The sequence below is a fragment of the Nyctereutes procyonoides genome, unplaced genomic scaffold, assembly GCF_905146905.1.
Source record: "Nyctereutes procyonoides isolate TBG_1078 unplaced genomic scaffold, NYPRO_anot_genome, whole genome shotgun sequence".
Classification (NCBI taxonomy): domain Eukaryota; kingdom Metazoa; phylum Chordata; class Mammalia; order Carnivora; family Canidae; genus Nyctereutes; species Nyctereutes procyonoides.
The window spans coordinates 17,375,243-17,439,097 of NW_026575037.1; the positions used below are offsets into that span (position 1 = coordinate 17,375,243).

The 63,855-nt window shown below is 47.2% G+C and overlaps 1 protein-coding gene across 3 annotated transcripts; it reads right to left on the reverse strand.

The window, feature by feature from the left end:
• Positions 1-8,592: 8,592 nt before the first annotated feature.
• Positions 8,593-57,857, reverse strand: TRAF5 (TNF receptor associated factor 5). Of its 3 annotated transcripts, none has more exons than XM_055319130.1 (11): positions 57,754-57,857; positions 29,014-29,232; positions 27,681-27,738; positions 24,959-25,060; positions 21,940-22,104; positions 21,224-21,301; positions 20,828-20,902; positions 17,972-18,064; positions 13,588-13,728; positions 12,012-12,180; positions 8,593-11,021 (listed from the first exon to the last, which is right to left on the reverse strand). In XM_055319130.1, exons 2-11 carry the CDS (start codon positions 29,229-29,231, stop codon positions 10,444-10,446), a joined length of 1,677 nt encoding a protein of 558 aa, XP_055175105.1. In that variant the 5' UTR covers position 29,232; positions 57,754-57,857; the 3' UTR covers positions 8,593-10,443. The 3 variants fall into 3 exon arrangements, with proteins under 3 accessions (XP_055175105.1, XP_055175107.1, XP_055175106.1); XM_055319132.1 differs by lacking the exon at positions 57,754-57,857 and adding an exon at positions 57,137-57,262; XM_055319131.1 differs by lacking the exon at positions 57,754-57,857 and adding an exon at positions 29,912-31,751.
• Between the last annotated feature and the right edge of the window lie 5,998 nt (positions 57,858-63,855).

The window sequence follows — 63,855 nt, forward strand, 5'->3', positions numbered from 1 at the left end:
CGCCAGTTGTCAGCGGTTTCCTGGGATTTGTTTTCCCGGAGAGGAGTTTGCCCGGGTTTGGTGTCAGCACCACGTTGCGATCTCCCGTCCGTCCGGCGCTGTGGGTATTTCTCCGTCGGTCCGAGCCTCCCCGCGGTCAGCTGAGCTCCTGCAAGCTCCTGCGTGCTTGGCACAATTCTTTGGAGGTTCCTCCCCCGCCCCCCCGGCACGTGTATTGCTCTTTTGGTTGGTTTGTTCTTCCTCGTGGACATTGATTGTTCCCTCGGATACGGGGGGTTTGGGGGTGTGGGTCCGTGAGGTCGCCCCGCCGAAGCTCTGCGTGTTTCTCTCGGATTCTGGAAGTTAGATTTCAGCTGTGAGTGACCTTGGTGGATTTCCCCAAGAATCCAGCTAGCTTCAGGCCGTGCAGCTCTCTTTCCGGGAGTTACTTGGATTTGCATCTTACCTTTCCCTTCGTGGTGTTTTCTGAAGGTTCAAGGCGGTTACTTAAAAAAAATATATATATATATATATATATTTATAATATATATATATATATAATATATAGATTATTATTATATATTTATATATAATATAATAAGTTGTATATAATATGAATTCTATAATTATATAAATATATTTGTATATAACATAATATATTCATATTATTTATGAATATATAAATAATACATTCAATTTATATAATATATATAATAATATATTAAACTTATATATAATATACATTTATTATATAATTATAGCATAAATTTATATATATTTATATTTTAAATATATAGATAGTACATTAAATTTATATAAAATATGTAATATATTAAATTTATATATAGTATAAACTTATTCTATGATCATAACAAAATTTATATGTAATTTATATTATCTATGAATATATAAATAATACATTAAGTTTATATAAAATATATGTATAATATATTAAATTTATATATAATATAAAATTTATCCTATAATTTATATACATAAATTTATATGTATAAACTTATATTTATATTATTTATAAATATATAAATAATACATTAAATTTATATAAAATTTGTAATATATTTATATTTATAAATATATAAATAATACATTAAATTTATATAGAATATGTAATATATTAAATTTATATATAATATAAATTTATTCTATAATTATAACATAAATTTATATATAATTTGTATTTATATTATTTATAAATATATAAATAATACATTAAACTTATATAAAACATATATAATATATTAAGTTTATATATATATATGATTTATATATTATTTATAAATATATAAATAATACATTAAATTTATATATTTTTTTTTCCTAGAAAAGTATCACTTTTATTTACACTTTCAAATGTTTTGGTATTTTTTTTTTAATAAATTAATTTTTATTGGTGTTCAATTTACCAACATACAGAATAACACCCAGTGCTCATTGTTTTGGTATTAAACTGTCTCTGTGTTCCTGAGCGTGCTGTGAAGGCACACGCAGGGGTTGTGTCTCTCCACGATGTCAGCTTTATTCAGTCATAAATCTAGGTCAGCATAATCGTAAAGCAGGTGCAGGATTCCAGATTCAGTGACGTTTCACTGATGATTAACTTGGCTTCTTCTGTGGCACATGGAGTAGAACACAAGACAAGTCACACAGCAAAGGTAACACGGGGGTGCGGGGGTAGGCAGTTCACCAGACTCTTTAAGTCTGAAGGCTGTGGGCGCGCAGTTGAGTTGAGACCTTGGTTGGGTCCAGGTCACCTCTTGGCACTTGAAGGGTCTCAGTTCCGTTCAGAGATGAATGTTCCAGAGCCTTCGGTGGCAGCTTTAAGTGGTCAGACACAGAGGGGTCAGTGTCTGGAGAGTCTGACCGTTTGCTGCAAAAACCCTCCCTTTTGGGATCCCTGGGTGGCGCAGCGGTTTGGCGCCTGCCTTTGGCCCAGGGCGCGATCCTGGAGACTCAGGATCGAATCCCACGTCGGGCTCCCGGTGCATGGAGCCTGCTTCTCCCTATGCCTATGTCTCTGCCTCTCTCTCTCTCTCTCTCTCTCTCTCTCTCTCTCTCTGTGACTATCATAAAGAAATAAAAATTAACAAAAAAAACCCTCCCTTTTATTTATTTATTTTTTTAAAGATTTTACTTATTTATGAGAGACACAGGCAGAGGGAGAAGCGGGCTCCTTGCAGGGAGCCCGATGTGGGACTCGATCCCGGGTCTCCAGGATCACGCCCTGGGCTGAAGGTGGCTCTAAACCACTGAGCCACCCGCGCTGCCGCAAATCCTCCCTTTTAAAAGGGAATTGGTCTGGAGCCTCTGCAGACCCCTTGGCTTCTTGTTATCAGTTCTGGGGTGTCGTCAGCTGGTGTTGGTCTCTGTCATATCCCATAGCTGTGGTGCCCCCTTAACTGCTTGCATCATGCTTGACACAAGTGACTCCACCTTGCTCTCTACACTCTGGTATTAACTTTTTTTTTTTAATCTCACATTGTTCTTATTAATTCATGTGTATTCTGTTGGAGTCCTTTTTCTTGGTCAGATTTATTGAACCACCCTTTGATTTTGACTTTTGATTTTTGATTGATTTTGATTGCCTTTTATTGATAACCTTTATCTCAAAGTTTTTTTCTCTTTCATTAATGTATGCCTTCATTTCTTCCTTCTTGGGCTTATTTTCTTCTTTTTGTAGAATCTTGAGTTGAAAGCTTATTTTCTTTAAAACATTTAATATGAAATATTATAAACATGTATAAAATTACGGAGAATAATATGACACCTATATACTAACCACCTGACTTTCTCATTTTAACATTTTTCTATATTTGCTTCAAAATTTACTATTAACAAACAAAACAAAACGAAACAAAATTTTCTATTACCTATTCAGTTAGAGCCTCCTGTGAACTCTTTTGCAGTCCTTCTCCCTCTCTTCTTCCCTAAAATTAACCCCTCCTCAGGGTATGCTGCATTCCCATTGAAAGCTTCTATACATGCTGTATATATATGTAGCTATATAAATAATACGTGGTATTTTTTTATTTTTTATTTTTATTTTTTATTTATTTATGATAGTCACAGAGAGAGAGAAAGAGGCAGAGACACAGGCAGAGGGAGAAGCAGGCTCCATGCATCGGGAGCCCGATGTGGGATTCGATCCCGGGTCTCCAGGATCGCGCCCTGGGCCAAAGGCAGGCGCCAAACCGCTGCGCCACCCAGGGATCCCAATAATACGTGGTATTGTTTTGTAGGTTTTTAAACCTCATATTAATGCTACCATTGTGTAACTTACTTTTGTCATCCAAAATTATATTTGTGAAAATTATCTGTGTTGACTCCTCTAGTTAGCTTTTTCATCTTAACAGCTGGGTGGTACTCCATTGGACGACACTAAAACAACTTAGTCATTCTCCTCTTGCTGGCAGTTTAGTGATTCCTGATGTTTGCCATTACAACACAGTTAATGGACATTCTTTAACACATCTTACTGGGCACATGGCAAGAATTTTCCAGAATATGTCTAAAAAAATAGAACTACAAGGTGGAAAGATTAGTACAATTCAGCCTTATTTTTGATGCCAAATTGTTTTCCAGTGCTTGTACCTGTTTACCCTCCCACCAAGAGTGTAGGAGTTTCTGTTGTTTCACATCCTTGCCATCCCCTGTTTGTTTTTATCCAGGTTTGTTTTTTTTTTTTTGTTGTTTTTTTTTTTGCTATTGTAAACAATTCTGGTAGTAAACTTTCTTGTATGTCTCCCAGTACACACATGCAAGAGTATCTCTGAATATGTAACTGGTAATGGAGTTGTTAGCTCTGTTTTGTTTTACATAATATTTAAAAGGCATATTTATGTGCCCCCACGTTGGAGATATTTCCTTTTTTAATAGTAAAATTTAACCCTTTCATGCTTATGTGCTTGGATTTAATTCTGTTTTTTTCTGTATATTGTGCTTCCTGTTTTTCTTTCTTTGGTTTGATAAAGTTTCTTTTTCCAGATTTTTTTTTCCTATGGTAGTTTGGAAGTTTTATGTTCAATTATTATCTAGTGGTTACTCTTATATTTTGGCTCATTTAAACTTCTGATTTTATATAAACATATGGAATTTATCAGCATTTTTATTTTATTTTTTTAAGATTTTATTTATTCATGAGAGACACAGAGACAGGCAGAGACACAGGCAGAGAGAAAAGCAGGCTCCCTGCAGGGAGCCCAATGCAGGACTTGATCCCAGGATCCCAGGTTCAGGACCTGAGCTGAAGGCAGATGCTCAACCACTTAGCCACCCAGCCATCCCTATGAGCATTTTTATGAGGCAGTCTTATATAGTGGTTAATAGTAGAGACTCTGAAGCCAGACTGTCAGGATTCAAATCCTGGCTTTTCCACTTATTAGCTGTTAAACCTAGATCTTACTATATAACTTCTCTGTGCCTCAGTTGCCTCATCTGTAAAATGGGGATAAAATAGCATATATCTGGGTAGCCCCTGTGGCCCAGCGGTTTAGCGCCACCTTCGGCCCAGGGCATGATCCTGGAGACCCGGATTGAGTCCCACGTGGGGCTCCCTGCCTGCTTCTCCCTCTGCCTGTGTCTCTGCCTGTGTCTCTGCCTCTCATGAATAAATAAATAAATAAACTCTTTTTTTAAAAAAATAGCATATATCTGATAAGATTATTGTGAGGATTAGTGTGTTAATGTGTAATTAGTATGTAAAATTCTTGGGACACTGCCTAGCACGCAGCACATAGACCTCTAATCACTAGTTTTTTCTTCTATGAGATAGGCATAATATCTGCCTAGCAAATTAGTTATAAAGATAATAATGTATATATACTATTCGGTTTAATATAATGAGCACCTTCTATGCACTTGAATTAGTATGGTTTTTGGCTTCAAGGAGTTCATGATTTAGTTAAGGACCCAGATATGGAAACAGAATTGCAGCCTGACATAACCTTAATACTGTTCCCATGTCCTCTCTCACCCCCATTTTATCTATGTTCCACACAGAGCAGTTGTAGAACACGTTAATCCGATCATGTATTCCCCTGCCAAAATTATTTCCACTTTCGTTACACTTTACATAAACCACAGCCTCCTGATTGTGACTTTTAACACTGTGCTCTGGGCCCTGCGTCCCCTTCTAAGTTCATCAGTTTTCACCACTCTCCCCTCTTCTGGTGACTCCTACCTCACAGGCCTCCTCTTGGCTCCTTAAACCAACTCTCTTGTTCCTCAGTGACCTCTGCCCAGAATTTCCATCCCACCTGCTCTGACTCATCGTGGCTGACTCATCTCTCAGGTCTCAGCTTGATTCAGTCAGGTTCTTAGTTAAAGACAACAGAATCTACTCTGGCTGAGAAAGGGACTTTATTAAGATTATGTAGCCCGGAGAGTCTCCAGGAAGATCAGAAGCCGGTGGAGGTACGATGCCCAAGCACGCCGGAAGCTCTAGTGAAAATCCACCGCTGCTGCCACCACTTGACACCAACGCCGCAACTTCCACAAACACAGGCTGTGAAACTAAGGCCTGGGGAACCAGGAGCTCTCCCTCTGGTCCGCTCGCCAGCCTCACCACTGGGTAGGCAGAGTTTGGCACTTTTCGTTCTTCGTCTTGCCCATGTTTCTTGCAATAAAAAAGTGGAATCTGACCCATCTCATTTTTCAAGTTGCAGTTGTGTGTGACTGTGCGTGATTGGTGGGGCCTAGGTCAGCTATGCCTGTGCTGCAAAGGGGGCCCGGGGGGCAACTTCTCACGGAAATCCTTGGGTATTAGAGGGGTGTCAGAGGTGCTGCCCATTCAGAAAACCTGTCACGCGAACACTAAATACCCTGTCACGTCAGCAAGAGGCCCGCCCTGACAGCCCTAAGTATACACCTGTTCTCCCCGGCCCAGCCCCATATTCTTTCACTGTGCTCCGTCATTTTCTTCGAGGCATTTGTCACAACCTTTATAGTCAGGACGCCCGGGTGGCTCAGCGGTTTAGCGCCGCCTTCAGCTCAGGGCGTGATGCTAGAGTCCCGGGATCGAGTCCCACATCAGGCTCCACGCATGGGGCCTGCTTCTCCCTCTGCCTGTGTCTCTGCCTCTCTCTGTCTTGCATGAATAAATAAATCTAAGAACAAAACAAACAAAAACCTCTATAGTCGTTTCTTGGTTCAAATGCCTTATAAATCCTGGCCCCAGAGTCTAGTCTCCATGTAGAGTTTCAGTCCAATGAATGTAGCTCAAGCAGCCAAAATTAATTTTTAAATGTATTTCAGTTTTTAACGTGGGTCTCTTGAAAGAATTATCAAAGGGTCCACAGTTCCCAACAGTTCTCAGAGGTTTGTGTTCCCTTTTCTCTCTTGTATTCCTCCCAAATCCTCCTGTGCCTCAGTTTAGCATTTCTTCATAAATTTTGCCTCTTGCGCTCTCCTTTCAAATGTTTTCTGCCTGTTATTTTGCCTTGTGTCACAAACATTCAAAACGGGGCTGAGGGCACAGGGGAAGAAGTTGAGAGCCCGAGGAGGCCGAGGACATTTACACATTGAGCATTTTGGCTCACCGCGTGTGGCTGACCTCTAGATTCTAAATTTTACGAAGACGGGCAGTATCTGTTCTATTTCTGCCTAGTGCAAAGGTCTGACGAACACATAACCAATTAACATTTGTTTTCTGGGAGAAAAAAAAAAAGTCCAGCAATTGTAGTATAGGCAAGGAAGTATACAGCAGAGTAGGAGCCCTTGGGCTAGTGACGGGTTGGCAGGGGGGTGGGGGGACGTGCATCAAGTAAGGAGTTTGGGAAGGCATCCTGGAGAAGATAAGGCCAAAGCAGAATCTCAGAATTCACCACGCAAAGAAGTAAGGAGAGAGAAGTGCAGCACAAGCACCGAGAAATGCCCAATGGCTTGTGGAGCTAGGACTAAATGTGAAGTTGGAGGACTGTAGGGAGGTGGGCGGAGGGGTAGAGGCAGGCAAAGCAGGCCTCGTGTGCCGTGCTAGGGAGGCTGGGCTTTGTCCTAGAGGCGATGCGGCCACAGTGGGCGGATGGAACAGTCGTTATCAGATTTTCACTTTAGAGACATTACCACGTGGCAGTGTGAGGTTAGACGTGAAACAGGCGAAACAAAAAAAAAAAAAAAAAACAGTTGTGCAGCAAAAATTGTAGGCCTTCAAACAGGGCCATAGTGGGCAAGTGGGATTGGTGGTAGAGATAAAGGAATTACTTGGAGGTCAAATTGGCAGTATTGGGTAGGTGATTGGATGGGAAGGCGAGGGAAGAATCTAGAACAGTGTCCAAACTTCTGGCTTGGATGATGATGTCATTAGCTAGTGTAGAATAAATGGGAGGAGTCATAGGTTGGCAGTGGTGGGGAAAGCCAGAAGATCTCCAGTTCTGAAGTAGACTTTAAAGTACCTTTGGGGGCACCTGGGTGACTCAGCTGGTTAAGCATCTTACTTCAGCTCAGGTCATGATCCCGGGGCTCCTGGGATCAAGTCCTGCGTTGGGCTCCCTGCTCAGTGGGGAGTCTGTGTCTCCCTCTCCCTCTCTGCCCCTCCCCCTGATCCTTCTCTAGAAAATAAAGTCTAAAAAAAAAAAAAGTACTTTTGGGACTTCACAGATGAGAAGCACAGCAGATACTTGGATATCTGAAGCTGCAGCCACAAGCAAAGGCCAGGGGCAGGGATGCAGAGATGCCCCCGAGGAGGGAGCAGCACGGAGGAGATGGTGAGTTTAAGAGTTGGCTGTGAGGTGCACTGGGAGGGACTGTTGTCAGGGTGGCATTGGGCCCTGCCCATGCCTTCCCATGGTCCTTCTCCTACCTCTGACCATTCCTTCTCTACATGCTTTGCCGGCCCCTTTTTCCTCCTTCCCTAAAATGTGCTGTTCTCAGGTGATTTCACCACTTGGGTCCCCTGCTGTGTGTCCATCAAAGCTTTGTCTCTGGGCCAGAATTCTTATGTACAGTGAAGACCCATTTCTCCAACCACTTTCTAAGGGAAAAGTGTGGACTGATTGTGTAAGGGACCACTTGAAGGGTTTGTTGTTCTCTGCTCTATTTACTTGCATTCCAGACTGGTGCTGTGACTTGAAACTGGCTGGGACTATCTCTTGTTTCTCTGAAGAATCAAACTTGGGCAGCAGGGGTCAGAATTTAGATCTGTTAATATGCATTGATATGTACCCCACCTCTCCATCCTATCTTAATCCTGTATGTACCTTTCTCAAGGTGCTTAACTTCCCTTCTATGCCTACTGTGTATTCTTCTTTTCATTAGGAATTGAAATCAGACCAAAATAGAGATTAAACGTAAATATTTCTGACATAGGGGTACCTGGCTGGCTCAGTCAGTAAAGCACATGACTCTTGATCTTGGGGTTGTGAGTTCGAGCCCCATGTTGGATGTAGAGATTACTTAAAAAATAAAATCTTTAAATATTTCTGATATAGAATAAAAATGCTCAGATCATGAAAGAGGAAGAACAGTTTCACGGATGTACTTCTTTAAAGCAAAAATCACAGCTCTTATTTTTGAGAAAGGAGTGCTTTTTACTCTGGAATACCTTGTTCCGAGATCACTATCAATGATGAAGGGATGCTGAGCTAGTAAGCAAACCATGCCGTGAGTTAAGCTTTTTATGTAGAGAAGTTGGTTAGAACAGAAAACCAGTATTTTGATAAATTCATTTAAGAATATTTACCATACCAACTGCTTCAAACTAGTTACAACAATATGATCTTCTACTCCCAACGGGTTGAGCTGGATTAAAAACAATGAAAACAAACATGAGGAACCACCAACTCTGGCTGTGTGAGGGGAACCTATTGACCATTAGTTGGATTCACCAGCAGCTACGGTATGTTTCTTTAGTGTGTTTCCACTGGAAGCTTACTTCTTTGAATTTAAGCCTTTGGGGTGATTTCTGCAATACGAGCCTTTGGCCCTTGAAAATTTTCACAGAAGAGATTCAGAAAGTTCCGATTATGCCAGAAGCCACTGGTATAAAAATGTTTCTTCCATCAAATTAAAGTGTTCAAAAGTTGTAAGGTACATGGTCATCACCTGAATGAGCTGCTTTAAGTGGTCCTCAGTCCATGGCACTTTGCCCTTACACTTGAGGGAACCAGCTCAAGTGTGAGTGAACACTCAGGTGCACAACAGTGAGGGAGGGCTCAGGAAAACTGGCTATATTTTTTTATAAGCTCAGATTTATCAACAGCCATTAGGACTCCTTTTGACTTTAGATATACATCCTCATATAGAGATCCACATAGATAGATGCATAAGAATACAGTCACTTCTGTTCTTCACAAAGTACAACTTCAATAAGAAAAGTCACAAGCTTATATAAATGCCCATTTTCATACCAGTTTGTGAATTCAAAAGTTCTCTCAAAAAAGAATGGGAGATCCTGCTTTCAGCAATCAGTTTGGGAGGGGAATACTTCTGATACCATAGGAATAATAATGGTGTTTTCCCTAGGTTTTAAATTTCTCTTACCCATTTATGACATTTTCTCCATCATATGCTAACTCCTGCCCATCCTCACATTAACTTACTATTATTACCAAAATACCTTTAAACTTACCAAATTGAACCTTATGAAACTGTTAATAGTTGACCTTTTCTGATGTATGAAAATAGTCTTTTCACATGGTTGAGCCTAATAAAATATGAACTTTAGTTGGATGGCTATAGCTCTCTACATATATACACACACACATATATATACTCTCTCTCTCTACACACACACACACACACACACACACACACACACACACACACACACTATGCAGTACTTTCTGTTTACTTCAACGGGGAGAAGGAAAATCTCCCTACATTCACCAGTTCTAATGCAGCCTTGCAAAACTGTACTTGCTGACTACTGGTGATGTTTACTGAAAATATTTAGAGGTACAGTAATTTCCACAAATTTAGTATCTGACCAAATAAAGTCTGGTCCAAACTGGACACACTGTCTTTGAAAGTACATGATCCAACTATTTAATCGGGACAGCCTACCGTGAAAGATGGCTTTTGCAGGCTTATGGTTAGGTCTAGAATCAGCAGGCCAAGTAATATAATGCTGCTGAAGCATTTTCAATTCTTCCTCTGTGTCCTCCAGAACATTTCACACAGTGCCTACCCTGAGACACTATGCCAAGCACCAGTAAAAAAGATAGGCCCCAGACCTTGCTTTCCAGAAACTTAACATCTTTTAAGAGATATAAAAATATAAATAATGAGAGGCTAGTCTAAGTGTCTTAAGTTTCAAACTGGGACCGAGTAAAATATAAAAAGAAGATAGCACTTGAGAAGCTTGAAACTGACTTCAAACACTGGGGGAGGGAGGGGGGGGGCAAACAGCCAAATACCAATGTATACTGAGTTCAAAGTCATCAGGCCATAGGATGTCTGACATCACAGGTGTCTTCGTCCACGGTTCTGGGCCCAACAAGCCAGAAACAGGGACTAGAGGTCCTCCAGGTCAGTTAAATCCACAGCCACTTTTAGGAACACGGTGTCATCTTTAATGTAGGTGTTCTTGGCATTCTCCAAAGTGGAATGAGCCACGAAGCGGGGGCAGCCAGACGCAATATTCATCTCTCCATCAGGTCTTTTAAAGCTACTGCTGCTGGGGTCGGCCTTGAAGGTCTCCATAATGTGGTTCTTTTTGCCACTCTGGTCCAGAAGCATCAGGGTCACCCTCTGCCTGAACGGCCACTGCAACAGTGAGTCAAACTCCCCTCGCATCACAACAAAGTAGAGCGACAGGTGTGTCCCTTTCCCGGACCCATCCCCGTTCAGGTACGCTCTGGCACAGAGCCGGTAGCCGCAGCGGCTGGTGTAGAAGGGCTGGCTGAAGATGGACACTGTGTGCCCGTCCAGGGCCTCCCTCTTCTTCATCTTATAGTCTGTCACCTTCCAGATGAGCTTTCCGTTATAGCAAGCACCTTCCAGGAGCTTAAAGCGCTCTTCATTTTTATTCAGTTGTGCTTTATGAATATTAATGTGGGCATCGTGTTTATTAGTCTCCCCTTCCAAAACAACTGCAAAGAGAAAAGATTCCATAGGCCTTAAAGTTGTCTTTTGAATTTGCCCAGAGTGGAATTTTGTTATCTGAAGAAAACCAATAAAATTCTGACATCCTAAAGATGAGCTGAATTCATTGTCCACCAATGGACCATTTATATTGTTTTTTTAAAGATATTATTTATTTATTTGAGACAGCATGAGTGAGCACAAGCAGGGGGAGTGGCAGGGGGAGAAGCAGGCTCTCCACTGAGCAGGAAGCCGGATTTGAGGTTAGATCCCAGGACCTTGGAATCATGACCTGTGTTGAAGGCAGACGCTTAACTGACTGAGCCACCCAGGCAACCGACCATTTGTATTATTAACTCAATGAATCTCAAGTCTTGGCAAGAGTAGCACCAAAATGTGGCCCCTGGGTGGCTCATCCTGGGATGAAGCCCTGCATCCTGTTCAGCGGGGAGTCTGCTTCTCCCCCTGCTCATGCTCTCCTGCCCACATGTGCTCAAAGATAAACAAATAAAATCTTAAAAAAAAAAAAAAGAGTAGTAACAAGAAAACCCAAATGAACTCTTGAACTGAAGCTCCCCGAAGTGAAGACACAAAGCATTTAACTAGTGTGCATTAGCATGGTGAGCCCCATTATTTAATATCTGGAAAGCTTTAAACAGCCAAACCTTTTTCTATTTTTCCTCTACTTAAAACGGTATTTCCACCATATCTCTCTCTTAGCTTTCTCATTATTTTCCACTCTCCTTAAAAACCACCACTCCCTGTTTCTGGAATTTCTTGGCCCATTACCACACCTTGCCTGTTCCAGGCCCCGCTCATTGCCCTCCATCACTTTTCCCCCAAGTGGCCAGAATCTCATGCTGTTCTGATTCACAAATACCAGATTCAACCACTGTTTATCCTGGACGGCTGCTACTCTTTTTGGCCAGGTGTTTTGCTTGTTCCATAAACATGCAGACAGCAGAGTCACCAAAAGAGAAGCAAAATATGAGACATACCTAGTCTTTGATCATTGGTTTCTAGCAGAGTAATTTTCTGTTTCACTGTATCAATCGCTTCCACCAGAGGCCTCAGATCAAATTTATTTTGTTGCTGGTTAGCCATTTGTAATAACTGGCGCACTTGAGCTTCTAGCCAAGCCGACTTGTCAATGTGATTGGCAAGAACCTTTTAGTATGACATGGATCATAGTTTCAAAAAACAATTGTTACTATCTTAGTAATTCACCGAGAGTAAATTTTTTCAACTCAAACATTGCACATTTAATTAGTCAATTAATGAAATGAAAAAATGCACGATCCGGAAGAGAAAATTCAGTGAGGATGAGAGAGAGATGAGCCACCAAATATCCTCCTCCTCCTCCCAATCCCAGCTCCTGTTCCAAATCTTTGAATTTCTCTTCATTTGACTTTTACTCCTCCCTCAACTTCTCTCCATTTGGTTCTCTATCCTCATACCTATCTTTATATCTCTATTCTCCTGTTGTCTCTCCTCTTGCCTTATAACTTCCTTCTCAGAGGCTACTCTCCTGATCCACTCCTGCTCTGCTAGAAAGCACAGAATGAGCTGGAAGTGGACCCACCCGTTCCGGCCTGAGCACTACAGGTGGTACAGAAGTGCCCTGAGGCAAGGCCTAAATTTTGATTGCTCTCCTTAGATGGAAGAGATTAAATAAAACCAGACCTATATTTCTCCTCCATCCTTGCCACTCAGTACCTCTGACGAGTTTCTGTGTTAGGAAAAGATCAGAATTGAGATAGTAACATATGATGGATTTCTTTTTTTGTCTACACACACACAGACACACACACGCAGCGTGCTAACAAAGTATGGAAATTATATGGCCTCCATTTTTCTGGGAGAGTCTACATTTCAAAAATACTACCCATGCCACATGTCTTAAAATCTTTTTCACAATAAATTTTATTTTTTTATTTTTATTTTACTTTTTTTCACAATAAATTTTATAATCACAATAAAGACATTCATTAGAAATGTGTTTATGGTTGTTTAACATTCATGATTTGCAAAGTAACTTTTGCTATATTTTAGTGTTGTTTAAAGCATCTGCTTCAGGGAATTAATAGTTTCACTTTGTTGACGGCAAAATGCAGAACTATGGGTACTCTCAATGAATCCGACATCAAGGGACTAATATTGATCCAACATTAATTACAACCCTAATTGCCATAAATCATGTAAAAGTATTAGATCAATGTTAAATGTACTGATCGTTAAATGTTGGGGTTCGGTAAAAGAAGATCTTCATTCTTATGAAACACATATCAAAGTGTGTAGGGGTAAAGGGCCCTAATGTATACAGCTTACTCTCAAATGGTTCAGAAAGAACACCCACGTACATACAGCAACAGAGACAGAGAGAGAGAGACGGGACAAAATACTGACAATGAGTGAATCTGGGTGGAGAATGCATATAGGTATTTTAAAGCACTATCTTGTTCTTTAAGCTTTTGTTTACATTTGAAATTATCTCCACTTAACAAGTTGTAAGAAAAACCCTGGCTGCCAGTTGAAGGCTAAATCTTGGCTATGAGTAGAGACGCCATTTCTCACCTGGATGTTTGAGAGGAAGCTTCCATTTTTGCCAAACAGCTGTGCAAACTGCTTGAACTCCTTTTCGAATTTCTTTACAGTTTCTGCTAGCTGCTGGATTTTACTTTCTTTCTGCTCTAGGCTCTTATATAAATCAGAAATCTAGTAACAGGAATGTGAATGAGATCATTTAAATGCATATATACACGTTAAAATAATTTAAATATAGGTCTAGGAAAATGTGGTGTTTCCAGAAAAATATATACACACATATACATTTACCAGTGGGTTCCTATATAATATTTACCAGTGGGTTCCTATATAATATTTGCAGGGGTTTCCGAAAACAAAACAAAACAAAAACCAGAGCCACAGATTTCTCATCAGCCTTTTCTATACTTAACCTGCCTTATGATGGTTCATCTAATGGTAGTGGACATCACTTGACTAAATTCACTGAACTGGTTCTCTTCATTCATTCAGCATGCACTTAGTAACCACAGAGTACTGATCAGCGCACCACAACAGATGCTATCTGCACACTATCGATAGTAATAGCTGAAATTTGCTGAATGTGTCATACCCTTGTATTCATTAGCTCTTTTAATCCTCAAAGAATCCTATGAGATGGGTATGACTATCAGCCCATTTTACAGATAAGGAGGCAGACAGTTTAAGTAACCTGCCCAGCGTACAGTTAGCTTAGCAAGTGGCAGGCAAAACATGTTATGCTCTTAGAATCTGTAACGTGTTTGAAGGAAATAACCAGAAACCCTAATGTGAGCCTAGATGGCTCTTCTCTTATGATCCATACTTACCAACTTTAAATTCTAATATACAACAAAAAAACTCATATCCACTTTTCATTTCATCTCATTTCATTTCAACACTTTGTTTTAGCCTTCATTACGTCTCACCTGGACTGTGACAACAGCTTCCCTACTGGTCCTACACCATCCCTCGCACTCCCACTAGAACTGAAGCTCTATGGGACCTGGGATACGGGTCCCACAGGCCACTGTAACCCCAGGAACTGGTCTGGTGCCTGGCATCAGCAGGTGTTTGATAAATATTTGTTGGATGACTGTATGAATGAATGATGCTCTTTGTCTTGTTTGCCCCTAATTCATCCTCCATGCTGTACCCAGAGTAATATGAAGACACAAATCTGGTCTTGTCACCTCCCCCCTTACTTAACCATCCTTAGTGGACTCCTTTTTACAAACCCCACTGGGCCCTACATGATCTTCCCCTGGCTACCTTTTCAGCCTCCTGGCCACTGACATCCCACGTGTGCCCTGCCCAGCAAGACCACACTTCTCTTGTCCCCTGGGACCTGCTCTCTGAGATACTTCCTCCTCTATTGAGAAACCGCTGCTTTTCCAGTGTCCACTCAAGGGTACTTTCTCTCAGAAATATTTCCTCACCGGTACTACCTACCTAGGTCGTCTCTCAAGTTCCAAGACCCTCTTGACCCCACTTGAGTGTTTAACTTACCCTCATTATTCCTAAAGCTTTTGTGGGGTTGTTTGGGTCTTTTTCCTCTACTAACTTTTTGAGGCCACATCTCACTTATTTCTGCATCCCCAAAGCCCAGCACAGTGTCTGGCACCCAAAGGGCATTTGATACATGTCATATAAATGAATATACAAATGCCTGCAACAACCATGTGATCTCTGGGCCCAGAAACTTCCATTTAGACCCTGAGAGAGCTGACTTCCCCCTACAGGGCAGACCCATCTCCTTGATGGAAAGCAAACCTCCGTGTCTCCTCTCCCCACCCTCCCCCCTCCCCTGCTCCTGTTCCGGCAGTGCCCAGCTCAGGTCATAACTACCATGTTCTCTGCCTTCTAGACTTGTAGCTTGCATCCCGACCTCTGAGTGTCTCTCGATGCCCTCTCCATCCCCACAGACACGGCCTTGGCTGAGCTTCACCATCACCTCCCGCACCACCAGCCCCCAGTACCTTGCCTACTTCACCTAATACTCAGCTGCTTAGTATGTTGGCTCCAGCTAACAGCTTAAGTATATTAGCTCACGTAACCCTCACCACAACCTCATTTTATGAATGAGGAAACTGGGAAGAGAGAGGTTAAGTAGCTTGTCCAAACCCATACGGAGAGTGTAGAGCCAGGTCTCGAAACCAGGCATTCTGGATCTGGAGCCCTCACTCATCAATTGCAAGGCCCTCCTGCCACCTTGTCTAGTTAAGTACAACATCCTTCTTCTGCCTGGTTCCCCCATCCTCATGCTCTTCTCTCCCTCTATCCATCTTCCATGCTGCCACCAGCTGTCTTATCTTTTTTTTTAAAGATTGCATTTATTTATTTGAGAAATGGGGGAGGGACAGAAGGAGAAGGAGAAGCAGACTCCCCACTGAGCAGAGAGCCCAACGTGGGGCTCGATCCCAGGACCCTGGGATCCTGACTTGAGCCAGTCAGATGCTTAACTGACTGAGCCACCCAGGTGCCTTGCAGCTGTCTTACTTTTTAAAGCCAAACAATTAGTTGGCCACGTACTGGTCCTTGCCCACCCCTAGTGTCCAAAAGTTCACCTTATGCCACCTTGCATTTATGATAGACCTTCGTTGGGACCTGTTTTCACTAACCAAAAGAAATCAAAGAGGAGTTTCACCTTTATGAAATGGTAACTGCTCCTTTGCTTTACACCACTTTGGCTTCTGAAAAGTTTCATAGGGTTGCTCTACTTTCCCCTAGTGGGGGGGAAACTTGTGTTTTCCTATTTCAAAACCTCCATGAGCTCCCTTTTACTGACAAACAGTAATTCAAACTTTGGCTCTTAAATACTTTCTGAAACAAGGGAGAATATGAATGAATAAAATAATTGAATGTATAGTATCTGCAACTCCTTAGCTTACATGGAGGGCCACTGCAATGTGGATCGAGCATAGCAGTCTCCAGCACTCCCCTGTCACACTCAGGAGCCCCACCATCCCCAAGCCCCTGTTCCTTGAACCATCGGCCTTCCTCATACCTCCCTGTCTTGGCACAAGTTTTCCTCTTCTGCAACGTCCTCCTTCCACATTTAAGCTGACACATCTTCTCTTCCTTCAATGCAAAGCTCGAATGTGCTCCCTTGGAGAACCTTTCCCAACACCCACTGCCTCTGCGCCCCAGACTGAGCCACAGCATGTTCTATAGCACAGTAACTTCTCTATTTGCATTTTCGTGAGATCTTCAAGGGCAGAAGTTGTGTCTTCCTCCACTCAGAGCCCCTAGCAACGAACCTCGTATCTAACATACAGCAGGTGTTTGTGAATGAACAAATGGATGGATGGGTGAGGTGAGTGGTACAGAAAGAACTTGGGAATCATTACCAGGCAGTGTGCCCTCTACCAACGTTACAGTTTAATTGGTCTTCCCAATTTTCTTCAGGGTCTGCCCTTGGAACTCACACATCTCCTTTAATATGGAATCAGATGTCATAAAATAATTGGCAATAATCGCATTCAGCTCCCTCTCTTCCTGACATGCGCTTGAGAAGTCTGATCCTCTGAGATGTTCTAACAAAATAATTAACTTTCATAATAATTACTCAACAGAATCAGCATTTATTGAGGTCCATTATGAATATTCCAGGGATTATGGCAGGCACTTGTACACACAATTTGATTCACTTGATAATCACAACTCAGTGAAATAAATACATTTGTATGCCTTTATCAGGCTGCAAAGTTTCTCACAGGCAGGAGCTAAGACTTACTACAAAATATGTAAAATCCACAGTGCCTAGAACAGGTAGTCAACTATTGTTTCAGAGTAACATTAGTCTAATTCAAAAACATCGAACACGGGATCCCTGGGTGGCGCAGCGGTTTGGCGCCTGCCTTTGGCCCAGGGCGCGATCCTGGAGACCCGGGATCGAATCCCATATCGGGCTCCCGGTGCATGGAGCCTGCTTCTCCCTCTGCCTGTGTCTCTGCCTCTCTCTCTCTCTGTGACTATCATAAATAAAATAAAAAATTAAAAAAAATAAATAAATAAAAAAACATCGAACACCTACTTATCACCTGCCAGGTGCCAAATATTAACCAGAAGGTGTGTGCCTAGGCTGCAGAGAGGCAGTGTGGTATTTCGTGGGGAGCACTGGGCTGAGAATCAGGGGACATGTGTTTGAGATTAAATCCTGCCACTTACAAACATCAACATTTCTTTGAGCTTAGTCAACTTCATCTGTGGAAGGAGAGGGCTGGACCCAAAAATCTCAAAGACACCTTCTGGTTCTAATGTTCTATAATCCTATGAATCTGCCTGGCTGCTTAGTAGAAAAACATCTACCTCCACTCGACTTGTACTGAAACAGAAGAGAATATAAAACTACCAACAATTACCAATCCCAGCAATTGTGCTGCCTCCCTTTACATTGGAAACCATGAATATTTACCTGTTCTTCTAATTGTAAGTTCTTCTCTAAAACCAGAAGCATGTGGTCCCGTAATGCTGAATGTTCATGCTCCTGCAGGCTCCCCCGTTTATCCTTCAATATGAAGACGAAAGCAAGTCAGGTTTTTTTTGAAAGGCTCCAAAAATAAGGGTGGTGGTGAGATGTTCTGCTAACGCAGAACTGTAACAACTCTGCTTACTCGTCTAAAGGTGGGTTGCAGGAAAAATAGCCCTTCCAGTCCACAAGACAATTTTAAACTTACAGTAACAGAGAATCGGGCCACTGTCAAAATTCTCAACACAGATTTCTTTCTGTGTGCTGGGAATCTAGGACTGTGGGGTAAGTGCAGTTATCATCTCTCAGCTATTCCCACATAAAATCTATCTCCTCGGTGGATTAGCTTCAGATGAATGTCAAGCCTAGGTTAGTTCTCTCTCCTACTGAGCACACATCTCCATGCTGCCTTCTATCACAGGCCAAAGGTATACAACCTGATGGTAATTCCAGCCGATGCATATTTGTTGCCCTCAAAATCAAAGAATATGTTTGCAAGAATAAAGGGTAACTACCTTCTCTAGTAATTAAAATATTGTGCACTGAAAAAATAGATACTATCCATTTTGCAGCCAAGATGATCACTGGTTTGATACTGAAATACTATGTACTCTTCACTGACTTTTTAAAAAGGCTTCTCACAATATAAATTATTTTTTCAAATATGTTTTTAAAATAAGAGAAATATATGCTTCCCCTTTTCTCCATCACCACCCCTAATTCCCTAGTCTCACCAGAATCAATGAAGATATATATATATATATACACATTTTAATACACATTTAATATATATATATACACATTATATTTAATATAATAATATATATACACATTTTAATGTGTATATATATACACATTTTAATTTTAATACACATTTTTAATATATATACACAATTTTAATAAATGTGTATTTAATAATACACATTTTAATTTTAATTTTAATGAAGATATATATATACACATTTTTAATATATATACACATTTAATTTATTATTTTAATATATAATATATAAACATTTTAATATATATATACACATTTTTAATTTTAATATATATACACAATTTTAATATATATTAATATATACACATATATATACACACACTGAGATAATAACCATATTCAATTTTGAAAAATATTCTTATTCTTTTTATCAGATGTATGATATTCCAAAATATAAATATATACAATTATATAGTCAGCACTTTAGTGATGGGCTTACAGGCTTTTAGTTTTTTGTTTTCTTTCGCTATATAAACATCTTTGAGTTTATTTGTATATGTGTAAAATAATAAACATCTTTGACTGTACTTGTATATGTATATAATCATTGAATACTTATGAAAGAATTTTTTGAAAATAAAGACATTTTTATTTAATTTAATTTTTTTCAGTAAGCAATATGCCAAACATGGAGCTTGAGCTACACAACCCTGACTGGGCCAGCCAAGCACCCCTCACTTTTTATAGATATGACCAAACTGCCTGCAAAAAAAAAAAAAAAATTGATATTATAAATTGTTTTAATCTAGTCAAATTGATGGTGAAAGTTACATTTCTTGTTATAATTTACGCTTATTTAGGAGTTAGATGGAGTGTCTTTTTTTTACATCTTTTAGCCAACTGAATTTTTTCTGGACTACTCATATATTTCTTTGCCTATTTTTCTCTTGAGTTGGATAAGCAATTTACATTCTTTGTATATTAAGGAAAATACCCTTTTTATCTTGTCATATGTTGGAGATAATTACCTCCAGTTTGTGGTTTGCCATTTGACTTTATTTATGGTATTTTTAGAAATCATATAAAAGTTTCAAATATTTGTGGTTAAACATCAAAATCATAGCTCTGGTTTTGTGTTAGTTATCTAAGAAAGACCTTTCAAGAATAAAAAAAAAACCCACTCTTTCTTCTAGTATTTTTATGATTTTAAAAAAAAACTTATTTGAAGTAATTTTAGATGTACATAAAGTGTGAAATAACACAGTGCATGATACATCTTAATGCCTAAAACTTTGATCCATCTGGAATCTGTTAAAATGAGGTAGGAATCAAACTTTCTTTCCTTTTCTTTTAAATTTATTTTATACAATTTATTGAATAATATTTTTAAAGGTAAAATACACCTTAAAACATGATTTCAAATCAATTCTGTTTCACAATACTTGGTGATAGACCAGGGCATCATAAAACCAAGATTTATAATCATCAGAAGAGTAACTCCGGAAAGTCTCAAAATCTGATAGAGGCAGTGGAATCTGAATTATAAAAACCACCATGATGGTTAATTGTATGTCAGCTCGGCTGGGCTAGGCACCCACCCAGGTGTTTAGTCAAAACAAATCTAGATGTTGCTCTGAAGGTATTTTGTAGATGTGATTAACATTTACAATGAGTTGACTGAGGAAAGCAGGTTACTCCCTACATAATGCCGTAGAGCCTCATTCAACCAGCTAAAGGCCTCAAGAGCAAAGAAGGTTTCCTAAAGAAGAAGCACTTTTCCCCAGGATTATAACCTAGGAGCTCCAGCCTGCTGGCCTGCCCTGCAAAGAATCCGATTCGCCAGCCCCCTCCATCACGAAAGCTAATTTCTTAAAATAAATGTCTATCTATCTACATGTAGGTATAGATCTCCTATTGATTCTGCGTCTCTGGAGAACCCTGACCGATAACATTGCCAGTCTTAAAGTTCCCCAAAGTGAATGTTCTTCTGCATCGTGAAGAATGGACTCAAAGAGTAAAATAAACCTGCTGAATGAATTATACAGTCGAACGTGGAGGTAGAAACAAAAGGCATTCCCTACCTTGACAGTACAGCCATAGTGCTTAAAAGGACAGTCTTGTTCAGCCTCGGGACACACTGTGAGATGTTCATCCACCTACGAAACAAAAAAGACAAAAATTCATCACCAATTCTCTCCAGTTGCCTGATGGACCTGCAGCATGCAGGGAACCCAGGAGGGCTTGGAGACAAAGGGTGGGAGCAGACAGGGAAAAGCCATGCTGAGGCCTGGCGGAGGAAGAGCTACGTAAAAACGGAGAATTCTCAGGGAAGAGGGGAGGGGATGCAGAGACGTGGTTATCGTGGGTGTTATTCAAACCTTGGGCCTCAGCCTGTGGGAGTTTATCAAACACACACCACCGTGGTTACTGAAACTTTATCTTACATAAAATCTACTAAGAGAATCATTTACAGTTACCTCAGTTCTTGGAATAATCTGCGAACACTTGTTAGGACAAGGTACCGGGTACTCAGGACACAAGTTTTCCTCATGATTCTGAGACAGAGAAAGTATGATGAAACAGAGCCAAACCCTGCCTCCAAAGGCTCCCTTCTATGGCCTCAGAGGGTTCACGTCTACGTCTCTGGGGATCTATGTTATGTGGCTTGCCCTCTACAGGAAGGGACAGCCTAGTTCCAAGGACAAAAGATGGCTGCTTTCTTCACATCGATTCAAGTCAATTTTCCAATCATTCCAAAAGAAGGTCAGAGGGCCCAGGACTCACAGAGAGCCGACTCTGGGAGTTATCAGTATGGCTCCTTCGGTACACGCAAAAGGTACCCCGTAGTCTCTTTTTCGGCCTACATCCTCCCACTCCAGTTAGATCATAGCACCCTGAGGACACAGGATCGTCACCCCCTTGTGACCCAGCACCTAGCATCGCTCCTTGCACACTCACACTCATTGGGCCCTCAAACAATGCTTTTGCCAATGGTAAACGAGTAGAGCCCTACCAACGAGAAGATCAGCTTTTGACAGAACTCTCAGATAATTCTTTAGACCTATTTCTGGGCAAAATAAAATCAGTCATGGCCTGATCCCCGTGACCACTTGGGTAGAATTTAGCCCCATTAAGATGATTCGCCTCTCATTCTCTCAATCTCTCTCTCTTTTTTTTTTTTTTTTTTTTTTACCTGTAGATGGATTACCACCACATCTTTTTTGCAATAAAGGCATCTTTCCTCCCGGAACTGGCAAGATGTGCTCACATGTTCTTTCAAATCTTTCCGCAGGACTGGCTCCTGACAGTCCTCGTTAGAACACTGCACAGCTTGAAAGGGGCAGTGCTGGAGGTGGTCCTGCAACGGAAGAAAACAGGCCAGTGGGCCCCACTGACCAGGGTGGGAGGGGGAGCCAGCGGGAAGCCTGGAAGGTGGGGGGGCCTTGGGGGTAGCTGGGGGGACGGGGCTGCACAGACAGACCGTGATGGCCAGCCTGCGTGACCAGAGTTAGGAGGACAGGAAGACGGCTGAAGGAGGAAGCATGCTGCGTCTCTTTCAGATCATCCAGGACCCTGCTCCCATTCTCACATTAGTTCCTCAATATTGCCCTTAGGCTGGCTGAGGGATCTGCCAGTTCTCCAAGGGCATTTGGGATTTCTTTTTTGCATCCAAGTCCTGATCTCTGCATGACAGGCAGCAAAAGCCAGGGCAGAGGGGGCTGAGGGAAGAGCAGGGCATGTCCCAAGTACAGGAAGGAAGGGAAAGGGTTAAACAGAGAAAGGGGACAGAATGGGAACTGTTCCAGAAGTAGCTGAGGAAAGCAGACAGAAAGAAATACAGGATCCCAGGCCCCAGGGAAGCTGGGAATGGACAGACCTGTAGTCAGAACATGTCCTTCACCAGAATATGAGACAATGATGATATGGACAGTGCTCATTCCGGTATTGTTCACAATATAGATTTTTATTTTTTAAAAAAGATTTGAGAGCAAGAGTGCAGAATGAGAGAGAGAGGACGTGCACATACACACATGAGTAGGGGAAGCAGCAGAAGAGGGAGAAGCAGACTCCCCACTGTGCAGGGAGCCCCATGTAGGGCTCGTTCCCCAGGACCCCGAGATCACGACCTGAGCCAAAGGTGGACACTTAACTGGCTGAGCCACCCAAGCGCCCCCATGTATAGATTCTTAAAAGCAGGAGATATATCTTTTTTTTTTTTTACTGATTTTATTTATTTATTTATTTATTTATTTATTTATTTTTAATAATAAATTTATTTTTTATTGGTGTTCAATTTGCCAACATACAGAATAACACCCAGTGCTCATCCCGTCAAGTGCCCCCCTCAGTGCCCATCACCCATTCACCCCCACCCCACCCCCGCCCTCCTCCGCTTTCACCACCCCTAGTTCGTTTCCCAGAGTTAGGAGTCTTTATGTTCTGTCTCCCTTTCTGGTATTTCCTACCCATTTCTTCTCCCTTCCCTTCTATTCCCTTTCACTATTATTTATATTCCCCAAATGAACGAGACCATATAATGTTTGTCCTCTTGACTCATTTCACTCAGCAGCAGGAGATATATCTTAATAAAACCTCTGGATCACTGCAAGTTTTTGTGATGCTAACAAGTCATCAAAACCCTAGTGAGTCTGTCCCCTGAGAGATCCCCTAAAACACAGCTGGTCTGTTGTTTTTGTAAATAAGGTTTTTGTGGAGAACAGCCACATCCACTTTTACACACTGCTGGGGGGAGGGGAGGGATGAGCTGTTTTCCCTCTGAAAGGGAAGGGCTGGGTTGAGTGGCTGATACAGAGACTGTATGGCCTGCAAAACCTAAACATTTTACTAACTGGCTTTTGGCAGAAACAGTTTGCTGATCCCGTCCTGAAGGAGAGAAGACGCAACCAGTTTTGCTGTAGGAGATAAATAAACATTATTGCTACTCTCCTTTGCTTCTAATAATAAGAAACAAAGAGCGACCACTGAAATCCTCATTTTCTCCAAAATTCGCTGCTCCTGCTACCCCTCCACTGTCACTGAAACAGTCACCACTCATCACAATTCCGATATCTTGGAGAACCTACACCTCACCTGCAAGCCAGGGTGCAGGTAGGGGACAGGAGCGAGGGAAACACAGAAGAAACAGGTGAAAAGAAACCAGCCACTGTTCTCTAGAAGCTAATGATCTGGTCACAAAAGCTGACGGCTGGATGGTCAATTGGAGCCTCATTTCTTGCTCAGCCTTCATGACCACAAAGCTGGAAAAGATGCCCCCGCTCTAGGGCCCGACTATCGAAACACGAGAAAGTTCAGTGAACCTCCAGAAAAATCCTGGGGTTAATGAGGAAACCATATACATGTTTAGAAGCTCAGTGTCTGGGAGGTTTGGAGGCAAGGTGGAGAAAAGGCTGAATCACCTGAAATGTGCTCCAAAATGTGTGGGTGGAAGAGGAATATTTCAGCAGCCTCCAAGCCATTCTCTGGAAGCCAGAGATGCCTGCTTCTTATTCCTACACAGTGTGGTCATACCTGATACGGGCCTGCTGTGGCAAAGCCCCATTGCTCCATTTCCAGTTTGGCACCGACCAAGCTTCCTGCTTCCCCAGCAGGATGGAAGAACCAGGTAGGGCAGTTTCATGTGAAAGTAACTCCCCTTCACTCCCCCTACACATTGTGTGTTTGCAGCTCATACCAATGCTTCGCCTTTAAACCACATCCTAGCTCTGTGTTGGTCTGCAATTATATGCCTCAGATCATAAACTAAGAGGCCAGGACCCATAGCTGCTGGGAAACACCCACCCACCACCCGCCAATGCTTTCGGACAGAGACCCTTGCAATCCTGTCCTTCTGCAGCCTGCCCTGGCTCCCACCCCAGGGATCCCAAATCCTTCACAGTTCCCCACAAATGACATGTCCTTTTGCCCCGCATGTCCCACATCTTCTCTTTTGGATCACTGACCCCTAACCCACAATTTAGGTCTAATACATATAGTATGGCCTTCATGCGTTCCAAACGAAATGGACCTGTTCACGCGCACCTTAGCCCTTGGTGTGCTGTACTGCAGCCAAATATATTGCTAGACAGGAGTTCTCTGAGGGCAACCCAATGAACCCCCCATCACGCCTAGCCCAGTAATTATCCCACAAAGGTGTTCAATACATGTCACTGGGAAAATGGCAAAGGGAAATATTGGTTATGAGTAATACCGACCTGGTATCGTCCCAGAATAATCTTGGCATTACATCCAGGAGCATTTTTGCAATACACGTATAAATTGAGGACTTCCCTTTTGCAGCAATTGTCTTTAAACACCTAAAAGAGAAACAAAATAGGTCTCCTACACGCCACAGCCTCAGAGCAATGTGAATAAACTATTACCGATTTCGTCTTCAAATATAATCTCAAAAGTCAGGTGGAAACTTCCAGACAGTGGTTGGAATGGAAACATCAGATTCAGCACCATAAAAGAAAAGGCCTTCTCAGATACATATTTCCGACAGGCCACTAAACACACAAGTCAGGAAATTCAGTGCTCAGTGCTGTAGGCTGCAGGAGGATCTCGTGGTGCACTTGACCTCATAGGCTCAAAGGTCAGAAGGTAAGCTGTGGACGAAGGTGACGCTTTCAGCTTCCTGTCATAGTGTAAAGTTTGTATTAGTCATCAGGTAGTGTCACTGAAGCTGTGCTGACCTGCTATTTCAGCACACACCAGGGGTTGGCAAACTTTCTCCATAAAGGGTCAGACAGTAAGTATTTTCAGCTTTGCAGGCTACTGTGCAACCTTTTCTTTTGCAACTTACTCAGCTCTGCTGTACTCCATACTTAAACCAACGTACAGGCTACGTTCCAATAAAATGTTATTTACAGACACTGAAAGGTAAATTTCATGTAATTTTTGCTTGTCACAAAACATTATTCCCTTCTTGATTTTTAAAATAAGGGTCTTTTTTTTTTTGTTTTGAAATGGTTTAAAGACTCACAAGAAGTTGCAAAAATAGTACAGAGTTCCTATGCACCCTTCTTTGTATTTTTTTCCAATGATTTGTAAGAAAACCATTCTTAGCTCACAGGCCATAAAAAACAGGTGGTGGGCTGGATTTGTCCCAACAAATCTCACGTTGTAGTACGCCAACCCCTGATCTAGTGGGTGAGGCACATACAAACACAGCACTGTCCTCTGCGAGGTGTTTGCAAAACACAACACAAGAGCATAGAGAAGGAGCATGTACATCAGACCAGGTGCTCAGGGAGCTTCCTGGAGGAGGTGACGCTTGAACATCCTGTAATAGAATTGTAAAGGAAGAAAACTGAGCTTAAAAGGAAGTTTTAAGGGAGGGGTGCTTGAGTGGCTCAGTCAGCTGTGTCTGGCTCTTGATTTTGGCTCAGGTCTTGATCTCAGGGTCATGAAATCAAGCCTCATGTCGGGCTTATGCTGAGCGTGGAGCCTGCTTAAGATTCTCTCTCTGCCTCTGTCCCTCCCCCATCGCTAAAAAGAGAAGAAAAAAAAAAACCCACAGAAGTTTTAAGGGAGAAAATCTTCAGGTTAGGTAACAGTTTCTTAGATGCAACATTAAAAGAACAAGGAACCTAAACAGACAAGTAAGACCTCATCAAAACAGAAAGCTTTCATGCTTCAAAGGACACCATCAAGAGAGAGAAAAGACAACCCACAGGGGGTGCCTGGGTGGCTCAGTTGGTTAAGTGTCAGCCTTCAGCTCAGGTCATGATCCTGGGGTCCTGGGATCAAGCCCCAGCTCAGGCTCTCAGCTCAGTGGGGACCTGCTTCTCCCTCTCCCTCTGCATCTCCCTGCTCCTTCTCTCTCTCTTGCTGATACACTCTCTCAAATAAATGAAATCTTAAAAAAAAAAACACACAGAACGGGAAGAAAATATTTGTAAATCATATATCTGGTAAGAGCCTTGTATCTAGACTATATAAAGAACTCTTAAAACTCAAGAATAAGAAACCAATAATACACTTAAAAATGGGCAAAGAAACTGAATAGGCACGTCTACCAGAAGACATACAAATGCACAAACACATGAAAAGATGCTCCGTATCATTAATCATTAGAGAAACGCAAATCGAAACAGGTGCTCACTGGAAAGAGTATAATAAAAAAGATGGACAGTAACAGCTTTTGACAAGGATCTAAAGACATTAGAACTCTCATACCCTGCTGGCTGGAATGTAAAAGGGTGCAGCTGCTTTGGAAAACAGTCTGACAGTTCCTCAGAATGTTACACCTAGAGTTCCCATTATGACCCTAAATAGAATTATGTGACCCAGTAATCCCACTCCTAGGTGTATACCCAGGAAATACGTACACTATACAAATAAAATTTATGGCATATGGATTATATATCAATAAAGCTATTGTTAGACATAATAATGATAGAAGGAAGTTTTAGGAAGTGACTAGAGGAGAAAGTGAATTCCAAGAAACAGGGTGTTTCAATTCTCCAAGCAATTCAGCGTACCTGGAGCCAGTGTAGTAAGGGGGTAAGAAGAGAGCAGAGTAGAAATTTAGGGGGTGGGGGTCAATAAAGACCCAAACAAGACTCTGAAACAGTGGTAGGAGTGGGATTTGACCTGACCCCACAGCAGAGAAGTGTGGACTCTAAGAAAGGCCCCCTCTCCCACTCTACTGCTCCAACCTCTATGTCCAATTCAATTCAGGCACTGGCTTCTCCATCACCCAGACAGCTGCTAAACAAAGGGGTGATTTTCTTTTTATTTTTTTTTAATATTTTATTTATTTATTCATGAGGGATACAGAGAAAGGCAGAGACATAGGCAGAGGGAAAGGCAGGCTCCTCACAGGGAGCCTGATGCAGGACTCGATCCCAGGACCCCAGGATCACACCCTGAGCCGAAGGCCGATGCTCAACCACGGAGCCACCCAGGCGCCCCAGGTGGTGACTTTCTTACCTCCTGAGATTTGATAACCTCCTTATCTACAGGGCAGAGTGGGACTGCATTTAATTCTCTGGAGAGAAAAATAAAAATAGAGCCAAATTAAGAGTTGACCTTAACAGCTCTTCAAGAGCAGCCCCAGGGCCCCAGCCATGCTTGACCCTTTGGAGTTACCTTCCCCACATGCACACCTCAACAGTCCAGACTCTGTCTTCCCTCCTTCTGCTCCCTCCCCCAAGAAGAGCTGTCACCTCCCCCGGCTGCTAAAATACTCCCACTCATTCCCCAGGACGCAGGTCCTACAGTAAGTCCCCCAGACACAGTCCAATGTCCTCTGGCTGCCTTCTGCTAATCGCACTGTACCAGAACCTGTCTCCTCCACTAGACTGGAGTGTTCTGGAGGGCAGAGGCTGGGTCCTGTTCCACCCTGGACCTCTGGCTCTTCCTCTCTGTGCACGAGAGCTCAGTGTTAGCCAGGTGCCTGGAACACACAGGCGCTGAATGGACAAACCCACGAATGAATGAGAATGTGCTATCATAACCCCCCTTCCAAGCTTGGTGGGAAACGGCTTCTTGCTGCGCTACATCAGCCCCCCAGAGCCTGCTTCCACGACTCTCCTGGGCTCCTCCTTCCGAACGGCATGACCCAGGCACTGCCCCGGCAGCACACAGCACCCATTGCGGGTGAGGTCCCTCTCCCGACGTGATGCCACCTGTGCCTCAGGGCAAGGCAAAGTCAGAGCGACCACCACAAGGCCCCCTGTGACTGCAGGCCCTTCCCAACACAGACTCGGCACCCACGTGGGGTCTACATTTTAAGCAAAGGTGTGACCCTCAGGAGCAACGAGCAACCAGCATTCCCGGCTCAGCACACTGCACACCTGGAGCCCACAGAACACTGCACGTTCAGGACACTCTGATCGTTTGTATTTATTATATCTTTAAAGTTACTTTTTTTAAAAAGATTTTTATTTATTCATGAGACACACAGAGAGAGAGGCAGAGACACAGGCAGAGGGAGAAGCAGGCTCCATGCAGGGAGCCCGACGTGGGCCTCGATCCCAGGTCTCCAGGATCACGCCCTGGGCCAAATGCGGTGCTAACCTGCTGGGCCACCCGGGCTGCCCCTCTGATCATTTTTTAAAAAGGAGGTGAAAGGCGACTGTGGGGAAGCAGTGGTGAGACATAAAAACTGAAGGTGATTTCTGGGGCTCCGGGAGAAGGGCTCTGGGGGAGCCCCTGCGCGCCTCTGTGGTTCCGTGGCCAGCCACAGCAATTCCAACAGCTGCCCGGACACCCAGGTCCTGGGGACGCACCCCCCCCACCCTCTGCGGGCCCCGCCCCTCACCTCAAGGACAGGATGCAGTGTTGGCAGAAGCGGTGCCCACACCCCGTCTGGTGGGGGTTGTGAAGCACCGAGTGGCACAAGGCACATTTGTAGCGCTCTTCCAGTGGCTCCACGAACCGGTACTCCGTGTGGGGCTCAAAGTCCAAGGAGATGGAGTTGCTGGAGTTCTGGCGGATGAAACCACAGGGGACACCTCCTTGGTCCTCGGAATAAGCCATTCTGGCAGGGGGGGGGGTAGGAAAGGAAAATTCAGTGTGCAGATACCCAAACCACCACAGCCATCAGGGGCTCCACAGGGGACACCTCCTTGGTCCTCAGAATAAGCCATTCTGGGGGGGGGGAGGAAAATTCAGTGTGCAGATACCCAAATAACCACAGCCATCAGGGGCTCTAAGGATCTGCCTCCTGATTAGGGAGCATCACCCACCTGGTCATTCTGCTAGGACGTTGTAATGACCTCCGGCCACTGGAGGGCGCCCGCCCAGGGGAGTTAGTTTTGGGTGCCCGGCCAGAGGCCAGAGAAGGCTTCTAGCAAGAATTTATGAGGCTTCGGACTTTTGTCCATCAGCCTTTTACAGGATGCTAGGTAATCCTGGGAGTTTGGCCACATGCTTGGAGCAAACACAGCCACGTGTTAAGTGCATTCTAAGCAGACCCTGGTGAGGAAGTTTCCTTCCACTCAGTTGCAAGAACCGAAACAAACACTTGTTAACGTTTTCCAGAAGCAAGCACCTTGCATATCATTTCTTGCAATATAGGTACATACTTCACCGCCACCGAGCCGCATCGTTTCTCACCCAACCTAAATAAGTGCATTAAACTGTGTTCCCCTCCGATCCATTCTCCTTATTCTAGCCCGGGTAACATTTTTCAAAACACAAGTGTGATTGAAGGTTACCTCCTCGCATCGTTCAGTGGCTTCCCAGGCTCTTAGGGGAGAGTCCACAGTGCCAAGAGAGCTCCAAGGCTGCATCCTCTCCACCCAGCAGCATCCTGGACCTCTCCTCCCCTTGCTTTCTGCACTCGAGCAATACAGGCTTTTCATGCATCTAATACATCAAGCTGTCTCCTGCCACAGGGCCTTTGCATAAGCTATTGCCTCTACCGAGAATGCTTCCCCTCTCCCAGGCTTCTTCACTTCACATTCGTGCTTCAAATTTCAAGTGTCATATCCTCAGGTAAGTCTTTATTCTCCACTCCACTTCCTCTTCCCCCGCTGAACAGCAGAACACCCACTCATGTCTATGAAGCACGTATGGCGTCCGGGGAGTGGCTGAGGGATAATGGGCCACCCAAGGAAGTGGGGGGTAGGGGAGTGACGTTTCACTCTATCATCCTTTCGAATTTCTGAACATGAATATATTACCTAACTCAAAAATAAACAAGTGTACAAAACCAAGCACTAAACATCCACTGTTGTATCTATCAAAGAACCAGGTTCTGAAATTCAGAGCAACATTTAATTTTAAATTAGACATGCATTTGTGTGAGTAGCTGATTTATATCAGTGCTCTTCAAAAACACACAGATCACATCCGGTCTTACTCATCGGTGCAGCTCCAGCCCTGAGCACTGAGCCAGATGTGGAGAACAAATCAACTACTTGTTGAATTAATATTGTTGAATGGACCCTGACAAACCTTCAACAGGACGGCCCTAACTAGTGTTGCCTTCTAACACAGTGATCCTTCAACTTTATAAGGCAGGACTTCCCCCGGGGCACCTGGGTGGCTCAGTGGTTGAGCGTCTGCCTTCAGCTCAGGTTGGGATCCTGGGGTCCTTGGATCGACTCCTGCATCGGGCTCCCTGTGGGGCACCTGCTTTTCTCTCTGCCGATGTCTCTGCCCCTCTCTATGTGTCTCTCATGAATAAACAAATAAAATCTTTTTTTTTTTTTAAAGGAAGGTCTTTCTCCATCTTTGAAGTCTGATGACAAGTCTAGACTTTCTTGCACAGACACCTGATCAGGGGACCCTGATGGATCCACTGAACCCAGCCCTGCCTCCCCAGGAGGAATGCTCTGACTTTTGGCACAGTGCCAGCAGTGGTGCTTTGAGGGTGTCTGGCAAGTGGCTAAAGGCTGGGAGGCAATCAAGGGTGGCCCCTGGGGGTGACATCTTTCCACGTGGCGAGGGAACAGGAAGGCTTGGCCTTCAGGCTTGCTTGCTCTGGCTTGCTCTTGGGATCCCTCAAGACTGTCCTGCAGCTGATGAGGTCAACTGGGCCAGAGAGCAGCTGTGTGGCCTGACAGTGAAGGCCAGAGATGGGCGCCATCTGGCAGCCAGCCCTGCTCAAGTCAGCTGCTGGCCTCACCCAGAGCTGGAGCCAGCTCAGTCTGGGGTGTGCCCTGTGAAAATGGAGCAGAGAAAGCAACTGGCCTCTCTCAGTAGATAAGGCTGTTCTCTCAACAGAGAGAACTGTGGAGGAGCCCTGCAGAACAGGGCTTTTTGTTTTTGTTTTAATCCTGGGGTTTGAGACCAAAGCCCCACCTCTTCCTCTCTGCATATGCTTCCTGCAGAGCTTCAAGGGTGGTAGGTGAACTGTAGGAGACGTGACTGTTCCCCTTTTTACTAGGTTTACTCTTGAGATTTAACAAGTCTTAATTATGAGGATGAAACTATTAAACTCCCAGAAGACAACATGGGAGAAAATCTAGATGACCTGGGGTATGGCAATAACTTATTAGAGATAACCACCAAAGGCACAAACCATAAAAGAAAGAATTCATAAACTGGACTTCATTAAAATTAAAAATTTCAGCTATGCAAAAGACATGGTCAAGAGAAGGAGAAAATAAGCAACAGAGTGGGGGAAAATATTTTCAAAAGGCACATCTGATAAAGGACTGTTACTCAAAATACACCTCACCAGAGGAGACAGGCAGAGGGCACACAAGCATATGAAAAGGTCCTCCACATCATATGTTGTCAGGAAAATACAAATAAGAACAACGAGATACCACGATTCACCTACTAGAATGGCCCAGATCCCCAACCCTGACGATCCCAGATACTGGTAAGGATGTGAAGGGGCAGGAGTCCTCACTCATCGTGGGGGTCAGGGGTGGGGGGTGGGAATACAACACGTGGGAAGCCAGCCTGGCAGTTTCTTATTAGACATTTCTTACCGTCTGGCAATCCTTCCTCGGTATTTACCCATGGGAGACCTATGTCCACATAAAACCCCGCACACAGATGTTTACAGGAGCTTTATTCATAACTGCCCAAACTTAGAAGCCACTGAGATGTCCAACAGTGGGTGAATGGATAAACTGTGGGTACATCCAGACAGTAGGGTATCCTTCAGCACTAATAAGAAATGAGCTATCGAGCCATGAAAAGGCGTGGAGGGATCTGAAATGCATATTAGTTGTGAAAGAAGCCAATCTGAAGATCCTGCATACTAGAAGATATTCTGGAAAAGACAAAATTATGGAGGCAGTCAAAAGATTAGTGGTTGCCAGGAGTCAGGATGGAGGTGGGGAGAGATGAATAGGCGGCGCACAGAGGACTTTTAGGGCAGTGAAAATACTTGGTATGATACTCTAATGGTAGGTACATGTCATTACACATTTGTCCTAAAACAACACCTTATCTGTCTAAAGACAGATCCTCCAAAACGAATTCAGTTATTATCAACCACGTCTCCAGGAGTCTCATCAACCAGAAAAGAGTGACTCATCACAGAAGAAACTAGAAGGTGATACCCAGACAAACTTGGTTACAAACTATCACATCTCCCACCTAACCTACTAAGGGCCCATTTATCTCTCCTAAAAATAATTCACTCTCCCCTAAGAGGCCTACTTCCCTCTCCCCTTCTCCCCTTTGCCTCTTAGCATGGTGTTCAAGCCTGAATCCCAAGCCACCTCAGAGAGCTATTCATTTTTCCCTGGGTATCTCCCATGCATACACGAGTTATATATGTTAATAACTTTCTGTTTGTTTTTCCTCTTGCTAATCTGTCATTTATCACAGGGGTCTCGGCGAAGAACTCAGAAGAGTAGAGGGGAAGTTCTTTGTCCTCCCCTACGCAATGTAGGTTCATCAACTGGGACAAACATACCTCGCTGGGGGTGGGGGATGTTGATCGTGGCGGAGGCCGTGCATGTGTGAGGGTCTGTGGGAAATCTCTGTACCTTCTGCTCAATTCTGCTGTGAATCTAAAACCACTCTAAAAAATAAAAAAAAAATTGAGGACACAATTTTTGCTTATGTGGGTTATAGCATCAGTATTTACCAATTTGAGATTAACAACTGAGGAGTTTAGGGGCACCTGGGTGGCGCAATTGGTTAAGCATTCTACTTTGGTTTTGGCTCAGGTCATGATCTCAGGGTTGTGGGATCGCAGCGGGCTTTGTGCTCAGCGTGGCGTCTGCTTGGGATTCTCTCCCTCTGCTCCTTTTGCTCATGCGCATGCTCTCTCTCTCTCTTCCTCTCTCTCAAATAAATAAATAAATACCTTAAAAATCTGAGGGCTTTAATAAATATATTTCTTTATTAATTCATTTTAAGATAATAAGGAGCCAGGGATCCCTGTGTGGCTCAGCGGTTTAGTGCCTGCCTTTGGCCCAGGGCGCGCTCCTGGAGTCCCAGGATCGAGTCCTACGTCGGACTCCCTGCATGGAGCCTGTTTCTCCCTCTGCCTGTGTCTCTGCCTCTCTCTCTCTCTCTCTCTCTCTCTCTCTGTCTATCATAAATAAATAAATAAATAAATAAATAAATAATAAATAAATAAATAAATCTTAAAAAAAAAGAAAATAAGGAGCCAATTATATGTTAACATAAATAGCATTTTTATAAAAAAAATAGCCATTTTCCAAAATGAAAAAAAAATGAGTGAGAAGAATAGCATTGTTTTTACATTTTCACACACCTTCTTGGGCTTAATAGAAGATAGGCAGGTTCTCCTGGCTGATACTCCCCCAGCACGGAATTTGTTACAGTATCACACATCACATAACTTTCGGGAAGAACCACTGTCTGCTCAGGAAAGGAGAGCAAAAAAGGCAAAGGAGATCTTAGGAGTATTATGAAAATAGTTTGCCCATGCAGGTCCCCTGAAAGGGCTTCAGGGAGGCTAATTTGTACAATTTGCCAACTTCTATGCCTGAACATACCTGAACTAAGTAAGAGCCTATTAGCTGCCTTCCTGGTAAGAGCTGCTCCAGCCCCCCGGCCCTCCAGCAGCACACTCTGGGAACCACTGGGCGGGGGTTCCAGCATGCTTGTGACCCCCATGGCCTCCTTACACCGCTGAATGGCCTGCAGAGGCCTGAGGACCTGATGCCCCCTGCCCCCCAACCTTTGTGTCTAGCCCAGCTGTGGGCAGCATGCACAAGTCATCTACTGACCTTGTTCACTCTCTTATCTGTTGTCTTGCCCAGTATTTGTTTTTATGAAATTGAGTTTTTATCTCATTAGATTTTTTTTTAACAAAATAAGCACTTATGTTCTGCAACACAATATGTACTTTAGATGTTTCAGGACAGTGTCCTTGTGTATAAACTGAACTGTGATCTCTCTCTCCCAGGGCAGGATCTGTGTCTTTCCTCTGAAGCTTCTTTGGGCCCATGATGAGCCCCCCCAAATGGAATCAACTCAATCTGTTCACGGACATGAGAGAGTCCCCGTAATACGACCATAAAGGCTGCTGTTTCTTGGTCGAACAAACATATTTCTCTAATTAATTGAACATTTCCAGCTAGTACGCTGACATTCCCAGGCAGCTATTTAGTGGAAATAAATGAGTTCCATTTTATTGAAATTTTTCCCCTTTGGGTATAATAGCTTATGTAACAGGAAGAGCAAAAAGAGTTCAGTTCTTGCAAATAAGAAAAGAAGGTCATCAAAATTACTACGAGAGCTTGTATTTCTCCCTACTGCAGTGAGCAGTGCCTTATTCCTGCCATTGATGGAACTCACAGTGAGGTCCTTTTGCAGAAAAGTTACGGACTTGAACCTAAAAAGATAAAAAAAAATCACATACAGTATGCTCTTCAAGCACTCTTACTGAGTTTCTTGTCAACATCATTTTTTAGCTTTTAAATTGCTGCCTCTTTTCCTTGAGAATTTTCTAGGAATTCCAAAGGAAAGCTGTGGATGTCAGGATTTAAGTTCTTTCCTGACAAATTCCTTTGGATTCATTTTTGGGGAATACATAATGAACTGTCTAACATTCTGAAGCGACAAGAGTTTAGGTTTTAGTTACAGTAAAAAGGACACCCATCTAGCAGAATTCAGTTTCAGGTTTAAAAAAGAAAGGTAGGAAAAAAGAAAAAGAAAGAAAGAAAGGTAGATTGTCCGTATGTCCATACTACTTCCATAGGATCCCAAATACCTTGTTTAGATTAATGAAGATCTGGAGAACTTGGGAATGTTTTTATAAATGATTTTAAACTTTGGGCGTTTTGGGGAAAGATTTATTTATTTATTTTGAGAAAGAGAGAGACAGAGCAAGCAGGATGGGGCGGGGAGCAGAGGGAGTGAGAATCTCAAGGAGACTCCTTTGTCAAGTGTGGAGCCTGATCCTACAACCCTGATATCATGACCCAAACCAAAAACCAAGAGTAGGAGGTTCAGCTGACTGAGCCACCTAGGCACCCCAATCACTTTATACTTTGTAAGACATAAGCCCAGGAACTATGCTTCCAGAGTTTTCAAGATCTGATTCTTGGGAGTTATGAGTTACTGTGGATGAAACTCCTGAGTGAAAAGGCATGGTGGTGGTGGGGCGGGGGCTGGGTGGCTCAGTCGGTTAAGCATCTGCCTTGGGCTCCGATCCTGATCTCAGGGTCCTGGGATGGAGCCCCATGTCAGGCTCCCTGCTGAGCAGGGAGTCTGCTTCTCCTTCTCCCCTTCTCCCTCTACCCCTCCCTTCCCCTCCCCTCTTCTCGTGTGCTCTTTCTCTCTCTCAAGTAAAGAAAGAAAGAAAGAGAAAATGACACAGGGCCAGAGACCTGAGCTCCATCCATCCCTGCTCTGCAGCTCACCAGCTATGCAACCCTAAACAAGACACCCCCACACTTCCCTTGTTTGTCTATCCCTGCACGGACTCAGCATGCGCATGTCCTGGACTGGGTCCCAAGACTGCAGAGATCTATGATACTACATCTGCCACAGAAGGCCTCCAAGTCACGCAGAGGCAATCAGATCCAAGAAGGAGGCGTTATAATGCCCTGGCTGCAAGCAGTACAAAAGAACTAAGCCCAGGTGAGGGGTAGCTAATGCTTTCCGAGGTGTCTGTGTTGACTTCCCAGAGAAGCAAACATCTCAGCTGGTCACGAAGAAAGTACCCCTTCTCCTTTCTAGATGAAAGAGATACAAGAATTTCCCCGAGAGAATTTTAAAAAAGAAAACCATAGCTGGGGGCATCACAATGCCAGATTTCAGGTTGTACTACAAAGCTGTGGTCATCAAGACAGTGTGGTACTGGCACAAAAACAGACACATAGATCAATGGAACAGAATAGAGAACCCAGAAGTGGACCCTGAACTTTATGGTCAACTAATATTCGATAAAGGAGGAAAGACGATCCACTGGAAGAAAGACAGTCTCTTCAATAAATGGTGCTGGGAAAATTGGACATCCACATGCAGAAGAATGAAACTGGACCACTCTCTTGCACCATACACAAAGATAAACTCAAAATGGATGAAAGATCTAAATGTGAGACAAGATTCCATCAAAATCCTAGAGGAGAACACAGGCAACACCCTTTTTGAACTCGGCCACAGTAACTTCTTGCAAGATACATCCACGAAGGCAAAAGAAACAAAAGCAAAAATGAACTATTGGGACTTCATCAAGATAAGAAGCTTTTGCACAGCAAAGGATACAGTCAACAAAACTCAAAGACAACCTACAGAATGAGAGAAGATATTTGCAAATAACATATCAGATAAAGGGCTAGTTTCCAAAATCTATAAAGAACTTATTAAACTCAACACCAAAGAAACAAACAATCCAATCATGAAATGGGCAAAAGACATGAACAGAAATCTCACAGAGGAAGACATAGACATGGCCAACATGCACATGAGAAAATGCTCTGCATCACTTGCCATCAGGGAAATACAAATCAAAACCACAATGAGATCCCACCTCACACCAGTGAGAATGGGGAAAATTAACAAGGCAGGAAACCACAAATGTTGGAGAGGATGCGGAGAAAAGGGAACCCTCTTACACTGTTGGTGGGAATGTGAACTGGTGCAGCCACTCTGGAAAACTGTGTGGAGGTTCCTCGAAGAGTTAAAAATAGACCTGCCCTACGACCCAGCAATTGCACTGTTGGGGATTTACCCCAAAGATTCAGATGCAATGAAACGCCGGGACACCTGCACCCCGATGTTTCTAGCAGCATTGTCCACAATAGCCAAACTGTGGAAGGAGCCTCGGTGTCCATCGAAAGATGAATGGATAAAGAAGATGTGGTTTATGTATACAATGGAATATTCCTCAGCCATTAGAAACGACAAATACCCACCATTTGCTTCAACGTGGATGGAACTGGAGGGTATTATGCTGAGTGAAGTAAGTCAATCGGAGAAGGACAAACAGTGTATGTTCTCATTCATTTGGGGAATATGAATAATAGTGAAAGGGAATATAAGGGAAGGGAGAAGAAATGTGTGGGAAATATCAGAAAGGGAGACAGAACATGGAAGCCTCCTAACCCTGGGAAACGAACTAGGAATGGTGGAAGGGGAGGAGGGCGGGGGGTGGGGGTGAATGGGTGACGGGCACTGTGGGGGACACTTGACGGGATGAGCACTGGGTGTTATTCTGTATGTTGGTAAATTGAACACCAATAAAAATTAATTTATTAAAAAAAAAAAGAATTTCCCTGAGAATATCACGAAACTTCTGGAATGGTTAGTAATTAACTCTAGCTCAAGTGGAATTATGGGAACATGCCAGTCATTTGCCCGTTTGTTCTCAGACCCACTGTCTGCTCTCCTGCTCTGGTCTACATCACGAGGTGGGGTGAGGGTGGACCCCCACAAACTCTGTTTCCTGGGCTCCATGGCTTCTGGCTGGGTTCAGCCAACAAGAGAACTGTCAAGAGACTGAAGGGTGGGCCGAAGGGAGAAGCCAGAGTATTTGTCTCCCATGGATCTCCTCCATGGCTTTCCTCACCACCAGATAGCCCCTGGCTGTGTGGCCTAGCTCCTGCCAGGCCAGCTGAGGGTAATCCCCAGCCCCTAAGCTCCAGGGGGGGTGGAGGTGGGCCGCCTCCTGCCAGGACTCATCTCTGAGTTGCTTCACCCCGAATCTTCCTTTCAGCTTCCCAGCTTTGCCATCACCTGCGTAAGCCGATTTCTGTTTAAGGAATTCCTGTCAGAAACCACTAGAAAGGTCTCTGTGAGATGTAATGTGGAGAGAGGGGAGGAGCATCGCGTGAAGAGCCCTGAATGAATGCCACAGTTGGAAGTTCTAAATATTGCCCCATGGTTTTGATAGTTTTAGGGATGCTAAACATTCAGGACAGGTCCACGCAGGGAGTTTAGGGAAGAGGCTAGTACCTGGACCCCATCCGGACCGAAGGATGACAGTGGCCTGAGTCAAGGCAGGGGCAGAGAGAAGCCATGTTTGTGAGGCATTTCTGAGGTAAAATGCAGAGATTTAGAAATGGGTTCAGTGCAAGGGCTGAAGGACGGGACAGTGGAGGATGAATCCGAGGTTCGTCTGGAAGACTGATAATCGATGGCACCAATGGGAGAGGATGAAGGAGAGAAGGAAAGCAGCAAGGATGTGGGTAGGGGACATAACGAGGTTGGGGTCCCTTAGTCTTAAGCGAGTGGAGGTGGGCCAGACAAGTGGACATCTAACATCTCTTCCAGAATAAATGATGCGGTTTCTAGGAGTGGCCACACTTCCTTTGTGGGATCAATAATTGTTTTTAAATTGCTCAGGGCATTATTATTATTATTATTATTTTTTACTTTACAAATAATTCAGATGTCATTTTAGGGATGGCATTTGACATAATAGGTTTAGATCTGTGCTAATGAAATAAGATCTGGAGAGAGAAGACATCCCAGAGAGACAGCGATGGGAAAATTCTATGACGCCCATATTGACGTCCGCCCTTCCCACACACACTTGTGGCTACAGAGCAGCCCTTCCTTGCTTCCTACTTGGGATTTAACAGGTGCTGCTTCCCCCTCAGCCTTGTGTGACCCTGCACCCCTTACTAGGTCCAGATCCCTCCTGCTAATGACTTCTAGGGTCCAGGGGTTCTTGGTAAGGGTACAGAGGGGAGGGTTTGAGAGGCTTGCAGTGTTCCCCGGGGCTCCTTTGTAAGCGAGGATCCTGAGAGCGGCAGAGTCAGGAGAGACCGCTTTGTTTGACAGGTGGGACTTACAGGGCCGGGTGACAAGTCAGGGGCACAAAGGCTGGCCAGGAGCCCCAGGATGGTCCTTGCACTGTGGGCAATGGAGGGGCAGCCCTGCACTGGCCGATGAAAGTTACCAATCATAGGCTGGGCTTCTAGAAGGCAAACTTCCCATTTCTCAGCTCCATTCAGGCCTCGCCAGAAGCATAAGGAGCCAACTCCCTGACTGACGCTCACATTCAGCAACAGGGGGGCAGGTGCTAGTAGGTTCTTCCCCAGACCCTCCCGAGAGCCTACAACCGGTTCTGGCCTGAAATCAAAGGGGGGAGGGGGACACGGTCAGTGATGAGGAGAAGTTAAAATGTTAACCCCAAGATGCAGTGACTCAAGAAGACTCTGGAATCTGTGCATGAGCTCAGCCAACCCCTCAGCATGTGCTCACCAGCTGGCCCTTGAATTCTGAGATTCTGCTCTTCTAGGGAGAACAGTTACTACCAGGAAAGAGGAGGAGGAGGAGGAGGGGGAGGAGGAGGAGGAGGGGGAGGAGGAGAAGGAGAAGAAGAAGAAAGAGGAGGAGGAGGAGGAAGAAGAGGAAGAAGAAAGACACTCTAGGAGGTTATCCACATGGCCTGAGGGAGAAGGGACTTGCATTGAAGGTGGTCACCAGAGCCTCTGTCTGCAATGGCCCAGAAAGATCTTTCCTTGGAAGACGCAACCTCTCACGACAACAGCTAGGCCTCTGCTCCAACCCTTGACCTTCTCTTCCTCTCTAACGTTTCCAGAGCTTAACACAACAACAATACGTCAATATGTGACTTCTGAGCGAAACTGGTTTTATTTTCAATAACCTTTAACCATGTAGGTTAGACAAAGAGGAAGGGCCTTGGAAAAACGCAGAAGTAACGAGGCCATTTTCTATCAGGCGTAACGTGGGAGGGAGACCATGCAAAGGCCAGGTGACACCACGACAGCCAAGATAGTAGGTGACGACAGCCTCCTGACCTGCTGCCTGTCCATGGGATGGCTGGCTTTGGCGTCACAGGCAAAGGTCTGGGGGTATTTTTTTCATTCTTTCTTTTCCTTATCCTTTCCCGGGAGAGGGTTTTCTTGGATGCAGGACAAATGATGGGCGTAAGATTTTAATTCCTTTGAAGAGAAGTGTGATTTCTCTCCAAGCTGTCAGGAAACCCCTGGTTCCTCATTTTACTGGGAGGGCAGCAAAGCATGGCTGGTGAAGAACAGGGGGTTCCAGGGCGGAAGGGCATCCCTGCGCCCCCCCCTGGGGTGCCTGACCCACATGTACCCTGTACCAGCTGCTTCCTCAACATCAATCGTGCTCACGGGGAAGCCTCAGAACCCAGCCTGAGTCCACCTGGCTCCACGTGATGCTGGAGCAGAACTTTCAGATTTGCTCTCCGCATTTAACCCCCCCATCCCCCCCCCCAAAAATTAGAAGGCTACTGATCTTCCCACATGAAAGCTTCCCCTGGAGGAAGCTTTGACTCCAGTCTCTCCCCGCTAGCCTCAGTGCCAATCCTTTTCCAGCCCTCCCTGCTGTCCTGGGCCAGCTCCTCGGGGAGGGGCTGTCCTCATCAGTCTCCAGGTCCTCAGAGCCAGCCCCAGAGCACTGTCAGTGTTTCCTTACATAGGGGAACTCTAGGATTACTGGGAGACCTCACTGGAAGGAGGGCCATGAAGACACACTAGGGTAAATCTGAAGGAGGTGGGCAGATGACAAGGGGATGATATGGAAAGATGTGAATGGCACCTAAGGGTTGGAATTGGCTATAGGTCAGGATTATACTCAGTGAGGCTATGTCTAGGCTCAGAGCCAGCTAATTTACCTACATGGTCTTGATTTTTTTTTTTGAAAGATTTTATTTATTCATGAGAGACACACAGAGAGAGGCAGAGACACAGGCAGAGGGAGAAGCAGGCTCCCTGGGGAGCCCAGTGTGGGACTCGATCCCAGGACCCTGGGATCACACCCTGAACCAAAGGCAGATGCTCAACCTCTGAGCCACCCAGGTATCCCTACATGGTTTCGTTTCAATCCCGACAGCAACCTTATGATGTACGCATCCCCAACTTGTTGAACGAGGAAACGTGGAGAGGTCCCACGGCCAGAAAGCAGTGGAGGCCCACAGGCGATAAGGAGGTGCTGGGGTCCCTCTCTGCTTCTCCAAAGTCTGCTCAGAGGCAGTGTGGTACGGTGGCCACCCCCATGGACTCTGGAATCCACCTGCCTGGGCACAAATCTTGATTATATCCCTGAAGAGCTGTATGATGCCTAGCAAGTTACTCGGTCTCTACGCTTCTCAGTTTTTTTCAGCTAAAAAATATTGATGATGATAATCGTAGCTATCTCACAGAATCTCTGAAGATTAACTAAGCTAATACTATATGTCACGAGTCAGCCGGCCCTGCCACTTGCTTTTGTAAATAAAGTTCTACCAGAACACAGCCATGTTCATTTGTTTACATATCATCTATGGTTGGGGTTGGCTTTTTGTGTTGTTGTTGTTGTTGTTATTTGTTTTTTGCCACCACAGCCAAGTTGAGCAGTTGTGCCACAGACCATACGGCCCGAAGCCTAAAATACTTCTTACTTGGTTCTTTACAGAACAAGTTTGCTCACCTTCCCTATGCATGAAGAGCTTCTAATGGGGGTACACAGGAAGTGCTATGAGGGCAATTATTATTATTAAGCGTTTGCCCCAGAGCCCCTCCATCAATATCCTCCCACCCCGAGGATAACCTGACTGACGGCGGGGGCGGGGGCACTGTATCAGGCTCTGGGAGCCAGGGAAGAACAAGAGAGAGAGGGTTCAAGCCTACTCCCGTGGGGCTTGTACAGTCTGACGGAGGAGACAAGGGAGTGACAACAAAGGAGGCCGTTACAAACCGTGACAAGTCCTCTAAAGGAAACGAACAGGGTGTGAAGATAGAGAAACAGAAGCAGCCTCTGTAGACAGGAAGGCCTCATGGAGGGGGTGATACTTGAACAGCGAGGGGAGGATGAGAAGGAGCAAGGGTGAGGAGTAGCAGGACCGACGCTGCAGGCAGAGGGCAGCAAGGGTAGCGGCCAGTTCTGGGAAAGGCCTTGGCGTGTCTGAGAAACAGAGAGGAGGCCCGTGTTGCCTAATGTCAGGGACAAGAGGAAGGACTGGGGGAGATAGGGAAGAAGCCAGATCACATGGGCCTGGTCGCCCACAGGAAAGTCTGGGTTTGTTCTGAGATCAAAGGAACGGGAAGCAGCATGGGTATTCAGGGAGCTAATGGCAGTGTCTGCCTTGGGGCTGAAGAGACCACACCGGATGCGGCACAGAGAGCGGACGGTGAGGGCCGGGGTGCGGGGGCACGCAGGGGAGAGCAGTCAGGACACAGTGCAGCCGTCGGGGAAGACAGCATGGACCTGGACTATGGTGGTGGCAGGGAAATGGAGCATCAAGTGACTGCATATGAGGCTTGGAGGCAGGGAGGACCGGAGGCTGATGCCCTGATGTCAGGATCGGGCCTCAACACCTACATGGAGGTGCTGCTGTCCACTGAGATGGGGAAGAATGAGGGCAACGAGAGGGGGAGGTTGGGAGTCATTTGGGACCATAGGGAGAGAGCCCAGGCCCTTTTCCTGAAGACACCCCTTCACGTAGGACACCATGACCTTGGTCCCCGCTCCACCTCAGTGCAACCTCCCTAAATATTCCCCTTTAGCTTCCTGTGTCCTTTTTTTTTTCCCCCAGATTTTATTTATTTATTCATGAAAGACACACAGAGAGAGAGAGGCAGAGACACAGGCAGAGGGAGGAGCAGGCTCCCGGAGGGGACGCTGATGTGGGGTTCCATCCCAGGACCCCGGGATCACGCCCTGAGCCGAAGGCAGACGTCCAACCGCAGAGCCACCCAGGTGCCCCTTCCTCTGTCTTTTTCACGCTTGTATGTGTTTCCTCGCTCACTCGTTTGCTGGGAACGCACTTTGCTCTTTCTGCATCCCTATATTCCTACCCCCCATCCCCTGGCCCGCCCGAAGTGATGGCGATGAGTGGCAGTTCTGATCACTGAGTGGAGCCCTGGGAGCCCGCCCGCTGTCCCCTCCCCTACAGTCAGCACCCCCATTAAGGCTCGAGTCACACGACAGCCTTGTGGGTGGGCTCGGTGCCCAGCGACTCATCTTCACTCCTTATGCACAAGTTGCACCTATTTCCATGAATTCCCCAGATACCAGCCAGCCCCTCCCCAACACTGGGCGCTGCTCCCCCCGCGTCGGGGACCCTTAACTAAACTAACTGCTCTTCCTCCCCTCACAGCTGCCTTTCTCCTCTCTCGTTCTCCTCCTCACCTCACCCGATGCCCTATTCCGAATTCAGGGTTACACTGGACTCACTCACCCCCACCAAAAGTTCATTCACTCGGACGTCTGGTGGCCCAGCAGTTGGGGGTCTGCCTTCCTCTCAGGGCGTGATCCCGCGGTCCCAGGATCGAGTCCCATGTCAGGCTCCTTGCATGGGGCCTGCTTCTCCCTCTGACTACGTCTCTGCCTCTCTCTCTGTGTTTCTCATGAATACATAAATAAAATCTTAAAAAAAAAGGTTCATTCACTCAATCACTTTTTGTAAATCCATCCTTTGCTGAGGGCCTGCTGTACGCAGACACTGAAGGGGAAAAGAGGGATGCAGCACTGAGGGGCTGGGGGTCTTCACGCCACCCCCTGCACCCCCCCATCACACTTCCTCCCACCAGCACCCCCAAGGACCCCCTTCCCTCTCCCCCTCCCCCACCTTCCCTTCCTGGGTCCAGGTCAGTGCCTGCAGGCCTGCGTCCCCCTTAGGATCCCACAGGCACCTCCCTGCAGCCTTGCCTCCTCCCCCAGTTCTCTGTACCCTGCCCTTGAATAAGCTGGGGGGCCCGAATCATCTGGGTGTTGGGGGGAGGGGGGTGCACTAGGGAGTTTGGAAAAGCGTATTATATTAGTTCAACGACCTAAACTGTAATCACACAAGCAGACTTGTCAATTAGCCTGCCCTAAATCACGGCCCTCCTGCCCTTTATGTGGCATTTAGTACTTCCTCCTTGAAACCCCCTGAGCCCTTGGCCATGGGGACACTGTGCTGTGTGGTCTTCTCCCCGCCCCGACCACGCTTCTACAGGGCTCCCTGCGGTACTCCCCTGAGCCTGGGTCAGCCTCTGTCCCTCATTCCTGCCAAACTCCCAACCCTCCTCCTGGGAAAGGCCGCCGCATCCCAACCAGACTTCTTTCCAAATGTGGGTGGGGGTCCCTACTTCATGGCGTCCTGAGGCGTCATTGCAGGCTTACGGTCTTCTCACCCTCTCCCTTCCCAACCATCCTGTCTTCTCCCAAACGCAGGGAGATGAGGAGCCCAGGGGCCCGGCTGGTGGAGCCACATGGCAGCTTGGATGCACAGCCAACAGACAAGGGGTTGAGACCAGGCTCGGAATTCAAAAGCCTTGGCCCGGGCCCACCCTCCCTGGTCTATGGGTGCTCCGGGGAAAGGGGAGAGGACTGAGACCTCCTAGACAGGATACAGAACAAACGTGCCAGGTGGATTCAGAAGTCTCGGCCTGACCTTTTGGTGGCTTTTAGCTACCAAAGGCCAACATCACTCTAGCCGTGCCCCGTCTCTCCCACAGGCTCATGCACAGCTGCCTCTGTGCTAGGGTCACAGCTCCAAAGCTGACCACAGATGGACACACTACTGCCCACTGCCTCAGAGCCAGGAGAGGCTGTGGCTGGGCCACGGGTCAATGTTGTGCGAGAGGGAGACAGAGCAATCCACTCCTGACCAGCGGCGAGGCCAGCTCTGGCCCCGGGCCCAGGGAGGAAGCGGATGAGACCCGAGGTGACCCTCTCATGCCAGCTCTGTACTGTGGCAGTATACAGCCTAGAAGCTTCCTGAGGTCTGCTACTCCAGGTGTACCGCAGACGCCCAGGCCACACCTGGGTGGGCATCCTAGAGTCCCCCTCACCCAGCGCTGTAGCCCCTCACACAACCCTGGACGTCGGGTTCTTGGGATCAGGACGGCAGAAAAGGGAGAGAAGGAAGGGAGCGTTGGGGGGGGGGGGCCCAAGGGAAAGAGAAAGAATTTGAAAAAATGGCTCCCCCCCCCCAACAACTGAGCCAGTCAACTGTGAGAGGGCTTAGGGGATCGGCTAGCCAAGGGTGTCGCAGCTTTTTAAAAATTGAAACGCCTCAAACCAAATCTCACGCAGAAACATCAGTAAATAAAAATGTGTACAGGGGCACTATTTTGGTTGCAGCAAGGCCTGTTGGGTTTCCTCCGATCTATAGCCCTCCGACAACTTTTTTGGGTAATCTTAGGGGTTCCACGGTTTGATGTTTTTCAAGATAATCATAATAACACTACCACTTACACACACCAGTACTTAGCAGTTTCTATTTTTACATACAACATCGTACCCAGTCCTCACACGAACCCTGTGGCAATATTAGCATCGTCACCTCTCGGTGAAGTACCCGGGGCCCGAGCTGTCAAGCAACTTGCCCCAAATCGCGCACGGCTAGCACGTGGTGGAGCAGGAATGTCACTCCAGGCTTCCTGACTCCAAATCCAGTGCTCTTCACCCTGTGTCATGGCCAGAGGAAAATGTACCAACACCCCACCCGACCCCAAGACGGAGGTCTGGGTGACAGGCAGCACAGCCGGGAGACCAGCTCTGGAGTCAGGCGTCGCCGGTTCAGTCCCTTACCTGTGTCATCTCGTCCTCATCCAGAACATTGGACAATAATAGTACCTGGCTCTAAGGCTTGGAGTGAAGATCAAATGTGTTAATTCACACAGTGCCTGACACATCAATAAACACTTAATATCCACGCATGTCCACCCTTCACTGGTCAGCATTTATTCAGCGCCTGCTGTATGCAGAGCCCTGTGCCTCATTCTACGGTGTGTATGTTGGGGGGGGGATCCCAAGTTGCTAGACAGTTCCTGTCGCCAGACAGTTCAGTCCGGGTGGGGACCATGCCTATGCACAAAATACAACAACCGTATGCCCTCGAGTGTGCCCTGGAGCATGATAAAGGTGCTGGCTGGGACACCTTACCCCAGAGAAACAGACCTCTGTTTGGGGAGCCTACTTGTTGCAATATTGTAGCCCACCCTATGAGGTATTTCAAAATTGGGATCTCTTGGTATAGGTAGAAGTCGGCTTGGGTTTTTTTTATTTTTATTTATTTATTTATTTTATTCATGAGAGTAATAATGTGTGAGAGAGAGAGGCAGGGACCAGAAGGAAAAGCAGGCTCCATGCAGGGAGCCTGACGTGGGACTCAATCCGGGGTCTCAAGAATCAGGCCCTGGGCTGAAGGCAGCGCTAAACCACTGAGCCACCTGGGCTGCCCCTAGAAGTCTGCTTGTTAAGCAAGTTTCTGGGCCGGATTCTATAGCAGGTTACCATGTGAGACGCACAGAGCTAGACCACTGGGCCAGCTCTCAGACCCTTCCTCCTCCTCCCCCTCCTCCTCCTCCTCCTCTTCCCCACCCGTTGCTCCTCATTTTCCCATGGCTCAGAGGCCCCAGGCTGGTGCTGGACCTCTTTTGTCTGTCTCCATTCTCATTCTCCTGGTGTGCTCACCTTGGCTCCTGCCTTAGATGCCATCCGTGGCTGACCGCGCCCCGACTCTATCTGCAGTCTGGACCTCTCTTCATTCCAACTGCCTGGCCCACACCTCCATGTTCGTTCACCAGGCACTTCAATAAGCAACACAGCCAACCCCCCTCCCCCCGACCTGCTCCTCCCACAGCCTTCCTCCACCTCAGGAAAATGGTGCCACCAATCACCCTACTGCTTGGACCAAAACTTTGGAGTCACCCTTGGCTCTGCTTACTGTGCACCCCACAACACAAATCCTCCCAGCTCTTCTTCCAGACATCTTAAACTGCTGCTCCCCACTTTCAGCACAGCCACTCTGCTCTAAGCTGGCATCATCATCCCCCCACTGGCAACAGTGTGAATCTCTTAGCTGGCCTCCTGCCTCTGCCCTTCCCTGTACGGCCCACCCACACCCCAGCAGCCAGAGCCATCTTTTTAAAAACAGAAGTCAGATATGCCACTCGTCTGCTCCAACGGTCTCATCCCTCAGGGTTAAAGCCACTGTCCTTGGGAGTCCTACAGGGTCTGGCCTGTCCTCATTTTCCAGCACTCTCCTCCTGGTCACACATCCCAGCCACACTGGCCTCGCTTCTTCTTGACGAGTGCAAGCGCCTTTACCTGCTGTCTGTTCCCCTGACGCCTGAACGGCTTGTTCCCACCCTTCAGGTATCTGCTCAAACGCTACGTCACAAGTGAGGCCTTCACCGACCGCCCCACTTGGAAACACAACATCCCCGACTGAGGTGTTTTCCTCCAAAGCACCCGCCACCATCAGGCATGTTATAGGTTGACCCCTTTACTGCCTATCTTCCCCGGCCAGAATACAAGCTCCGGGAGGGCAGAGGGGTTCCTTCTGTTTCCTGGGGTACCGACACTTGGAACCGTGCACACGAGAGGTACGCCATAGAGGCTTACAGAAAGACTGAAGGGCTCCCTTACACTCTTCTGCAGAAAGTGGGGAAGCTTCTTTCCCACCTAGCCTGCTTCCCGGGGCCTAAACCTTCTCACCTCAACTGTTAAGTCCTGAAATCCCACCAGGTCCAGCTGGACAGGGTGGCCGCCTCCGGGAGGGGTAGTCAGCGTCAGGAGGGGAGGGTCTAGCCACACGGGGCTGGCAACGCCAAGTTTGAGCCCCGCTCCTTACTCCCCCCTAACGTGAACTAGCCCCTGGTGAGGTGTCACGGGGGGACCCAGGTACCTGGGAAGGAGGGGAGAGTGCTGAGAAGGATTTGGAAAGGTAGACAGGCCGACAATTCAATCAATTAACATGCACGAGTCCCTCACCCACGAGCCTCACAAGGTGCTAGAGAGCCGAAATCACGTTTGCCGGGGTTCCTTTTCTGGAGGCTTCATCATGCAGACAGGTAACAGAGTTTGAGGCCAGGTTTTCCTTTTCAGCTCATTCTCTTGTTTTCAGTATCTCTTTCAAACCTTTCTCTTCTCCACAAACCTTGATCACGCCCCAGCTCCCCCCACCCCGACCCCCCTCATCAACCACTCCCCCCTCCGCCGTCTCACCCAGAAACTTCACTTCCTACTGCACAGAAAAAAATAGAAATCTTCAGACCAGAACGACCTCCACTTCCTGCCACCAGACCTGCGTGTCTCCCTGTACGGGGCCCTGCTCTGCTCTCTCCCTCCCAGGGCCTGAATCAGGCCAACCTCTCCACCTGTCCTGAGCTCCTGCCTTCTGGGGGGCTTCCCATCCCCCGTCACTCACCCCACCGTCCTCATCGCCAACCTCTCCCTGTCAGCTGGCTCCTTCCCACTGAGCTTTCACACAGGTCCCTCCAGAGATGAAAGCAAAGCTAAAAATCCTTGCTCTCACATTTCTCGAAAATCCGAGCTCTCTCCTTCCTCTCACGGCCCCTTCTTCGTTCACCCTCACCCTCACGCAGTGGAGGGAGTGTCTCCATGGGCGTCTCTTCAACCCAGTCCTCAGCCCGCATGGGCCTGGCTCACCCCCCCCACCTCTTCCCCACGCCACCCAAAGCAGCGATGGCTGGGTCACAAGGCCAAAGGCCCATTTTCAACCTTCATCCTACCCGGCTTCTCAGCAATGTCTGACATTGTTGCCCACCAAACCCCCATCCCCCAACACACTACTCTCCCTTTAGCTTCCCCGAAACCACACTGTCCAACATCAGAGACAGCGTGTGAACTAACGACTCCCCACCCTGGGCCTCCTCTGCACCCAGACTCGCATTTGGGCTGCCTACCCGCTGCCTCCTTCTGACTGACTCGCAGGCCCTCCGAAGCCAACACATCCCAAGCTGAACCAATTTCCCCTCTCCTCAGAGCTCCCTCTTGGTGAAGACCCGCTCCTTCTCTTCCTGCTGTCGCCAGTCAGCTGGCATCATCCGGGCCAAGGCTTCCTTCTCCTCCCCCTCCCGCCCCCTCCTCCCACCTAGCCCCCATCCTATCAGTCACGGAGGCCCCCCCCCCAGAGGACCTGATGGGTACATTCCGGCTCCTTCTCTCCACCCCCACAACCAACACCCCGGTGCAAGCCACCACCCCTGTCACCCGGGCCACGGCGCAGCCTCCTACAAGCAGCCTCCCTCACCCACTCGCTCCTCCAGAGCATTTTTCACACAGAGCCTAACAGAGCTTCTGAAACACCGAGCTGCGTCACTCACACCATCTTTTCACGGCCTCCTCATCCTCTTAACGTCCCAAAGCCCTCACACATGCTGCAGCGGTCCTGCCCACATCTCCAGTGTCCTCTGCGCGCCCCCTCCTTCCTCACCCCTTCTTCTCCATCCTCCCCGGTCTCCCTGCCACTCTTCATTCAAACCAGGGGCCAACCTGCCCCCTGAGGGCCTTCACCCCTAAGGCTGCTCTCCCTTTGCTCAAGCTGTGGTCTCTGCTGGAAACAACCTCCCTGAGGCCCAGCCTCAGCCTCACACACGCAGCTAAACCTTCACACGCCTCCGCAGTCAGGTTAGGTCCCCTCCTCACCTATTTATCACCACATTGTACTTCTCCTTCGTAGCACTACGATCATAATTCATTTTGTATGTATTTATCTGTATGTAATTATCTGTTCGCTATTAGCCTACACCAGCAAACAGAAAGCAGGGCCGGGGCCGTATCTTTTTCTATGCCAGGTGCTGGCATAGAGCAGGTGCTCTGATATCTGAGTGAATTAATAGCTGCTTTGGGTGCCTACAATGTGCTAGAAGCTTCACGTGGGTTGTTCCACTTTGCACAGCCGCCCAATGAGGTATGAGCACTGGTTATAATATTCATGTGCACATTCTACCGATTAGGATTATATAAACCTGTTCAGGGTAACATGGGTGGTAAGTGCTGGCTTCACCTCCCGCTGGTCTCCTCGTGGCCACTACGCTATACCTCCCTGTACTCCCACAGGTTCACTCAGTGCCTGACACATGGTAGGAGCTCAACCAAGAGGGGTAGATGGAGTACCTACTATGTCACCTCTTTGGCCCTCACAGTTGCCCTTGAGGTCTACAAAGAAGAATTATAATTCCCCTCTTCCAAATGAGAGAAGATGGGAGCCTAGGGGTTCAAAGGGTCACTGAGCAGTAGTTGGCCATGCCAGGCTGGTCCTAGGTCTCCTGGCTCCTCTCTCGAGTCATTATCTCCACAGCTTGGCATAGATGGGTGGAATTCTGTAGGAAAACTCAGCAGAAAACACGTAACATAGCAGACCTGAGACTGCCATCTTAGAAAGTTCTGCTTCCAAGGATGGCCCCTGGTTAATGTCTCAGAAGACAGATTTGCAGCAGGTTCTCCTGACTGAGGAGGGTGGCTCACTGAGCCCAAACTGTTTTTGGTGGTTTGTGGTTTTTGCTAAGCATCTGTTCTTCATCCGAAAGTCTGGAATTTTGGTATACGTTAGGCAGAGGATGCCTACCTGACTGGTCCTCAATAAAAACCCGGGGCACTGAGTCTCTAATGAGCTTCCCTGCTGGACAACACGTCACATGTTGTCACAATTCAGTGCTTGGAGGAATTATGTGATTCTATGTGATGTTGCTGGGTGGGGGTGTGTGGGGGAGGACTCGGAGCTGGCTCCTGGCTTCCCCTGGTCTTTGCCCCATATGCCTTTTTCCTTTGCTGATTTTGCTTTCTATCCTTCCACTGTAATGAGTCGTAGCTGTGTCCTGTATGCTGAATCCCGTGAGTCCTCGGAGACTGTCATGGAACCTGGGTATGGTCTTGGGGAAGCACTCCTAACACGAGATGAATCTGAGTTTTCTTTAAGAAGGTGAGGGGCATGAACTAGTAGATTAAAGCACGAGGCATTCTAGGCAGAAGAAACGATATGAAGAAAATTAGGAACGGATAAGTCAGCTGGAAGAGACCATTTAACACAGCCAAGCAGAGCTGACGTGGACAGAATCCAGCATGATGGCTGCGGGGTAGGAGACACGGCTGCTGGAGAAGTCACGCTTGTTTGCACGATCCAGCATCGGTGAAGTGAACCAGTTGAAGTCCCACATATGGGGATCCCTGGGTGGATCAGCGGTTTAGCGCCTGCCTTTGGCCCAGGGTGTGATCCTGGAGACCCGGGATCGAGTCCCACATCAGGCTCCCTGCATGGGGCCTGCTTCTCCCTCCGCCTGTGTCTCTGCCTCTCTCTCTCTGTCTCTCACAAATACATAAATAAGATCTTAAAAAAAAAATCCCACATATGGAATCAGTGTCAAGGAAGGGTTGAAAGAAATTAGTGTCTGGCTGTCCAGAGCTAATATCCATGGCGTCAGACACTTCTCCAAAAGGTCTCCAGAAAGTGCCACAGAGCAGCGGAAGAAGCAACATCCCAAATTACTGGCTTTTCCAAATAAACCACCTCGATATGAGGCAATCAGTCTGCTCCAGAATAACCTCCTTCCCATCCATGAGGGGCAACCATTCGCAGCTTCCTTTATCCCTCTGACATGCCTCTGCCCATCGCACGATACCTTCCTCCGATACCTCCGCCTCTCCTCGCTCCTCAGGAGGGCTTCCTGGCACAACCCCACCCAACTGCTGAATCACTGCTTTTATTCTGCAACTACGTAGTACTTACGCCTTCGCCTTACCTTAACTTATTTGCCTTGAACCCAGGGAAGCATGGTAAATTTTCCTAGGTTGTATCATAGGTATCTGCCCAGCCTCTTCCTCAGAATCTTAATGTCAGGAAGGCAGAAGAGGGACTTTCATGACCGTTTGCCTTCACCCCACCCACTTATCCTCCAGCCTCCAGCGCCAAGGGCCCCTCTAACGGAGGGCTCAGCACGCAGCCTGGCTGTTCCAAGCCCCCAGCCCGGGGAAGGGAGCACCGAAAGGGCTCCTCCGGCTGCAGCTTTGCACCCAGTCACCTTCGCTCCACATCCTGCTCTGACTGTGTAGCTGGATCCCACTAAAGGGATGCCCCTGAGCTGGGTAATCAAGCCAGTGCCTGCATTTTGCTTTCCAAATCCATCCTAGCTCTCCTGCTGGGTCCCTGATTCACCTCTACCCAGCACTCTTTTCCCTACCCAGCTGCTCTGCCCACAGATTATTCTAGAGACTGGAATCCTGCCCCTGAAACCTACTCCCTGGGAGGCCGGGCCTCCATTATCTGCTGCTGTCTGCCCTCTTCTCTGCCCTCTGCCTGCCAAGGGCTTGTCCCAGCTTATCTCCCCCATGGCCCACCCCGTCCCAGCTCACCTCCCCCTGTCCCCCACCCCCACCCCCCAGGCCGGCCTGGTCTAGAGAGCAAAGAGGCAGCAACAGGCTAGTTTGAATGATGGTCTGCCCAAGCACTTGGCCATTCTTTTGTTTGTCTGTTTTTAATCTAAATTCAAATGCCTTTAGGCTGGACACACATTTTCCACCTCCCCAGAGACCCCGCAACTCCCTACTGCCCTCAAACACGGGGAAGGAGAAAACCAGCTTTCCTGAGGCTCTGTGTACCTACGGGCTCATTTAGTCTTCCACCAACCTCAAGTGAGCGACATGACTATGTCTCTGCAGAAACCCTGAGGCTCAGGGAAGCAGGACAACTGGCCCCAGTCCTACAACTGCAGCCAGCAAGCCCTAAATTCAGATGCGAACCCAGGCCTCCCAGCTTCCGAAAGTCCCCACTATCTCCACTACACGCGAAGGTGGCCAGGCCGGGCGGGCCCACGGGAGGCCAGGAGAGCACGTGCGTGCACAATTAAGGTAGGAGAGGAGAGAGGTGGAGGGGATGCAAACCCAGGGAGCAGCCCCGGTGACCAGAAGTGGCTGCGGGAGGCAGGCCAGAGGCCACTGCGGGAGAACAGTGGCGTCTACGCGGGCTAGGGAGAACCCAGAGGAAGAGACGGCTTGGCACGAGTGCGTAAGGGGCTCCTGAAACATCATGGTGAAGATTCTGCGTGTCAAACCGAACTGGCCAGGAAGAGCGGGGAGAGGGAGAGAAAGGCTTCCTCGAGAGCGTCGGGTTAGGCCTGGGGAGAGCGGGGCACAGGGCGGAGAGGCCCGGCCCGAGGACGCAGCCCGGGCCTCACACTGCAGGGACGAGAAGCTCGAGGTCAAGGAAGGGAACGTCCGTGGGGACAGTGGGGCACCCTCCAAGGAGAGGGGCAACAGCTGCAGAGCAGGCTGGCGACCGAGGATTACCGGGCCCCAGAAATCCTCGGGCCACGCGAGCAGGTGTGCGGCGCTGAGTGAGGGATCCGGCGTAAGTGCAAGGGCTGGCTGCTCTTTCCAGAGGCTTCTCAGTGAGAGGGAGAGTAGAGGAGCGGCAGATGCGCGGGGTCTTCCTGTTTAACAGAGGCTGAGCCAGTGGGACAGGGAAGGGGTCAGCGCTAGGGGGACAGTGCAGGGAACCGGTGGGGGGGGTGCTGACTCAGGGGTGTAGGTGGAGAAGGTGTTCTCCCGTGGGTCAGGAGAGTACCTTATCCCTGAGAGAAAACAGACCCTGGGGGAAGCCCCACGGATGTTCTGAACCGGTGAGCAGAGAAGCCAGTGGGGCGCGTGTCCAGCCATGAGGCACGGGTCGCTGCCGAAAGTGAGGTGGGCCCCCCTCCCTGCTCACATCCCCCCAGAAGGGGCGCTCCCCGGGCCCCGTGATCCAATGCAAGGGGGCCCCCAGACCCTGCAGGTACGTGCAGGCGCCCCCTGCTCTTGCTACGGCCCGACCGAAGCCTGTACCGGCACCTGCCTCCAGATAACAACGTGCAGACTCATCACTGTCGCTGCAAATGGATTTCGAATTTTTCTGTCAGGACTGATGAGTATTTTCACTTTTATTTCCTCTCTGGACCTCCAGCTCACTTCCTCACAAGACAGGGCCCGCCGGGGGCCATGTGGATCACTGGCCCTGTGACCCTCCAAATAAAGCCTTCCTCTGGCAAAGCAACAAATGCAGTGGGGCCTAACCCCAGCCTCAGTGGCGGCAGGAACCCTCCAACCCCGGGGATCACTTGTGACCTGTGGCATGTTCCCCTCTACCCCCCACACACACCCAGATACACACCCAGCTCTGTTGGGGTGATGACTCCTGCCCCAGAGGAACCTCAGTAAGAGCTACCATCTGGGCAGAGAAAGCCCCGCGGACACTGGTTGCCACCACTCCCCCCGACCCCCACCCCGTCTAGCAGCTCTTGAAGACTCTGGCTCAGTGACCAAGGCGTCAGGCAGCCTCTGATGAATGCCTCTCTGGGTCCTTGCCGCCCCTCCTCCCCAGGATCCTGGCTTCCTCTAGCTGAAGTAACCGAGGAGCACAGGATTTAGAGTCAAAAGATTTAGGCTGGGGGTCCCGGCTGGTCCCTACATTCTGCAAGATCCTGCCATCATGTCTGAGCCCCGTTTTGCAACCAGCTCAGTGGAAGGCATGGCACCTGCCTCTCCCTTCTCTCAGGGGGACAGTAAGAGGTTAGGTAAGAAAGGCTATTTTCAAGGAGCCCAGGGCCCTCCAGATTTCTGGGGCCTAAGCAAGTCCTGCTGGCAGCCCAGCCTCTCTAGAGCCCCACCCAGTGCACGCTCCCCAGCCTTCAGCTGCTGGCAGCTCAGGGCCCAGGGGGGACAGCTCAAAGGAACTCGATGCAAGCATTTGTTTAGGCCTACTCTATGCCAGATTCCAGAATACAAACCAGAACAGACACGGGTCTTATCCAAGTTCACTCAGCTAGGGCAGAGCTAACAGAGCGAGCATCTGTTTGCAAGGTGGTGGTGGGGGGGGGCCAGTCTCCCGGAGAACCCGCTCCATGTCATTGGGAAGAGACCAGACATGCGTCATGGGCGTCCAGGCTGAGGAGGAGGTGGGCACACTTAGCTCCCTGAGAAACCAGGGTGGGGGGCCTGGAGCCGAGGAACCAGACCCTCTAGAGCCCCCGGCCTGGCCCAGCACTAGAGCCTAAAGGGTTTGTTTTATTTTTTAAGATTTTATTTATTCATGAGAGACACAGAGAGAGAGAGAGGCAGAGACACAGGCAGAGGGAGAAGCAGGCTCCTTGCAAGGAGCCTGATGCAGGACTTGATCCCAGGACCCCAGGAACACATCCTGAGCAGAAGGCAGACACTCAACCGCTGAGCCACCCAGGTGTCCCCAAAGGGTTATTTATACTCAGTGCTTCACGCTTACCATCTGGGAGATGTGGAGAATAATCCTGCTTTGGCCTGACTCACTAGGAGATCATGGAGGACAAAACGAGAACAGCAATGAGAAAATGCTTTATAAACATGGAATTATTTTTTTTTCAGGGTCCTACACAGTGAAAGCTGAGATAATAAGGTCTGTTTGTCTAAATGCTGCCGAGCCTCTCCCATGGCTACCCTAACGGCACTGACTCAGAGGCAGCCAGCCCCGTCGCTCTGCAAATCACCCTCACCGGAATATCCCAGCTGCTACGCTTGGTACTTCCAGTGGATGGGGCCTCCTCTCCAGACCCTGCCACCCAGGGCCAATGGGTCTCAGGTGACAGCTTGCTGACAGATGGAAACACTGCGTATTATCCTACTCCCACTGCCACAGACCTCAGCTCAGAGACCTGAGAAGGCCAGCTCCTCCACCACTGCCCCTCCGGCAGGACATCCAGAGGCTGCCTGGGATAGGAGACTTCCTTCTGTGTCCAGGACCTGGGGAGGGAGATTCCAGGACCCTAGTGCCTACCCATTCCACACTGTTCAACACAAAACTGTAACAAAAAAAAAAAAAAAAAAAAAACAAGAAAAAGGGGCAGCCCGGGTGGCTCAGGGGTTTAGCGCTGCCTTCAGCCCAGGGCATGATCCTGGAGACCCGGGATCGAGTCCCATGTCGGGCTCCCTGCTTGGAGCCTGCTTCTCCCTCTGCCTGTGTTTCTGCCTCTCTCTCTCTCTCTCTCTCTCTGTCTCATGAATAAATAAATCAAATCTTTAAAAAATAAAAAACAAAGAAGTCTACAAGGGCTGGGTACTTTCTGTTTCCATCTCACATCCATCTTTCCTGCAGCAATGCCCATCCTGTGCAAAGTGGAATAGAATGGGGGGCGGGGGAGCGTTCAGGTGATAACGTTTTCACCCAAACCATCATCCACTGTGCTAACACCCTTTCATCCGCTTCGTGAGAGGGCAGAGAGGCCAGCTGCACTCTGGATTTGAGAGGTGTCTTACCCGGCCTTTCTGGGCCTAAAACTCTCTCTCACACACACACTGAATGACACGGTCTAGGCCCAGAAGTTCCTTCACGTCTTTTGCATTTTTGTCTTCCGGGGCCCTTTTAAAAATGCAAACCGTCCCTGGAGGAACAAACCATATTTCAGTGGCCCCAGCTCCAGGGCACCTGTGCCCAATATATAGTTACTGAATTAAGCTGGTGACCAGATGCCTGTCCTCCCAGGCCACGGGGTGGGACCCAGGGCGGGGGCGGCCGGGCTGCAGGGAGCCACGCCTCCCCATCTACCTCCCCGCTCGCCTCCAGCAGCCCCACCAGCCACAGCGAGATAATGTGTTCAGGGAAAGTAAATCTGAAATAGCCAAATATGGAAACTCTGCAGGAGAGGGCAGAGGCAGCCGAGAAAGTCGAGAAAGTCGGCGGCGGCAGAGCGGCCCGGGGGAGTCAGCCACAAGGGCAGGGCCCCAGCGTTCCCTTAAAGTTCTCGGAACTGCCAGACCCCTGCAGGCACAGGGGGAGGCGACCTGGTCAGGAAAACCCAGATTCCCCCGACTATCCGGGTGTCCCTGGGCACCTCACTCACCTCCCCGAACCCTGGTTTCCTCCAAGAGCCCCGTGAGCTCAGCTTGGGGGAGGGGGGTGCTGGGTTGGGCTGGGCTGTTTCTCAACGAGCACGCTCAATCGAACAGTTTGCGGAGGTTTGCATTCATTCCGATATTCCAGTTTCACCCCGGGGGTCTCTGGCTGGAGAAGTCCTGCAGGAGTGGGGCGGGGGGGGGGGGTGCCCGGGGTCTGCAGGGCGCGCGAACCGGGCTCGCCCGAACCCCCACCCCCACCCCTCCTGCGTCCCCGGCCTGAACCTGCTCGCTCCCCCGCTCGGGACCCCCAGTCCGCGTCCACACCACACCCGCTCGGAGCCCCGCCCCCTCCCGCCGCAGCGACCCCGCCCGCCCGGCCCCGCCGCCCCGCGCGCACCCCCGCGCCCTCCCCGGGCCGCTCGGGGCGCAGGGACTCGCTGGACTCGGCGGGCGGGGCGGGCGGGGCGGGCGGCCAGGCCCGGGGAGGGGGCTGCGGGGCTCGTGCCGCTGCGGCGCTTTCGGTTTCAAAGCAAACGGGACGGGCCGAAAAGCGCTCCCGGGTCCCCTCACTGCAGCCTGCGCCGCGGGGCTCATCCCCGGGCTGCGACCCGCCGGGACTCACGTGTGGCTCCGCGCGAGCGCTCGGGCGGCTCCAGGCGGCGGCCGGCGACCAGGCGGGGGCGAGGCTCTCAGCCCCGGGGCCCTGCGCGCCGACCCGGGCCGGGGAAGACGGAGGGCGGGCCGGGCCCCCGGGGGCGGGGCCTGGGCGGGGCCGGCGGGCGGTCGGGGCGCGGGGGCGAGGGGCGCGGGGGGCGCAGGGGCGCAGGCGCGAAGGGCGCAGGGGCGCGGGGGGCGAGGGGGGCGGGGGGCGCGGGGCAAAGGGGCGCAGGGACAAGAAGCGCGTGGGGGGGGCGAGGGGCGCGGGGGCGGGGGGCGGCGAGGGGCGCGCGACCCGGGGCGAGGTGCGCAAGGGGCGCGGGGCCCGGGGCGCAGGCGGGGGTCGGCGGGGAGGAGGAGGTGGGCGCGCGGGAAGGTGCGGGGTGGGACGCCGAGAGTCCGTAACCGAGCAGTTAGAAACCTAGCCCACCCTCTCCAGAATCACAGATACTTACAAATAAAAAGCGTCTCAGATTTTCCCCTACGCGCCTTACCCTTCACCCCGGGACGGGACGACGGAGCTCAGCCAACCCTTTCGTGCTTTGACCCCATGAGCTCAAGGTCTGTCTCCTTCCAGTCAGCGCTTGGCGATCGTCCTTCGTCCTTCGGGTAGCGCAGACCCGCCGGCCCTCCTCGCTGCTGGTCTAGCCACCCCGTAGAGGTGTCCAGGTTGCCCTTGGACCAAGGGCTTCCCCAACGTCTCTATGGATCTTCAACACAACCTTGCCAAGTGGGCCTGGTCCTCCTCATTTTACTTAGGCGCCATGTGAGGTCCAGAGAGGTGACCTGAAGTGATGTCCCGGAACCTGGACACCCCCTACCTACAACCTGAATCCCGCTCTCCCGACTCCTAAACCCAGGGCTCTTGCTTACAGTCCCTGTCTCCGTGAGCATCTGCTCTGAATGCTATTTGTAGCCTATATAAATCTCCTCTGCGAAGGTTGATGGGACATGGAGAGCATGGACTTTGGGATGAAATAGGCCAGAACCCCAATTCTAGCCTCCTCACTTTCAGCTGGGCAGCGGTGGGCCTGAGCTTTAATTACTCATCAGCGAAAGGGGAGAATTAGTGAAATGCACAACCCAGATATGCACGGCAGCCAGGCAGGAAACAGGAGGGAGGCAGACGTTGGAGTCATGGGGAGGGGGACGGACTCGGGTGCCCTACGGAGCATGTGCAGGATCTGCAACAGCAGCCAGGCTCCGGTGCCAGCCTGTCCTTCCCACCATCTCTATTTTTCCACAAAAGCCAGAAATCCAGGTTCCAACTTTTTGGGTAGTGAGCTAGATTAACCACTCCATGGAGAGATGAGGCCAGGGGCATTGCTTCGGGGCTCTAGATCCACCCCACAATCTTGTGTGAACTAAAGGAGACAGCATTCCTATGCTCCTGACACAAAGTAGGTGCTCTATGAACCTTACTTTCCCTCCCTGTTCCTTTATACATCTCCTCTTATGGTTGCCTACATCCTGCCTCCTCCCCCACCCCCGCTAGAAACTCAACATCTAGTATGCACATTTGCAGGTATGCTCTGGGCTCCTGGTACTGTCACTGACTGTGATTCTATGACCTGTCCCCAACTCTCTTCCCCATCAATTGAATAAAGCAAACAGTTTGTCCCTAGAATCCTATCAGAGTTTTAGATACAATGAAATCAGATTCTGGGACAAAGAGTGAATCTTTAATTGTGGGAAGTGGGAGCTGCATGACTTCAGGGCTAGGAATCTAAGTCGGGAGGAATTTTCGGCAGGTGTTAGTTAGAACTAAAAGACATGTTTCCAGCTCCGTGTGTTGACTGCAGAATCCTGGGTAAGGTGTCTGAAAACATAGAGAAGACATATCCTGGGAATAGACCAGTTTGATGGAAGAGACATGATCCCTTTCCTCGGAGATCTTGAAGATGGATGGGAAGGACAGGACATAAATGTACATATAGAAGCAATATTAAATACTTGCAGATGATAGCTAACATTTACTGTCTTATTATGTAGCAGGTACTGTGCTCAGTGCTTTATTCATATTAGCCCATTTAATCATCAGCCCTATTTCCTAGATGTGAAAACTTGTCTCTTGAACAATTTGCCCCAAATTGCAAAATTCTTGGTTTGGGAAAGGTGGGATTTCAACCTGGGAAGTCTGGTTCCGGTGCTCTTAGCCACTACACACTGTGCTCCTCAAAGAAGTGGTTCTTGTAAATCCAAACAAAACAACTTTAAGAAGGAGAGAAATTTTAGCAATTTTAGGGGTCGGAAAATAGTTGCCATGTTATGAACAGAATCCAGTCGTCAAGCTAAATTCATCTATGAAGATAAGGGCATGCTTGGACCATATGCTCAATTTTTACCCAAAAGAAAAAGGCTAAACTTTTTATCTGTCTCTTATAAACACCCTAAGTTTACTCCCGAATTTCAAGAAGACAGGGCTCTCAGCTGTTTCATTTGGTGGATAAATTAATAGGGTCAGAGATTGCAGCCCCGGCCGACAACGGAAAGAGTGCGCTGATGGAGAGGGGAGGGCGCCACCTACTGGAATAGTAGATGGATGTGTTACCTTCTCATGCTCCCTTCTGTGACAAGACTGATCAATCTATGGGCGGTTAGAGCGGGGTAAAAGGTCATACCTTCCATCACCTAGAGATCAGTGAGATCAGACAAAAAGGAAAAATATTCTTCTTGGGCCTTAGATTGCACCTTTAGCCTCCATTGTAAGTTACAATGGAAAGTCTTTGCAATGGAACCACACATGGAAAGTATGATGATACAGCGGGAAGACCTCAGGGTGCTGAGCACATAGACTGCTCACTTGCTCGCAGTGTATGTCCTGCTTTGAAGCAATAAATGAATGAATACCTGTGGGTTTTCCGTATTTAAATTCTTGACCCAGTGATATGCGGTCCCTTTGCTTTCATCAAATAACCTTTCCCCCAGCTCTGCCTGTTAGTGGGCTGACCACCACCAGAAGAGAGGCAGGGAGTGCTGGAGGCAGGGAGCTTCTCCCAGGACAGATGTAATTGAAAAAAAAAAAAAAGACTCATTTTTTTTTTTCAAAGACTCTTTTTCCGAAGGTGTATCTTTTGTCTGGAAGTACCACAGCTTATTTATCTATTCACCTAATGAAGGACATCTTGGTGGTTCCCAATTATGAATTGGAATTAATTGGCAATTATGAAATAAGGCCGCTACTAATTTGTATGCAGGTTTTGGTGGGTGGGATATACATCTCCATAGAGTCTGTATTTGTTCCAGAGAATTCCTCACTGAATATACATGCGTCCCCCTCCCCTTCTCTGTTCATGGTTTGATTGTGTGATCATCAGCCTTTTTGTTGGAGAAATTCAATTTTTATTGTTTTAAAATAAAGTCTGCTGTCTTCACTGCATGCTTGGCTAAATGTGGATTTTGCCCATTTCAACAGTTCTGTTAATAAGATTCACACTTGCAAGTCCCGCCAGTGCTTAGAAAAAACATTTTAACATGTTAACTCTGCACAGTCACCATAGGCATTAAAAATATTTTTTAAGGTTATTATCATTTAGCCTTAGGAACCATGAAGTAAGAGCATGGGTTTGATTGCCACAATCTGATTTTGTTAGACTTTGTAATAGGTCGGTAACAAGGGAACCATTTATTCACTATTTCTTCTTTCTTTCTTTCTTTCTTTCTTTCTTTCTTTCTTTCTTTCTTTCGAGAATGTTGCCTAGTGTATATGGAGAGATTTTATTTATTTTGTAAAAGATTTATTTATTTTAGAAAGAGAAAGAGAGTGGGTGGGGGGGACAGAGGGAGAGAAACTCAAGCAGACTCTTCGCTGAGTGAGGGGCCCAATCTCAGGACCTTGAGGTCATCACCCTGAGAGATCATGACCTGAGCCAAAATCAAGAATCGGATGCTTGACCAACTAAGCCACCCAGGAGCTTATGGATACATTTTAAACAGCAGTCTTAGAACCCTGGTTAGTCGTATCCCCTGTTTCATAGAAAACAGAACAGAAGCATTAAGAAGGAAAGGCATAAGCTCAGGAAGGGCTTATCCTGGGAAAAACGGACAAAGTTCAAATGTCTTTGACTCCAACAACACCTCCATAGTCCATGATCTTGCCCCTCTCTCCTGAGAAACTGCATACAATTCTCAGCAGGCACACCGAGGGCCTTTCATTATGGTACATCATCCTGGGGCTGCTGCATCCATTGCACACACTTTGGTTACATATTTTTTCCCTCTTTTAAATATTTTTACTGTTGTTTTTTTTAAAAGATTTTATTTATTTACTCATGAGAGGCAGAGACATAGGCAGAGGGAGAAGCAGGCTCCCTGCAGGGAGCCTGATGCAGGACTCCATCCCAGAGCCCAGGATCACGACCTGAGCCAAAGGCAGGCAGGCGCTCAACCACTAAGTCACCCACTTAGTCAACCACTTAGTCAACCACTAAGTCACTAAAATACTAATACCGGGGATCCCTGGGTGGCACAGCGGTTTGGCGCCTGCCTTTGGCCCGGGGCGCGATCCTGGAGACTCGGGATCGAATCCCATGTCAGGCTCCAGGTGCATGGAGCCTGCTTCTCCCTCTGCCTCTCTCTCTGTGACTATCATAAATAAATAAAAATTTAAAAATAAAATAAAATAAAATAAAATACTAATACCTTATTAGTATTTTTTACGTGCAAGATCATGCCATCCACAAATAAAGACAATTTTTGTTCTTCCTTTCCAATCTGTATGCCTTTTTCTCACCATTTTGCATTGCTAGAACATCCAGTAAAATGTTGAAGTGATGAGGACAGACACCCTTTCCTTGGTTTCAATCCTTGGGAAAAGCCTTCAGTTGAGTATGACATTACTTATGATCTTCCCGTGGATGCCCTTTATCAGGTTGAGGAAGTTCTCTTATTATTTTTAGTTTTCTGAGTTTTTTTCTTTTTTTTAATCATGAACGGGTGTGGGATTTTGTCAAATGTCATTATGTGTCTATTGGCTTGATCAGATGGTCTTTTCCTTTTATTTTTTTAATATGATATGCTGCAATGATTCTCAGCAGAGGGTGATTTTGCTCCCTGGGGGACATTAGGTAATGCCTGGAGACATTTATGATTGTTAAATTGGGGCGGGGGAAGAGATTGCTACTGTCATCTTGTGGATAGAGGCTGAGGATTCTGCTATATACCCCACAAAGCATAATAAAGAATTGTCTCGTCCAAAATGTCAACAGTGCTGAGGTTGAGAAACCGTGGTTGTATTATGCTAATTGATTTCTGACTGTTAAACCAAACTTGCATTCCTGGAAAAAGCACCACTGAATTATGTTCTGCAATTCTTTTTAGATGAGGCTGATGTCTTCCTAAGAATTTTTGCATCTCTGTTCACTAGAGATATCAGTCTGGAGTTTTCTTATCTTCATTTGGCTTTGAATCAGAGTAGTAATGCTCTTACGGCATGATTAGGAAAGTGTTCTTTTCTCTTGTATTTTCTGTTTGTGTAGATTTGGTATTATTTCTTTAAGGATTTGATAGAATTCACCAGTAAAGCTATCTGGGATAAGACTTCTGTGTGTGTGAAGATTTTAAGTTACAAATTCAGTTTCTTTACTTGACTCAGATTTTCTGTTTCTTTCTGAGACAGTTTTGGTAAGAATTTGTCCATTTCATAAACATTTCCCAATTGGCTGGCATAAATTTTTCATCATATTCCTTTACAAATTCTTTTAATTTTTGTAGGTTACACAATTATGACCCCCTCTTCCTGTTTAGAGTTTGGTAACTTTTGCAGTTTTTATTCTTGATCTATCAAATCATCTGTATAATAATTTTTCAATTTTTTGGATCTTTTTGAGAAGCAACTACTGGTTTCAGAGATTTTCCTCTATTTTCTTATCTATTTCATTTATTTTTCCTCTATCTTTATTTCCTCTCTTCTGTTTGCACTTGATCTTAGCCAAAAGGCTGAGAAGCGATCCTCCTCTCTTCTGTTTGAATTTACGCCTTCCCCCGCTAGCTTTTAAGGAAGAAAGCTTAGGTGATTTAGATCTCTCTTTCTAATATATTTAAAGCTATGAATTTCCTTCTAGTCACA

What these genes read in the sequence shown, in the direction of transcription:
- TRAF5 (XM_055319130.1), bottom strand. Translation starts at nt 29,231, where the DNA reads ATGGCTTATTCCGAGGACCAAGGAGGTGTCCCCTGTGGTTTCATCCGC. An exon ending in AGGTTATCAAATCTCAGGAG is followed by an intron (nt 25,061 to 27,680) that starts GTAAGAAAGTCA and finishes TTTCTCTTTTAG; the next exon opens with GTGTTTAAAGACAATTGCTG. An exon ending in ACTATGGCTGTACTGTCAAG is followed by an intron (nt 18,065 to 20,827) that starts GTAGGGAATGCC and finishes TTCATATTGAAG; the next exon opens with GATAAACGGGGGAGCCTGCA.